Source organism: Felis catus, chromosome X (assembly GCF_018350175.1).
Source record: "Felis catus isolate Fca126 chromosome X, F.catus_Fca126_mat1.0, whole genome shotgun sequence".
NCBI classification, from domain to species: domain Eukaryota; kingdom Metazoa; phylum Chordata; class Mammalia; order Carnivora; family Felidae; genus Felis; species Felis catus.
Genome location: NC_058386.1, coordinates 805,562 through 866,509, shown reverse-complemented (window position 1 = coordinate 866,509; position 60,948 = coordinate 805,562). Strand labels below are relative to the sequence as shown.

Here is a 60,948-nt window from a genome sequence, read left to right as displayed (position 1 = left end):
TAGAATAAACTTATTCCTGCTTTATTTTGTTTAGTTTTGTTTTTGCCTATGTCGTTCTGGTCACGAATTCTGTGAGCGTCTGTGAAAATGCTTGGTAACTGGGGCTGTTTTTGCAAATACAGAAATCACTGTTATTAGTAGTAGAATTGAAGAAAAACATTTTTGAAGGTCATCTTGATCCCCAGCGGGGGGCTTGAACTCATAACCCTGAGACAAAAAAAAAAAAAAAGATTCGTCATTCGAATTCTGAAAGTCCTCAGAGTGTGACCGTAGGGATGCCAGGCTCTTGCCCACGCGGCTGGAGACAGACGGGGAGGGGGCACCAAATGTCTGTGCCTCTGGGTGACCTTGAAGCCTGCTGTCCAGCACCCCTGAGCACAAAGTGGCTGCAGGAGCCCAATCCGCTCAGGATGGTCCTGACCAGCCGGGAAGGCTTGGAGCCCAGCTCGTCAGCGTGGATGCAAGACTGATGTCTCTTTTTGGTCGTGATGTTGGTTTTTTTTTTTTTTTTTCTCAAGAGTCATCTTTTTAAGATCCACCCTGCTTCCCGTTGTCATTTCCTTGTTTCTGTTCCACTCTTTAAAAACAGCGTGACCTCTGTGCCTTAGGCGTCAGGGCACAGATCCTGCTCACTGCCTCCTCTCTGTCCCAGCATGAGGACAGTCTTCCTGCCCTGTGCAGCGGCCGCCCTGTTTCTGCTGGGACGTGTGACGGCTTCGGGGGACGCGGGACAGGGTGAGCCGCCGTGCAGATGCGGTGACATGTGCACACAGAGTGTCCTTGAGTTGAATGTACCCTTCCCTGCCTTTTCCCTTCCTTCCTTCTTTTCTTTCTTTCCTTCTTTCTTTCTCTCTTCCTCTTTCTTTCTTTCCTTCTTTCTTTCCTTCCTTACTTCACTCCTTCCTTATCTTGTTTCTTTCTTCTCTCTTTCTCTTTCTTTCTTTGCTTCTTTCTCTTTCTTTCTTTCTTTCTTTCTTTCTTTCTTTCTTTCTCTTTTCCCTCCTTCCTTCCTTCTCTCTCTTTCTTTCCTTCTTTCTTTCTCTCTCCATCTTTCTTTCTTTCTTTCTTTCTTTCTTTCTTTCTTTCTTTCTTTCTCTCCTTTCCTTACTTTTTTGTCTTTCTTTCTTTCTCTCTCTTTCTTTCTTTCTTTCCTTATTTCTTTCTTTCTTTCTGTTTTACCTCCTTCCTTCCTTCTCTCTCTTTCTTTCCTTTTTTCTTTCTCTCTCTTTCTTTCTTTCTTTCTTTCTTTCTTTCTTTCTTTCTTTCTTTCTTTCTCTCCTTCCCTTACTTTTTTGTCTTTCTTTCCTTCTCTCTTTCTCTCTCCATCTTTCTTTCTTTCTTTCTTTCTCTCCTTCCCTTACTTTTTTGTCTTTCTTTCTTTCTTTCTCTTACCTTCCTTCACTCCTTCCTTCCTTTTCTTCTTCTTTCTTTCTTTCTTTCTTTCTCTTCCTTCCTTTCTTCCTTCTGTCTCTTTCTCTCTCTTTCTTATCTTTTTTCTTCTCTTTTGCAACTACAGTGTCTTTTTGTTTGTTTTTTGTTTGTAAAAGTAACAAGGAGTTTGGACAGTTCTCTGAGTCTCTGAAAACCTGAGTTTCTCTGATGTGAAGGGACACTGTTGTTTTTTCATGTTTATTTATTTATTTTGAGAGAGAGAGAGAGAGCAAGAGTGCAGGGGAGGGGCAGAAAGAGGGAGAGAGAGAGAGAGAGAAAATGAGCAGGGGAGGGGCACAGTCAGAGAGAGAGAATCCCAAGCAGGCTCCGCACTGTCAGCACAGAGCCCGAGTCAGGGCTCAAACTCACAAACCCCGAGATCATGACCTGAGCCGAAATCCAGAGCTGATGCATAACCAGCTGAGCCCGCCGGGCACCCCACAGAGGGCTCACTATTGATGGCGCTTGAATGGATCAGGTGTGAATGCAAAAATAAATAAATAAAAGAGCCCCTGGGTGCCCCACCGAGATTCTGGGTGGTTTCACGGTTCTTGCCGCCTTCCTTGCAAGAGATCCAAGGGTTTGCTTTCAATTAACGTGTATCTGCTGGTGACGAGACCAAGTCACCAGAGATCCTCGGACGGACATGAGGGTGTCCCCACCGTGTCAGGCCGTCACAGGTGTGTGTTGTCTGAACCCGTGCCTGCTAGTTTCCAGAACCTTCTTTCCCTGTCCATGCTCATATGTTACAAGCTTTGATAGACGGGGCCAGGGAGAGAGGGCGGAGAGCCTGGGGGCAGGTGTCTTTCCTTCCCGAACAGGTTTGACTTGATTTTCTAGCCTGGCGGGTGGTGCAGATGGGAGCCCCGGAGGGCACATCAGGGACTTTTCGGTTCTGAACTGTCACACTGCCTGCTTACACGCCTGGTTTGCAAGGGTCCGTGGGCACCTGTTTGCTATGGTCTGCTGATGACACATGGGGTTTCCAGCCGGCCCAGGAAGGGGTCCGAGGGAGCCTGGATGGGGGGGGTCCCCGGGCTGGCGCTGGTGATTCCCAGACTGTGTGCAGTCAGAGACGGAGTGCAAGTGGGGGAGGGGCAGAGAGAGAGGGAGACGCAGAATCCGAAGCGGGTTCCAGGTTCTGAGCCATCAGCACAGACCCCGATGCGGGGCTTGAACCCACGAACCGTGAGATCAGGACCCGAGCCCAAATCAAGAGTCAGATGCTTAACCGACGGAGCCCCCCAGACACCCTGGGTTTAGACCAGTTGTGGATTCTGACCCGCTTGAAGCACATCCATCAGCAGGTGCCTCTAAGCGTCTTTACTGGACCCAGGTGGACAGACAGACCCAGTGATGGCTCAGGGTCAAGCTGAACGCACTGAAAGCCTTTCTAGTAACTTCTCAGAAAACACTGACACTGGTTTTCTTGCTGAAAGGCATCTGTGGTTAGCTCGCCCTTCTTACAAGGGACCGGCCTTCCCCCCCGAGTCACTGCAGCTGGGAAACCCTTTGGAACAAAGTACTGGGAACCCAGGGTGTCCCGTCCTGAATCTACGGGGACTCAGAAAGCCACGGGGCAGAGAGAGAGAGGGACAGAGAGGCGGATGCCCACTGACAACAGGGAGCCAGACGTGGGGCTCAAACCCATGAACCCTGAAGTCATGATCTGAGCCAAAGTCAGACACTTAGTCCACTGAACCCCCCCGGGCACCCCCCAGCTTAAAAAAAAAAAAACCTTGGTTCTTTTTGTCACTTAAACTCAAGGTAGTCAATGAATAGTGTTGTATTCGTTTCAGGAGTAGATTCAGACACTTTCCTACTCGACCGACGCCGTGGGTGTTGGGTTGGCAGTGGTCTCGTTACTGGAAACCCGAGGGCCCCCGGGAATGGGAAGTGAGCAAGCATTCTAAGTGACATTGCCTACCTTGTGACGCCGTGGTCCCCCCCCACCCCCCGCCCACTGGCCCCATGACCCACTGCTCTGATGGGACCTTGTGTACTCACCCCAGAAATACCCAGGGCTCTTTGGGGGCAGAGTCCCTCATTGCAGCAAATTCTCGTGATCCATTAATCACCTTTCTGTCTGTATAGAAAACATGATCAGAATCAGAAGAATTCATTGCAACCATTTCTGTCTTTTTTTTTCTTTTTGATAGAATAGGCTTTTAAAAATGTTTATTTATTTTGAGAGAGAGAGAGAGTATGGGAAGGAGGAGACTGAGAGGAAGAGAGAGAATCCCCAGCAGGCCCCAGGCCGTCAGCGCAGAGCCCGACCTGGGGGGGGGGGGCTCCGTGTCATGAACCATCAGGTCAACCAATGACCTGCCCTACAAATCAAGAGTTGGACGCCTCACCGACTGAGCCACCCAGGTGCCCCCTTTTCAACCCTTTCTTAGGTTGCTCCCAAGACCAGGTCATGAGGTATCATAAAATTATGTGGTCAGATACAATTTTTACAAAATTAAGTTGCTTATTCTGTTTTAAACAGTTATGGTAAACTGAGGCTCCTGGGGGGCTCATGGGTTGAGCGTCCGACTTCAGCTCAGGTCATGATCTCGTGGTCCGTGAGTTCGAGCCCCGTGTCGGGCTCTGTGCTGACAGCTTGGAGCCTGGAGCCTGCTTCCGATTCTGTGTCTCCCTCTGACCCTGCCCCTCCCCCACTCACAGTCTCTCTCTCTCTCTCTCTCTCTCTCTCTCTCTCTCTCTCTCTCGCTCTCACTCTCTGAGGAATAAACATTAAAAAAATTAAACAATTATAGTAGACTATATGTAAAAATTTCCATGTTAAGCACTGTATTAAGTACATTCACATTTTTGTGCAATCATCCCTAACATCCATTTCTAGAATGTTCTCAGCTTCCCAAACTAAAACTCAGTCCCCATGAAACATGGCCTTGCACCCCCCGCCCCATCTCCTGGCCCCACCATCTTGTGCATGAGGGGGTCTCCACGGAAGTGTGGATTCTCATGAACTATTGATGAAGTCTGGAAATCAGTGCCCCAAAGACCTTTGTCTCTCTCTCCCTCACCCCCCACCCTCTGGACAGACAGCTTGTGTCACTAGGGCTGTCTGTCCTACAGGTTCTACAGTTTTGTATCTTTGCCTCTTGACAGAACCCAATAAATTCATCACATCTAGTAAAATTCGCACGTTTTGTGACCAACAGTGGGGTAAAACACCTTCTCCAAAAAGTTCCGTGTTGCTGAGCCACTGATGTTCAAAGATGGCACCCTTCAGACCACAAGACTCAGATGCCATCGCTTCATGGAAAGCGACCATGGCCCAGGAGGGTGGGTAGTTCCTACAGACGTGTGGGTTCTCCTCACCTTGTCTGGAAAATTTAATCAGAGGCAAAATCGCTGCCCGTCCAGAAGTCTCCTCCACAAAGGAGAAGAACCATCATATGTTAAAATAAACATTCAGCCTCAACGCCGTCTGACTCCCATGCAATCCGTTAAAGAGATTTGCGAAGATGGAAACCCTTTTATAGAGCTGGTGGGCAGAACCCATTACGCACGTATTCCGGGGACAAGCGATCACTAGTTCTCCAGTAAGAGCCTCATCAGTACTGTTTGTCATACAAAGTTCTCCCTAAATTCATGAATGTGACCATCTGTGTTGAGCTAACTGGCTTCATCCAATGGAGAAAAGATAGTTTTTATTTTATTTTATTTTATTTTATTTTGTTTATTTTATTTTATGGACAAAAGATAGTTTATTTTATTTTATTTTAGATTTTAAATTATGTTTTAATAATTGGAAGACGCCTTTAAAGTACTCTCAAGAGCCAACGTGAATCACAACCCCAAGATCGAGAATCTCACGCTCCACTGCCTGAGCCAGCCAGACACCCCGTTTATTTTTAACAGGAACAATGAGGTCTTTTATTTTTAAATTTAGATTTGCCCTTACAAGGCACAGGGCAGGGGTGAGGACCACATGCACAAGCAAAGGTTTCCTTTGTACTTTGCAAACCGCACCCGAGCCCTTACAAATGGCTTGCTAATCTCAGGTCCCACTGCCTCAACAGCAGCACTGTGCTGCGCGAGAACATTTTGTACGGTCAGCGGGGAGTCTCCCATGGATTCCGTCTCCTTCTCAGAGATGTCTTGCCCACACCCCCGTGTTGAGGACCCCAGACATGTCCCTCACGTATGCTTGACAGGAATGACTCAGTCCATCCTTGGAAGGAAGCAACAGGGACACAGGGACTACCTTTTCTTTCTCCTTTATTATTATTTTTTTTTACTTTTTAAATTTTTTTAATGTTTATTTATTTTTGAGAGAGATGGGGAGGAGAGGCTCAGAGAGAGAGGGGGAAGCACGTTGCAGGCTCCGGGCTGCCAGCACAGAGTCCGACGTGGGGCTCAAACCTGTGAACTGTGAGATCATGACCTGAGCCAAAGTCAGATGCCCAACTGACGTCCCTGTTTCTCCTCCTCGAATCGAGGAAGCTGCCTCCTGTCCCTGCAGCCAACTCATCAGATGAAACCACAAGATCACTTCTGCTTTCCTGCTGGTGGATTGAGCTGTCTGGCCTTATCAATCAGACATTTCCCACAGACGGAGGTCAAAAAAATCTAACGTAATGTTTGCTGAGGACTGAGCGGTCAAGTTCCCTCCCTTTCAGAACCTGAAGGTGTTCACCATAAGAAATGGACACTCGTTCCCCTTTGGAAGATCAGGGGTTTCCAGAAGCCAGAACGTCCTTCTCGACCTCTCTCTCTCTCTCTTTCTGGAACCGATGCATGAAGGTCAAGATCACCTATAGTGTGATCAGTTACATCAGGAACAATGGCCAGCACAGAACAGAAGTATTCTGCACACTCTGAGCATTAGAAAGGTTTCCTTAAAAACTCAAGGAAAATTCATACCCGCCATTCTGCCTTTGATTTTCAGAGGCTGTGATAGACCCAGAGTCCCATGACAGGAGTTTTCACAGAGAGTCCAACTTGTTTACATGACTTTGCTTATCAGTTCAGCATGTCTTTCCTGAAGCTTTTTCCACGTGTTGAGCACAGGGCTGGGCACAGTGGGTGATGTGATGTCATCAACCAGATTGGAAAAAGAAAACTAGAATAAGTAGAATAGCTGTGTTGATTAATGGAAGCCAGATTGCCAACATGCAGGACATTGAAAGACAGACTACGCAGATGGCCAATGGCCAAATGATCTATGAAAACAGAGCTCTGATACACAACCTGGACAACCTGTCCAGGAAACCAGCCCCTCGAGTCAATATCTGACGACTTCCCTAAATTGCATCCACGCTTCCAACTCAGAACCAATCAGAGAAATCCACATACACTCCTCCAGCCAATCACATGGTACAGCAAGCTTTCAACAAACCTCTTCTGCTTGTTCTCATTCGGGTGGTCTTTGTTCGTTTCCACAGTGTAGACAGTCATTGGGCCATTGTGTGAGAATATTGGTAGGAGCTCCTGAGGGACACATTAGTGAAACACAAGATTGGATTTGGATTGCTGTGGGGCCACAGTGAGAGAGAATAGTTAATTCTGACCATGAGGTGGGATGTGACCCCATGAGTGTTCATCAGGCCAAACTATCCAGCCCAGAGATGTCAGAGCTGAGCACACAGCGATAGCACCAGGACATGTATTTGCCTCCTGCTTGAGGGGTGGGGATGGGGGCTGAACCCAGAACTGAATGTGGAGTGGGAGTCCCTGACCTGGGACTTCCAGACTCTCTTTCTCAGCATTTGTGGGCGTGTGTCTATTCACCTTCTTCTCACCCACAACCTGCTGGGTGCTATAAATGTGTCTTTTGATCCATCCATCCATCCATCTATCCATCCATCTTTATATCTATCTATCTATCTATCTATCCACCCATCAATCATCTTTCCATCCATCCATCCAACCATCAGTTATCTATCTACCTACACATCCATCCCCTATCCATTTATCTATCTATCTATCTATCTATCTAACCATCCATCCATCATGTCTGTCTATCTATCTATCTATCTATCTATCTATCTATCCATCCATCCATCGTGTCTGTCTATCTATCTATCTATCTATCTATCTATCTATCCATCCATCCATCGTGTCTGTCTATCTATCTATCTATCTATCTATCTATCTATCTATCCATCCATCCATCGTGTCTGTCTATCTATCTATCTATCTATCTATCTATCTATCTATTCTCTATCCACTTTAACCCAACCCAACACCACTGAGTTCATGCTAGTCTTCCTTATTCCCCAAATTGTTACTCCCTTCTCTGACATTTGGAAAGTTGCCCGTTGTAACACGTAGGATCAGTGCATATTTTCCCGATGCTAGAATACACCCACTAACCACTTTCACAATGACTAACCCAGACATCTGTGAGCATCAAAACTGCACAAGCTTAAGTAATTTTAAAAGCCAAGACCAAAGGACTCACTTGTCTGTAAACTTTTTCTCAACTTGTCATGTGTGCTGTTCCAAGAGAGACAGTGAGTTTGCTGGTGTCTAATGCCCTTCGTGTGACTACAAAAGATGATGTCATCAGACACATGGTTGACACTCCATAGGTGCTGTTTAATAATGGCCATTATCTCTTGTGAACATCACAAGAAAGATAGCTATAATCTTTTTTTTTAATGTTTATTTTTGAGAGAGAGAGAGAGAGGGGAGGGAGAGAGGGAGAGGGAGACTGAGAGGAAGAGAGAGAGGGGGAGACACAGAATCTGAAGCAGGCTCCAGGCTTTGAGCTGTCAGCACAGAGCCTGATGAAGGGCTCGAACCCATGAACTGTGAGATCATGACCTGAACCAAAGTTGGAGTCTCAACCGACTGAGCCACCCAGGCGTCCCTGGGTAGCTGTAGCCTTGCTGCTGACGTTTGCTTCTCTCCTGAGCAACCTTTATCTATCCTGCCGCTCTTACCGATATAATTAGTGCTTGGCTTGTTTCAGACAATCGTGATTCTATCTGTCCTTTTACAAACCTCCAACCGTTTTCAGCATTGCCTCAAAAGACACCCTATTTGTCTCTTTTCACCCAGAACCAGTCCTGCAGGTTCGGATTGTCAACTTTAACTTTGAGACTGTGCGGGTCACATGGAGCCCGAGCCGATACTCGGGGACAAATCTGACTTTCGTCTACAAGTAAGTGCTCTCGGGATGGGGAAACCGTGCTCTGAGCTCAAACATGTCTCCCTCTGAGACGCCAACAGTTGGGAGGCAGACATAGCGAATGTGGGAAGAGTCAGAATGTGCACGTGTGAACGTCTGTGGCCGGTCTAGCCTCGAGCCCTCACCGGGACTACAACCAAAGATCCCCGAGACGTGGAACCGAGTGATGACTGAGTCACGCTCAAAACCACCTAGATTCTGACCGACACAGACACAACTTTCCTTGAGTTGCAGCCATGGCAAAGGTGAACCTTGTGGGATTTTTCACATGAGCTTAGCGACAGCCACCTTCTGAAAATGTGTGTCCCTATCACGGGCTTATGTGTGTCACTCACTCCAACACAGGAGCATAGACGAGGGAGCAAAGGATTCTCCAGTTAGTTGAGTCTCAATTCTGTGAAGGGGAGGTGTCTGGTGTGTGATTGATTCTTCACAATTTGGAACAATAAGAGATCAATGGGAAAGTGTAGGCAGGAGCTGTGTTTTAAGGTGAATTGGGGTGATAAATGAGACTCAAGAAGAAAAAGGCGCTGGGATTCCTAGGCACTCACACAGCTAAGTCACTTGAGTATCAGTTTGTTATCAAGGGCGTCGTTGATCTGGCCACTGCCTGGGCCTAACATTGCAGGATACCTCAGACACATCTTCAGTCTTGCTACGTCCCTCCCCAAGTGCCTCCTCAAGTCAGGGGCATGGTTACCATGCAAGTTAAACTGTACTTTTATTAGTTTTCTGCGGGCAGTTGTGACAAAGTATTGGAAATTGTGCAGCTTAGAACAGCAGAAATTCATGCTTTCCCAGATCTGGAGACCAGAAGTCTGAGATCCAGTGTGGGCAGGGCTGCTGAGGTCCAGGAGTGACAGGGCCGCTGAGATTGGGGTGGGGGGGCAGGACCACTGAGATCCAGGAGGGCCATGGTCATAGTCCTTCCAGAGGCTCCAGGGGAGCATCCTTCCTGCCTCTTCCAGCTTCTGAGTCCTCAGGTGTCTCTTGGTTAATGTCCCTCCCATGTCTGCCTATGTCTTCATGTGGCTTCTGCTCCCTGTCTGTGTCCGTTCCCTTGTGTTTCTTACACGGATTCCTGCATTGACTCTAGGAGACACTCTCATGCCTGATGATCTTACGTCCAGACCTTTTAATCACGTCGACACTGACTGTATTTCCCAATCCGATGCCATTCACAGATTCCAGGGATTAGTCCACGGACATGTTTTTGCAAAGCCCGCATGCAGCCCAGTCCAGGAGACATTCAAGGGGCCTCACCTTTCGAGAGAAGGGACGCTTTTCTGTTCCAATCATTCTTGCTGTGCTTGTAGGAAAGAGTCCTCGTCCTTGTAAAGAATAAACACCACTTGGGGCGCCTGGGTGGCACAGTCGGTTAAGCGTCCGACTTCAGCCAGGTCACGATCTCGCGGTCCGTGAGTTCGAGCCCCGCATCAGGCTCTGGGCTGATGGCTCAGAGCCTGGAGCCTGTTTCCGATTCTGTGTCTCCCTCTCTCTCTGCCCCTCCCCCGTTCATGCTCTGTCTCTCTGTCCCAAAAATAAATAAAAAACGTTGAAAAAAAATTAAAAAAAAAAAGAATAAACACCACTTGCCGTCGACGCGCCAAGGTGCTATTTTCACAGGCTGTCTACGGCTGAAGCGTTGTGTTTTGTAATTGCAGGTTGAGTAGCGATGAGGCCAGTCGCCCATGCTGCAACTACATCGTTCACGAAGGCCACACTGCCGGCTGCCTCCTGGAGGCAAGAAAGGACGAAATTCTGTGCTTTTCCCTTGGGAACGGAACGGATATCCTTTTCCGAAAGTGCGAGTGGATAAGCGCGTACCGTAAGTACCCAAAAAGAAGTCAGTGCCATGTCCTGCTTTCCTCCTCCAACGGAGAAGAGACGAGCCGTCTACAAAGTCTGTCTTGTCACACACACCGGGCAGGGATGCGTCCACACTGCGCAGGGGACCCCGGGGGACCCCGTGGAGGCTGAGGGGTGAGACACCAAGCCCAAGATGTGGCATGGCCCCCTGGCCCCCAGCAGAGAGACAGAGAGAAACGCCCTCTCACCCTCGATAGCACCCCATGGGTGTTAATCAGCTGCCTCCAGGGTTGGCCGTCGATCTCGGGTTACAAAACAGTACAGATAGGATGAAACCCTCTTTCCAAAATGTTTATCCTTTACTCTAGATTTCTGTAAGGTAGCGGTGGGTTTTTTTTTCTTTTTTTTCTGTTTTTTGACGGATGGAGTGTCACAGTCTATCTCAGCCTGTGATGAGGGCTATGGACCCCTTACGCATAAAATCAGTCATGGGCTCTGTAGCAGCTTCCAAGGGCGGCCATAACAAATTACCAGAAACTGGGCAGCTTAATACAACGACACCGGCCGTTGGATTCAGGGCCACCCTCATCCACGATGACCTCATCCTACCTTGGTGAAATCATCAAAGACCTTATTTACTAATAAAGCCACATTCTCAGGTGCCAGAGATTAGGACTTGGACGTTCTTGTGGGGGGACGCCGTTTAACCCACCCCAGTGTCCCTTTGGTACAGGACAAGCTGACTGGGAAGGAGTCTCATGTGACGTTTCCCATGTTCAGTCTTCATTTCGGTTTGCTGGACTGACGGTAACCAAGGACCACAAAACGAGTGGCTCAAAACCAGAGCAATGTACCCTCCCACGCTTACAAAGACCCCAGTGTGTGAAATCAAGGCTAGCTCCTTCTGGAGGCTGTGGGGGAGAATCTGTTCCATGCTTGTCTCTTGGCTTCTGGTGGCTTTCTGGTAACCCTTGGTGTCCCTTTGTTTGTAGAGACATCAGCCCCATCTATCCTTCTACCTGCACAGGCCCAGAGGTATATCATCTATGTGTGTTCACACGCCCTTCTCCCTCTGTGTGTCTGTGTCCTCCTATGAGGACACCAATGATATAGGATCAGAACCCACCCTACTCCACTAACCCCCGTCTTATCTTTAATAATTACACCTCTAATGATTCCATTTTGAAACACAGTCGTATTGTGAGATATTGGGGGGGGGCTAGGACTTTAACACATCCTTTTTTTAGGGGCACACTCTGGATCCCATAACAGATACTTAAGAACTTTTCACACAATTTCGAAGAGTTCCTTCCGTGACCCACACACAGGTCCTTGACGCTCTGGTTAAAACCTCTGCGATAGATAACCCCTCAATCCCATACGGTATTTACGGAAGGATTCATGCAGGCAGAAAAACGTGAATCTAAGCAAACTTACCCCTATAATGTTAGCAATGTGGAATCTTTGTCTTCCTAGAGGTGGCGGTCATTCTGTTGTCTCTCCTTCTCAGTGAAACCCAGCTCCCCAGAAGATTTGAATTTCCGCTGGCATGAAGACGCTGTAACGGTCACCTGTTCTGACCTGCCCTACAAGCGTCTTCTCTACGAAATCCAATACAAGAGCGTATTCGACACGGAGTGGCAGGTGAGTGGGGGTGGCGTCTTCTCAGGGCGAGTATGAGCGAGAATCCCCAAGTGGTAACTGAGAGAGATGTGGAGAGACTCAGAGACATATGTTGACATTTATTTTAAGGAAGTGCTTCTGGGATTATAGGGTCAGGCGAGTCTCAGGCCAGCAGGCTGGAAACCCAGACAGGTTTCCATTATGGTCTTGAGACCGAATTTCCTCTTCTCTGGGAAACTCCAGTCTGTCCTCTCAAGGCTTTCAAGTGATTGAGTGAGGCTCACCCACCTTATGGAGTGATCTAAAGTCGGCTGACTAAAAACACAGTAACACCTAGGCTGACATATGACTAAAAACGTGGATGCCAAATGTGGCCAGATTCACAAATAAAATTCATCACCATCACACCCTCCCAGTCACACCGTGGGTGCCACCCACCCCTGTTTGTATGCCTTGTAAACATATGGGAACCCTTTCTGGTTCTGAGTATATGAGCACAGTCTATGGAATAAATTACAATTACGTGACTATGAATGACCCAGTGGCTCACGGCTATCTTCCAATAATCAGATGGCTACCGTGTAGACAAGGGATTAAGTTCTTCGCAAAAGGGGAACAGGAGCCAATGGGAGAAATCTGCAGACAGCAAATGGAGTCACCTGCAACCAGGTGCAGGGAGGTGCCCATCAGTGAAGGCCCCCAAGTCTGAAGTTGGATTGGAGGGGCTCTCCTACAGGACAGCAAAAGTGGCTCTCCTACAGGACAGCAAAAAATGGACAGAAAAGCAACGTGGACTCTGAGTTACCGGCCACTCTCAGGAGTCAATGATTCCATACTTCTGCAAGTACACCCGTGTTCACTGATCTCTGCAGACTTGGATAGTGAGGTCGACCAGAAGCACCATATCCCATGGCCCCATCCAGGGAGTAGGGGGAGAGAAGGCAGGGTGAGTATTACTGAACATCTCATCCCAGGACACTCAATGTCTGCCATCCCTAGGGGGGATGGGAAGGGCTGCCTTCAACATTCATTTAAGATATACTTACTGAGTGTCTACTAAATCCCATGCAGTGAGGGCACAGAAGGAGCACGTAGCTAGGGCAACTTGGGAAGAGAAATGCAACAGTAAGGATAAAAGTGAGAATACACTGTATTGAGAGGATCATCGTAAGGCAGTTGTATGGACTAGAAGCTGCAGGGAGCCTATCAAAAAAGAGAAAAACTGACCTACTGCTGGTCTGGTAGAACGGAACCACTGAAATGAAATTTGATGAAACTCATCAAAGAAACACATGTCTCAGTAATAGGTGGGTATTGGAGTTTATCTGAAGAACATGCTAGTAACACACAATGTGTCCTGATCAACGATATTGAGCGTTAACAGACTTGAAGGGTGTATAAGTTGCCCAATTCTCATCTATTGAGCCCCTTTTTAGAGACTGATTATAAGGAAAGAATTGAAAATGGGGATGAGGTTTTATTCACAAAGACGTCTATTGAAACGTCTGAAATAAATATAAAGCATTGGAGGCCACCTATATGACACACAATAGAAAGATAGTCAAATAAATTATGGCACATCTATGTGATCAAATATGTAAGAACCACCAAAGTCTTTTTAGTGACAAGAAGTGATATTTAGTGATAAAAAGTGACATTTAATGGTAGAAGCGATGTGTAATGACTGTTAAGTGATTATATCATGGAGATAGAATGAAAGGTTTTTACGGTTTTTTGGTTGAGTGTTTGTGTGTGTGTATGTTTTCTAAAGTCTCCAAAGTAGGGGCGCCTGGGTGGCGCAGTCGGTTAAGCGTCCGACTTCAGCCAGGTCACGATCTCGCGGTCCGGGAGTTCGAGCCCCGCGTCGGGCTCTGGGCTGATGGCTCAGAGCCTGGAGCCTGTTTCCGATTCTGTGTCTCCCTCTCTCTCTGCCCCTCCCCTGTTCATGCTCTGTCTCTCTCTGTCCCCAAAATAAATAAACGTTGAAAAAAAATTTAAAAAAAAAAAAAAAAAAAATAAAGTCTCCAAAGTAAGTATGAGTCACTTTTGGATTCTTACAAAAAATTAGTTTTGTTTTTACAAAGAATAAGTTTTCACTGAGTAATCTTTAAAAGCATCTGTGGGAGTATGTGTTCCAAAGGATTGTTTCTTCTTGGAGAGGAGTGGGGAGATGGTTGCTGCATTTGTCTCTGCCGTTGCTTGTAGCTAGGCAGGCAGAGGAATTGCAACAACAACATGAATGCTGAAAAGCAGGCGTCTTATGTGAGTCTCTCACACGAGGGTAAAGAGTTGGGCTAAGGCAGTGATCACTGTCTTTGCTTTCTTTCTCCAGTCGAAGGAGGGTGAAACCTGCAATGTTACGATACAAGCCTTGGATTCTGAGAAATGTTATTTCTTCCGGGCCAGAGTCAAAACACTGGAGTCCAGCTACGGCTCTGACACTTACCCAAGTGACTGGTCCAAGGTGACACACCAGCAGAGGGGCGAGCTGAGAGGTGAGGCTTGCTACACAGCAGTGGACAGGCCAGCAGCCTGTCTTTTGGGGAGAGTGGAATGGGGGCACCTGAAAACACGAATGACCTCACTGCCTACTTCAGAGTTCAGTTTGAAAGTGAGGGCCCTTCTCATTTCTCTCTCTAGGCTCCCTACCTCATTGGGTAATTTCATTTTTATTTGAATTAACAGCAACAATAATAACAAGTACTACTTATGAATGTTACATTGATCTAGGCATAGATTATAGCTATATACATAAATAGATGATAGATAAATTGACATTGATAGGTAAATAAAAGACAGTTGATAGATAAGTAGATACATACATACATACATACATACATACATAAATATGATGGTTGGAAGGATGGATGCGTGGATGGGTAGATAGATAGATACATAGATACATAGATATGATGGATGGATGGATGGATGGATGAATGGATAGATGGATAGATAGATAGATAGATAGATAGACATAATGGATGGATGGATGGATGGATGGATGGATAGACAGACAGATGATGGATAGATACATAGATACATAGATATGATGGATGGATGGATGGATGGATGGATGGACGAATGGATAGATGGATGGATGGATAGATAGATAGATAGAATGGATGGATAGATGGATAGATGATAGATAGATGATAGATAGATACATAGATACATAGATACATAGATATGATGGATGGATGGATGGATGGATGAATGGATAGATGGATAGATACATAGATAGATAGATGATAGATAGATAGATGATAGATAGATACATACATACATAGATATGTAGATATGATGGATGGATGGATGGATGGATAGATACATAGATACATACATATGAGGGATGGATGGATGGGTGAATAGATAGGTAGATGATAGATAGATACACAGATACATAGATACATAGATATGTTGGATGGATGGATGGATGGATGGATGGTTGGATGGATAGACAGACAAATGATAGCCAAAAGTAAGCCTCAGTATCCTCAATGCCCCCCGCCGCCCCTTGGCAATGCAGGTACTTGAGGGCAGTGTGTTGACTCCTACAGTGGCTGTCCAGAGACACCATCTCCCTTTCCAGAATATTTTCCACTGAAATCAAGATTTTCTGACCCTGCCATTTATAAGGGCAGAAAAGTAGAGGGTGGGGGTTGGAGCCTGACCAATCGTGTTGAACACTCACAGTGCTCGTTCTGTTTTGCTTCAGATTCATGCCAGGAGAAAAGGCTTTTCCCCAAATTTATTTTAATTTGTGGTATGATTGCCTTGCTGACCGTGTCCCTTCTCCTTCTGTCTTTATGGAAAGTACGGAGGTAAGGATGACCCTTTGTTTTTTTTTTTTAAGTTTGTTTATTTAATTTGAGGGAGAGCAAGCACGGGTGGGAGAGAGACAGAGAGAGGAGAGAGAGAGAGAAACAGAGAGAGAGAAAGAATGCAAAGCAGGCTCTGAACTCCTCGCTGAGCCCGATACAGGGCTCAATCCCAGGACCAAGAGATCATGACCGGAGCCGAAATCAAGAGCTGGATGTCTTTGCTTTACGTGAGCCCAGACGTTCCACTGTGACGTTTACAGGTGCAGGTGCCCCAGAGAGGGGGCGGGTGCCTTCCTTGCTTCTTAGGATGAAGTTTCCATAGCAACAGCTGGGGGTCACGCGTAGAGGAAGATATAGAATGGTCCCGGAGCACTTAGGCCAGGTCTGTGCCGGGGGGTGGGTGGCACAACTCCGGAGGGTCCCCTCGGAACGTGCTATGGGGCAGAGACGCTGTGTCTAATTCTTGTGGGTGGCACATGACCTTTCCACCCAATCGCTTCTGTTTTCCCAGCTTGAGTCGCTGATGTCCAAACACTTCTCTATCAATGATGTGCTTGGGGTTTTATTGATTTATTAATAAATTTTTTAACATTTATTTATTGCTGAGACACAAAGAGAGACAGAGCATGAGCAGGGGAGGGGCAGAGAGAGAGGGAGACACAGAATCCGAGGTAGGTTTCAGGCTCCGAGCTGTCAGTGCAGAGCCTGATGCAGGGGTTGAACTCATGAACCGTGAGATTGTGACGTGAGCCAAAGTTGGACGCTTCACTGATGGAGCCACCCAGGCGCCCCTGTTTGGTGTTTTAAATACAGACCTGGAATCACCCCCAAGGGAAAGTTAGGGTCTCACTTCCTGGAGCACATTAACAGTTGGCACTATTTTCAAGGGGAGCCCCTACTTGCAGTGAGGAGTAAACAGTCAACTGTACTGGTATCTTAGGGTTCCTGTAACAAAGGAGCAAACAAGGAGAGGCTCCCACCACAGACATCTATCCCGTCTCAGTTCTGGAGGCTGGGAGGCTGAGATCCAGGCAGGGCTGAGGCTGGGGGTGTGAGATCCAGGCAGGTCTGAGTCTGGGGATCTGAGGTCCAGGCTCGGCCGAGGCTGGGAGTCTGAAATCCAGGCAGGTCTGAGTCAGGGGATCTGAGTTCCAGGCAGGGTTGAGGCCAGGAGTATGAGATCCAGGCAGGGCTGAGGCTGGGAGTCTGAGACCCAGGCAGGGCTGAGGCTGGATGGGTCTGAGATCCAGGGGGTGCTGAGGCTGGGAGTGTGCAGTCCAGGCAGGGCTGGAGGCCTAGAATCTGAGATCCAGGCAGGGCTGAAGCTTGGAGGTTGAGGTCCAGGCAGGTCTGAGCCTGGGAGGCTCGATCCAAGCAGGGCTGGAGGCTGGGGGTCTGAGATCCAGGTGTGGGCACAGTTGGTTTCTCCCATGGTCTGTCTCCTTAGCATGTGACTCCCATCCTCTCCTTGTGTCCCTTCTGTCTGTGAGCACACCTATCCTTGTAATTGGTCTCTCTTTTTACAAAGCCACCAGTCATATTAGATTAGGATCATATCACATTACAAACTCTTAATTTCACTGTCTGAGGGCCTGTGAATTAAAGTGACCATAGCAGGTTAACAGGAGAAAAGGCATATGTTTCTGTACTGATGGTATGATTTTCCGTGCACGCGGGATTCCCTGGGAGGAAATGAACACGCGGAGCAGCAGTTTGTCTGGGGAGCGCAGACACGACTTTAACAACGGGCTTGTGCACTAGCGGGTAGGCAGAGGACAAGGCGTCCCGGAGCTCTAGGGCGGAAATTGTGGGAAGGAGACTAGAACATGAACAGAGCAAGTTCATGGCGAGAAAGGTCGTGTATGTATGGAAATTTGTTGCTGATAAAATTGGTCCTCTTCCTGGTGAAAAGTGGGGGTGGGGGGCGCCTTTACAAATGAAAATTTCCGTCGCAAGCTGGGAAAGCGCTGCGTCAGGCTTCAGGCAGGTGGGGAAGGGCAGGAGGCTCCCCCAGTGTCTCCTGGGTCTTAACTGCCACCAGGCCCCCCTCTTAGGACTGTTTCTACCAGTCAGTGCGTTTGTGGCCTTGAGCGAAACCGTGGTCCTGGGGTCACACGCCGCCTGCCCGCCTCACCAGATCTCCTTGTGCGTTTCAGACTTCACAAGTGCCTCATGCCCAGCGTGCCCGATCCCAAGCTCACCTTCCCTGGGCTCTTTGAACTGCACCGGGGTAACTTCCAGGTAACTGCCCTCCCCCTGTTTGTCTCCAAGCTCCTGCCCTGTCTCCAAGCCCTGCTGCCAGCGACCTCCCCAGACGCCCTCGAGCCTTTCCTGAACCCAGAGCCCACAGCGTGCTTGTTTTTCTCTTGCTCACGCACACGAGGTGCAGGCAGGCTCTCAGAGGGCGGCCTCTGCTCCAATCGGCCCCGGAGATCTGTGCCCTCTCGGGATTTTCCAGCCCAATCGACCCTCTGATCTCCCCAGGAAGTTGTGCTGTGAATATGTTACCTCTGAAAACAAACCATAGACTTCCGCTTTTAAAACGGTTTACGGCCGTTACTTCATTCACTTGAGAGAGGCTGGTGGGGCTATGAGTGGGAGCTGCTGGGAATTGGGGGGAAGGGAGCAGTCCCCACCCTGGGGAGCTCAACACCAGTGGCTTGGCTTGTGCAGCACAATGAGTCAGTACTTTCCCGGCACGGCCCCCAAGCAGAGGCTTCAAACAACACAAACAAATCACCTCCTGTCTCCCAGTTCTACAGACCAGAGGCTGAGACCCAGGCAGGGTGGGGCTGCTGAGATCCAGGCAGGGCAGGACCACTGAGTTTCAGGGGAGGCAGGACCCCTGAGATCCAGAGGGGACAGGGCCGCTGAGGTCCAGGAGGGGCAGGGCCATTGAGATCCAGGAGGGGCAGGACCCCTGAGATCCTTGCAGGGCTGCTGAGATCCAGGAGGGGCAGGGCCACTGAGATCCAGGCAGGGCAGGGCTACTGAGATCCAGTCAGGGAAAGACCACTGAGATCCAGGAGGGACAGGACCACTGAGATCCAGGCAGGGCAGGGCCACTGAGATCCAGGAGGGGCAGGACCCCTGAGACCCAGGCAAGGAAGGGTCACTGAGACCCAGGCAGGGGAGGGCCACTGAGATCCAGGCAGGGCAGGACCACTGAGATCCAGGCAGGGCAGGACCACTGAGATTCAGGCAGGGCCGCTGAGATCCAAGCAGGGCAGGGCCACTGAGATCCAGGCAGGGCAGGGCCACTGAGATCCAGGCAGGGCGGGGCCACTGAGATCCAGGCAGGGCAGGACCACTGATATCCAGGAGGTGCAGGACCACTGAGATCCAGGAGGGGCAGGGCCACTGAGACCCAGGCAGGGGAGGGCCACTGAGATCCAAAGTGGGCAGGGCTGCTGAGATCCAGGCAGGGCAGGGTCGCTGAGATCCAGGCAGGGCAAGGCCTCTGAGATCCAGGCAGGGCAGGGCTGCTGAGATCCAGGCAGGGCAGGACCACTGAGATCCAGGCAGGGCAGGACCACTGAGATTCAGGCAGGGCCGCTGAGATCCAGGCAGGGCAGGGTCACTGAGATCCAGGCAGGCCAGGGCCACTGAGATCCAGGCAGGGAAGGGCCACTGAGATCCAGGTGGGGCAGGGCCACTGAGATCCAGGCAGGGCAAGACCCTTGAGATCCAGGAGGGACAGGGCCTCTGAGATCCAGGTTGGGCAGGGCCACTGAGATCCAGGCAGGGCAGGACCACTGAGATCCAGGAGGGACTGGGCCGCTGAGATCCAGGCAGGGCCCCTGAGATCCAGGCAGGGCAGGGCCACTGAGATCCAGGCAGGGCAGGACCACTGAGATCCAGGTAGGGCAGGGCCACTGAGATCCAGGCACGGCAGGGCCACTGAGATCCAGGAGGGGCAGGGCCGCTGAGATCCAGGAGGGGCAGGGCCGCTGAGGTCCAGGCAGGGATGGGCCACTGAGATCCAGGAGGGGCAGGGCCACTGAAATCCAGGTAGGGGAGGGCCGCTGAGATCCAGACAGGGCAGGGCTGCTGAGACCCAGGCAGGGCAGGGCCACTGAGATCCAGACAGGGCAGGGCTGCTGAGATCCAGGCAGGGCACGACCGCAGTCCCTCCAGAGTCTCCAGGGGAGGGTCCCTCCTCCTCTTCCAGCTTCTGGGGCTCCAGGCGTCCTTCGGCTCGTGGTCGTGTCCCTCCTGTCTCTGCCTGCGGCTTCACAGGGCCTCTCCTCTGTGTCTGTGTGTCCCCTTGTGTCTCTTACAAGGACACCTGCCATTGGCTTAGGGCCCCCCTGATCCCGGATGGGCTCTTGTCAGATCCTTCCCTTCATCCCATCTGCAAAGACCCTGTTTCCCAAACAAGCTTCTGTATGGAGGCTGTGGGACTTCCACCTCCTCGAGGAGGAAGCTGAATTTCCAAACCCCTTAGATACAAGGGAGGAAGAACACAACAGGGGAAACCTCGTCCTCCACCCCTTAGTTTCTGTGTCCAGAACCTGCCAGTGAAACGCACAAAAGACAGATGAGCAGCAGACAAAGTTTGTTTCGTGTGCACATGACTCTGGGGCGTCCCAGAAAAGAAGCGTAAGCCCCAAAGAGTTGCTGAGACCCGTGGGCTCCCCCGGTGTTTTGGCCAAGCGTGATCTATTGTGCAGAGGTGACAGGGCAGAGGAGAAGGGCGGGCGGGCCTGTGGCTGGCAGGCGAGGGAAGGGGAGTAGAAGATGCATTGGCGAATAGGGCGTGTTGAGTAAGCTGTGCTATTTGGACTTGAGCTTTGGGGGTGAGCAGGGCTGTGCTGCAGTTGTAAGGTCACCGTTCATTGGTTTTTGAGAGAGACAGAGAGCGTGAGCGGGGCAGGGGCAGAGAGAGAGGGAGACACAGAATCTGAAGTGGGTTCCGGGCTCCGAGCCGTCAGCGCAGAGCCTGATGCAGGGGTTGAACCCACAGGGATCCGTGTGGCACATTCTGCCGACTGAGCCAGCCAGGCCCCCCCCGACGACAAGACCCCGCGAGACCCGCAAACAGAATCAAGTTCCAGAATCGCCACCACGAAAGTGCTGTTTCTTGTCCTAACACGTGAAAAGAGCCGACAGGGTTTAGAAACAGCCTCTGAGGCTGATTATGAGAGGAGGGTCTAAAAGCACCGTGGGCAGAGCTCAAAGATGCCAAACACAAACGACAGGGTTTTGTGTTCCCCGGGGCTCCGCGTGTGCGCCCCAGGGAGGCTGCCCGGGGCCCTGGATGCTCGGCCACAGGACCCTTGCACCAGCCCCGAGGCATTTCCTCGCGCTCAAGATGCACTGTTTTATTATTCCTGCAGGAGTGGATCAAGGATACACAGAACGTGTCCCACGTGGCCAAGACGGAGGCCACGGAGCAGGAGTGTGTCCCCGAAGAGACCCTCGTTGTCCAGCTCCAGAAGGCCGAGGCCGAGATGCCTATCGTGACGACCGGCCCGTTGTGCCCTGCAACAGAGGGGGAAGAGGCCTCCGGGGACGCCAGCCCGGTCGCGTGCCAGCCCCCACAAGGGGGCGAGGTGGTTTCTCTGGGGGGCTTCACGTTTGTGATGACTGACAACTCATATATGCTGTTATGAGGGGGTGCAAACTCAAAACCCAACATTGGGGCCTACATTGACCTTGTAGCATCTGAGGGACTCAGTACGACCACCAAGGGAACACCAAGTATGCCAGCGTGTGTGGCGGGGGTGGGGGGCTCACTGAGGACCCTAACCGCCCAGCCAGGGCACTCCGTGTGTCAGCTTTCCCCGCACGCATGGTGGACGGGACTCCGTCTGCCGAGTGCTTCTTGTTTCCAGCTCACATGTGCCTGCGGCTGATGGTTTCCCATCCATCGCGAAGGACGCTGGCCAGGGCTCCCTGACGTCGTCTCCCTCCGTGCACGTCGCCCGCGTGCTGTTCCGACAACATTTACCGTCCCGGGCACTTTGCGAGCCCTTTTGTTACGCAGCACACATGCCCCGCGAGCAAGCCACTCCGCTCCCGGGTAGGAAAGGAAGCCTGCTTTACGGATGCAAACGAGCCACGCGGCGCCTGCCCTCACATGCGAAAACAGCCACTCAGCAACGACAGGACCGCGTTCTCCAGCAGAGTCCGTTTCTGAGGGCGTCCACACGCATGGCGTTGAGTCTGGATGCAGGTGGACCTTCGACCGGATCCATCCTGCCCTTGAGGACATAACGTGTTTTTCTTCTGTAATGGAAATAAAGGAAGGTTTATCGCCTGGGCTTCAACTGCATAGATTATCGAGATCTTGGTTCTTTGGGCTGGTGGTGAGTCTATCTTGTCTGTCTGGGGTCTCTGCCCGTTGCAGTAAGTAAGTTTGGAGCTCGTGTGTGTGTGTGTGCGTGTGTGTGTTCGGGAAAACCTCTTTCCCACCCCGAAAACCCTCCACGGATGCAAAGAAAAGGGTTTTATCACAGAGCCTGCAGGAAACCACCTCACAGGCAACCCGCCCAGAGGTCACAGTGATAGAGTCTCACTGGCTCTTTTAGCTTCAAAGCACAAAACCATTCCTGTTCTCAAGGGGAGTTTTGTCTAATCTTCAGCATTGATGGGGGTTTGCAGTTCGGAGCCACCACCCAGCTGGGGTCTGACGTCCAGGAGGGGATGAGGCTGGGGGTCTGAGATCCAGGAGGGGCCAAGGCTGGGGGCTGAGATCCAGGCAGGGCTGAGGGTGAGGGTCTGAGATTCAAGCAGGGCTGAGTCTGGGAGTCTGAGGTCCAGGCCAGTCCAAGGCTGAGAGTCTGAAGTACAGGCAGGGCCAAGGCCAGAAGTCTGAGATACCAGCTGGCCAAGTTTGGGAGTTTGAGATCCTGGTTGGGCCGAGCCTGGGGGTTGAGATCCAGGCAGGGCTGAGGTTGGCGGTCTGAGATCCAGGCAGGGCTGAGGCTGGGGGTCTGAGGTCCAGGCAGGGCTGAGGTTGGGAGCCTGAGGTCCAGGCAGGGCTAAGGCTTGGGGTCTGAGATCCAGGCAGGGCCGAGGCTGGGAGTCTGAGATCCAGGCAGGGCTGAGTGTGGTGGTCTGAGATGCAGGCAGGGCTGAGGGTGAGGGTCTGAGATTCAAGCAGGGCTGAGTCTGGGAGTCTGAGGTCCAGGCCAGTCCAAGGCTGAGAGTCTGAAGTACAGGCAGGGCCAAGGCCAGAAGTCTGAGATACCAGCTGGCCGAGTTTGGGAGTTTGAGATCCTGGTTGGGCCGAGCCTGGGGGTTGAGATCCAGGCAGGGCTGAGGTTGGCGGTCTGAGATCCAGGCAGGGCTGAGGCTGGGGGTCTGAGGTCCAGGCAGGGCTGAGGTTGGGAGCCTGAGGTCCAGGCAGGGCTAAGGCTTGGGGTCTGAGATCCAGGCAGGGCCGAGGCTGGGAGTCTGAGATCCAGGCAGGGCTGAGTGTGGTGGTCTGAGATGCAGGCAGGGCTGAGGGTGAGGGTCTGAGATTCAAGCAGGGCTGAGTCTGGGAGTCTGAGGTCCAGGCCAGTCCAAGGCTGAGAGTCTGAAGTACAGGCAGGGCCAAGGCCAGAAGTCTGAGATACTGGCTGGCCGAGTTTGGGAGTTTGAGATCCTGGTTGGGCCGAGCCTGGGGGTTGAGATCCAGGCAGGGCCGAGGCTGGGAGTCTGAGTTCCAGGCGGGTTGGAGGCTGAGGGTCTGAGATCCAAGCAGGGCCGAGGCTGGGAATCTGAGATCCAGGCAGGACTGAGTCTGGGGGTCTGAGTTCCAGGCAGGGCTGAGGCTGGGGGTCTGAGATCCAGGCAGGGCTGAGGCTGGGGGTCTGAGATCCAGGCCAGAGCTGAGCCCAGGCAGTGGCTGAGGCCACACAGGGCCGAGGCTGGTTCCTCCTGAGGCCTCTCTCCTGGGCGTCTTCTGTCCCTGTGTCCTCACATCGTTATGTGGTCGTCCCTCCCTGTTTGTGTCCTGACCTCCTGTTCTTTTTTCTTTAATTTTTTTAATATTTAGTTTTGAGAGAGAGACAGAGCGTGAGAGGGGGAGGGGCAGAGAGAGAGGGAGAGAGAATCGGAAGCAGGCTCCAGGCTCCGAGCTGTCAGCACAGAGCCCGACTTGGGGCTCGAACTCACAAGCCGTGAAATCCTGACCTGAGCTGAAGTCGGACGCTGGACCCCTTGAGCCCCCCAGGTGCCCCTCCCCCGGCCTCCTAGTCTTATGAGGACACCCATCGTATGGGATCAGGACCCACCCTATGAGCGTCGTTGTGCCTTGACCCCCTCCTTGAAGACCCCACTGCGTGCACAACGGCATTCTGAGGTCCTGGGGTCACGGCATCTGCCTACAGATTCTGGGCTGATACAATGCTGCCCATATCAGGGACCAGTCGACCCAGAGAAATCTGACCCTAAGAAACGTGAACCGTGCCCCACGGGTGTCCCACGGGAGAGGCACTGGGGAGCAGGTGCCCGTGCACCCACACCCCCTCCCTCTGTCCCCCTGCCCGTGCACCCACACCCCCTCCCTCTGTGACCCCGCCCCGTACACATCCCCCCTTCCCCGCGGAGAGAGGCTCACCAGGGCTCTCCTGCGAAGGAGAAACCTGGGGGCTGCGTCTCTGTCCCCTGCGGGATCATCCCGGGGAGGAGGGAGGTTGTGCGTTCAACTATTGGGCCCCTCGACCCCGGGACAGCTTCTGGGGAAGCCACGTGCGCACCTGTTCCCGTGGGGAGGGGGGGTGGAAGCTACGAGGAAGCACAGAAAACCCGGAGGTTTCACGCCTGCTTGGAAAGCGCCCCCATGACCGCGGGGGCCAGGCCCCTAGCACAGGCGGCCCGGGGAGCGGGGGGCTCAGAGCCCCGCCTCTGTGTGCGTGTGTCAGCGCTGATCTCGCGACGGCTGGGGGCAAACACCACTGCAGAGCAGAACCGGACCCTGGGTCCAGTTCTCGGACCCAATGCTGTCCCGTTCACAGGTGTGCATGGGGCCGGGTGCTTCCATACGGTGAGTTCTGCGGGTTCAGCGACGTGTGTTAAAAACAGAGAGAGAGTGGGGCGCCTGGGTGGTGCAGTCGGTTAAGCGTCCGACTTCAGCCAGGTCACGATCTCGCGGTCCGTGAGTTCGAGCCCCGCGTCAGGCTCTGGGCTGATGGCTCGGAGCCTGGAGCCTGTTTCCGATGCTGTGTCTCCCTCTCTCTCTGCCCCTCCCCTGTTCATGCTCTGTCTCTCTCTGTCCCAAAAATAAATAAACGTTGAAAAAAAAATTAAAAAAAAAAAAAACAGAGAGAGAGAGACAGAGGGAAATGAGACAGTGGTGAATGTAGAAAGACACCTTTCATTCCGGAACGTGGCAGTCGCGGACGGGAAACCTTGGGTGAGACCCAGCTCGGCTCTGAGCGCAGGGTGGGCCCGCGGGGTGGGTGGCGAAGCAGCATTAGGGGTAAGTGGGATCCTGCCCAAATGGATGTCCCAGGACTCCTGCCGAAGGCAGAGCGGGGTGATCAGACGTGACCTGGGGAGGTGGGCAGTGAGAAACCCCTTCAGGTCTCCAGGTGAGCAGATATCTGGCTGACTAAATATCCAGGTGAGCAGATATCCAATTGACTAGCTCTCCAGGTGAGCAAATATCCAAGTGACTAGGTATCCAGGTGAGCAGATATCCAGGTGGCCACATATTGAGAGCAGTTGTCAGTTTTTTGGTAAAACTGGGTGATGCAGGGATGAATCCGGAAGCCCGAAGGTCAGGCCTGCTTGAGAGAAAGAGCGCAGGGGTGCCTGCTAGAGTCTGGTGGAGGAGACAAACTGTAGAGTCCTGGCCCCGTCCTTGTCAATGCCCTGCCTGGGTCTCGTGGGGCCACAGTAACAAATCACCCCACAGGTGCCTGACACGGTGACTTGCAATGAGGGTGAGGGTGCTGGGGGAGGGTCCTGCCCTGGAGCCTGGGGGGTGGGGCTGTGAGGGAACCAGTTTGTGTTTTCCAAGCCCCGGTCCGTGGGCCTCCGGATGGTCTCCCCAGACACGTCTGCACGCACCTGGATGGACAAAGCGGTAACGTTCAGCCCTCAGCGCCGATCCTGACCGTGGCCCGCGGTGCTGACGTCCCTCTAGCTCACCTGCCCAGCGTCAGTCGTGCACCCCAGGTACCCGCCTCCCCCGGGGGACCCTGTGTCCTGCCCTTCGCTGGGCTCTGATTCAGGGGGGACGTGGCCGTTTTCCAGCAGGAGGTGTGCCCGGAGGCCACAGAGCCCAGGGACACGGAAGGTGATGGGACCTCTGCCGTATGTGTTCTAATTTCACCCGCGGGCGACTCAAACCAAGCCCTGCAGCGGGGGGGGGGTCCCTGCAGGTGGAGGGCGATGCTGACCTCCCGGCCCCGTAGAACGCCTCCCCAAAGCCAGGATTTATCAGCCGTCGCTGTGTCCCGAACACGAGTTTGGAGAAGCACCCCCCGCCCCCCACGTGCACCCCACGGCGAGCCCTCGGGTTTGCGCTCATGGTGCATGTTTGTTCAGCCCAGCATCCCTCTGCCTCGTTTGAATCCTACATGCCGCGTGCAGCCTGGGAACCGTCAGAAGGAACGCGGATGTTGCACACAAGAGCCGTGACTCACAGATGCTATCTCTCCCCTTTGCATCTCGCTCACAAACGTCCCCCGCCCCACGCGGTCCCCGCCCCCACATGGTGCTTATCACGATCAGTGGCAGAGATAACAGGCGAGAGCTGACGATGCCCCCCTGGCCACCCGTGCACTGGAAAAGGAAGACGGGTGCTCCCCCCTCGACGTCCCAGACGCACGGAGAGACTCCGCTCTCTGAACAGGGCTGGCCCACCTCTCTTGAGAACGGCCGGACCTTCGAAGAAAGGGAGGAACCCTGCTGCTGACTGTCTGGCCGGGGCTGCGCTGTGTGACCTCAGGCGGTGTCTGAACCTCTCTGAGCCTTTGTGTCTGGTGTCTCCTGAGGACCCACAGCCCCTTCTGGAGCAGCTGTGGGGATGAAACGCGGGATGGGCACGTGTCCACGTGGGATGGATAGGAGCACAGGGCTGCAAACCCTTGAACCGGCTGCATTTACGCCCATAGTCAAGCGTCACACATGACCCTGTAGGCGCTGTCCCAGCCAACAAAACCATCCCGCGTCGTAACTGCTTTGCCCACATTTGCCGGGAACAGAGCTCCCTCCCGATGTTCGTACCCGCTTGAGAATTCCGGACGTAGACGTTCGAGCACAACGCGGGATGGCAAAGCACAGACCCTGAGGACGGGAGGTGACGAGTCCTGGACATTGGTGTCTTTTTTCGAGCTCCTTGGGGCTAATCATGTGGGTCTTCCTGGAGGAGGGGGCAGGGATCGCTCGCTGGGGTTTGGGGGCATCCGGGACTGGTGGGCAGGCGTCTCGCCCTGACAGAGGCCCTTGACTTGGTGGCCTTTGGGTCCCTGTCCCTTGGCTGGGTTCTGCGCCCTGGAAGCCGATGAGTAAACATTGTGCACCGTCCCCCGTGGCTTGGGGCTCCCTGGGGAGGCTTCTTCTGGCCACTCCTGTCCCCCATTTGTGCCCAGTGCACCCCACGGAGGGACAGAGAAACGCAGGACCGCAGCTGTCTCCAGCTCACAGGCGAGAAGCTGGCGAAGGTCCCCGCCGTCCTCTCCCCCGACCGTGGCCTCTGCTCACCCGTGGCCACTGCCAACCTCGAGGCTGTGAATCCGTACTCCCACCTTTCTATGCAGAAGGCACACACCCTCGCCAGGACGTCGGCCACTTGGTGACCCCCAAATACTTCTTAGACACCCCAGCGATGAGAGCTTCCAGGCACATCCATCACACTTTCAGAAGGAGCTGTTGTAATCAAGTCTCACAGGATTTCTCCCTTTATTCGCTGAGCCAGGACTGTTTCCAATAAAAAAATGGTTATTTATTTAAAAATGTTTTAATGTGTATTATTTTTGAGACAGAGAGAGAGAGAGTAAGCAGGGGAGAAACAGACAGAGAGGGAGACAGAATCGGACGCAGCTCCAGGGTCCAAGCGGTCAGCACAGAGCCCCACGCGGGGCTCGAACCCACGGACCGTGAGATCGTGACCTGAGCCCAAGTCAGACGCTTAACGGACTGAGCCCCCAGGGGCCCCATGCTAGGTGTGTATTTGTAGGGTTCTTATGCAATGTGAGGCCGTAGTGGGTTGAAAGGTGTCCCCCCAGTGGCCACCCACTTGTCCGTAAAAACAGAACCTTATTTGCAAACAGCGTGTTTGCAGATGTGAGTAAGTGAAGGATCTGACACGAGCCCCTCCTGGACCAGGGGGGCCCTGACTCCGATGGCAGGGGCCTTAAGAGACAGAAGGGGAGAGACAGAGACAGAGGAGAAGCCCCGTGAAGCCGGAGGCGGAGAGGGGAGGGACGCGGCCACAAGTCCAGGGACGTCTGGAGCCCCAGAAGCTGGAGGAGGCAGGAAGGGGCCTCCCCTGCAGCATCTGGAGGGAGCACAGCCCTGCCTGGATCTCAGGGGTCCTGCCTCCCCTGAAACTCAGTGGTCCTGACCCTCCTGGATCTTAGTGGTCCTCCCCTGCCTGGATCTCAGCAACCCTGCCCTGCCTGATCTCAGGGGTCCTGCCCTGCCTGGATCTCAGCATCCCTGCCCTGCCTGGATCTCGCACTCTGGCCTCCAGCGCGGAGGGTGTGTGGGGAGGTACATTTCTGTCCGTGTTTCCACGTGTGCAAACCTCCCTCCGACCGCAACAAATATGGCTCCCATTATCCCCATTAACCCCGTTCATTGACTTCAGCCCAGAATTCACGGAAAACAGTTTCAGAATCGGCGGTGCTGGGATTGTGCGTGTTCAGCATTTCTGTGTGTCCGGAACCTAGCCAGAAAAACACACGCTCGGAAATCCGTGCAGACGAACGAACCCACTCTTGTTTTCACGAAAAGCTCTGTCCACATTTGGAATCTCGGATCAGCGTACCCCCCTCACCCTCGAGACTCGGAGGGACAGGTGCTTTCGGTGGGCGCTTACATTACACAGAAGAAACGATTAGGATTCAAATGGGGGGAGGAACGCCCAGACATCGGCCAGGCATGACAAGGTGTCTCTGGTCATGCTGGAAAAATACGTCGTAAAAACGTCTACGGTTCGTTCACGTCGCGGCTCAATCCATTTTCATATTTTCTTCAATAAAAAAGATCCCCTAACACGGATATTTCAAGGCCACGCACCGCGTCTCTGTCTCCCGGCCAAGAGAACGTGAATTTAAGAGGTGCCGAGTTTCATGGCTTGGGACCCTCCGAGTCTGAAGTCAAAAATCGCTTTTTTACGAAGTTCTGAGGACCGACATCGGGCGAAACACGTGGAGACTCTCACAGATCCACGTTCGAAGCACCCCAGGACCTTGGGTGCTCAGTGTGGCAAATGCTTAAATTTTATAACAGGTATAAAATTGGATTTTTATACTTAAATGTTATAACAAGCGGGCCAGGGGTTTCGACTCTGGTCATGAGCCGAGCGGCTGAGATTTCCCCGATCCGGGTCTGCCGTATCCGGGCTGCTGAGACCAACAAGTCCGTAAAGAGGGGATTTTCCATGTTCCTCGGGTCTCCCCCCAGCCCGGCTGTCACCTCTGGGTGGTCACCCCCTGTCGTGCTGAAAACAGGGGCTTCAGGAAAACGGCCGTTGGGGACTTTAGAACGTTGCCAGCTTTTGAGTGAGGACACGCCTTTGCCTCTGAGACCCCTTGCAGGGAGAGGGTCTTGCACATGCCCCAGGGAAGCGTGTGTTTCGTGAGCAGACGGCCACGTGATCGCCGAGGAACTGTGGCCGGTCACAGACTCCTCTGGAATCCTTTACCCATAAAATCTGAGCTGTGTTGACGGATTCCCGACACTGGCTTCCCCCCACTGCTGCGTGTGCACAAGGATATTTTTTTTTTAATTTTTTTTTCAACATTTATTTATTTTTGGGACAGAGAGAGACAGAGCATGAACGGGGGAGGGGCAGAGACAGAGGGAGACACAGAATTGGAAACAGGCTCCAGGCTCCGAGCCATCAGCCCAGAGCCTGACGCGGGGCTCGAACTCACGGACCGCGAGATCGTGACCTCGCTGAAGTCGGACGCTTAACCGACTGCGCCACCCAGGCGCCCCACAAGGATATTTTTAATGAACTCACTCACCCTGTCTGCAGGGTTGCTCAGGACCCGCATTCCCCAAATCTGGTGGGAAAGAGACCACGACCCTGCCCGTATTCACAGATGCCTTTCCTTTACAGAATGCACTTAAAAAAATTTTGTTTTTGAATGTTTATTTATTTTTGGAGGAGAGAGAGACAGAGCATGAGCCGGAGGGGGGTGGGGCAGGGAGCAGACAGGGAGGGAGACACAGAATCCGAACCAGGCTCCGGGCTCCGAGCCGTCAGCACAGAGCCTGATGCAGGGGTTGAACTCACGGACCGTGAGATCACGACCTGAGCCAAAGTCGGAGGCTCAACCGACCGAGCCACCCAGGCGCCCCCACAGGCTTCTGTTTAGACCCTCCTGTGCCCGTACCCCACAGACTTCAAACCGCAGGCACGTTCCATATTCCACCATTTCACCCACCTGCTGCCTCTCCGGGTTCAAAACGCCCTCGGGAGCCTTTTTCCACATTCCTGGTTTGAATGCATTTTCGAAACGGGTCCCTCCTCCCCTACGACCACAGACAGAAACCAGAGCATGAGAAAATCTCTCCTCTCCGTTGTGAATGTTGTGTGATTTCCCACCTGTTCCAAAATTCTCTCTCTTTCTCTCTCTCTCTCTTTTTTTTCCCTTTTTCGCATCTCAGGGGCTCCATTAACTACTGCTCCGATAAAGACTTCAGGTCACATATTTGGGATTGGAACCAAGTGTCTGTTCCCTGAACTGGAGGTTTCAGCGGAAGAAAGTTACCTTCTGAGCTTAGCTTTGCTTCAGGAGATGAGAATGGGAGGTAATTCAGTGCTTGTAGTGGGTTCATGGTGTTCCCCCCCCCCCCAAATTCATATCCACACAGAACCTCAGAAGGTGACTTTGTTCAGAAATAGGGTCTTTGAGGATTAATTGAAGGATATGAGATGAGCTCTTCTGGGATCAGTGTGGCCCTGAATCCAATGACAGGTGTCCTTTTAAGGGACAAAAGAGGACACACATGGACACAAAAGAGAAGTCACGTGAAGAGGGAGGCAGAGACGGGAGGGATGCGGCCATGAGCCCAGGGACACCTGGAGCGCCAGAGGCTGGAAGAGGCAGGAAGGACCCTCCCTTGGAGGCTCTGGAGGGAGCACAGCCCGGCCCCTCCAGGATCTCAGTGGTCCTGCCCCTCCCAGATGTCGGACTTCTGGTCTCCAGACCTGGGAAAGAATAAAACTCTGCTCTTACAAGCCCCCAGTTTGGGGTCCTTTGTTACAGTTGCCCCAGAAATGAAGTCAGTGGCCACTCAGGATGTTCTAAATGACAACAGTGATGGTTGTATAGTGAGGTTTGAACCGTACCAGAGGAACAATGTTTCCCATACACTTTTAGGTTCTGTCCATGGGGACTGTGAATTAAACTGAGGAGACCAATTTCCAGGCGGAAAAATAAAAACAATTTATGCACGCAGTGTGCGTAGGCACAGGAGAATTCAGTGAGGAGTTGTAGGGAGGGGAAAAAACACGTTTTCATCTTAACTTCTCCGGGTGGGGTCCTATAATTGGGGGTGGATGTAGACAGATCCACAAGAGAAACACAAAGAGAAGTGTATTAACATAGCATCACACTTACACGAGGATGTACCCAGAGATGAGCAACTCCAAGGGGCGGTTCGAATGGGCTTTTGCTTTTCAAGCTAAACCAAGAGAAAGGGGTTTGGGGTATGGTAAAGGAGGGTTTTAGTAGAGTTTGTTACACAGATTTAAGTCAGCAGTACTCCATGTATAAGGGCTGTTCAGAAGGGCCCGTCTTCCGGGTGTGGGACAGGGACGCGTCCCTACAGTGGGCATTTCATTTATCAACGTGCATTTTCTTTTTTTTCCCACTCCCATCAGGTTGCTTTGTTACGGGCAGAATTACGTCTCTTTATTTGGCGGATGGCTCAGCCTAGTTTCCGGACATCTGTCCCGACTGCCTTTAAGAGAAATGAGCATCCGTGCAGCCTGACCCTTTGTCCCCGTCTGTCCCCTCCAGGCTTCAGGCTGGCGCTCACTTAAACCCCCAAGAGACCAGCGGCTGGAAGTCCGGTCTCCCCTCCCCCAGGCTCTGGAGCCAAAGGTCGCTGACCCTGCCTTCCTGCAGATACTCAAGACGTCCTGCCTTTTGGTTTCTGCCCGTAACAAAGCGATCTGATGGCAGTGAGACAAAAAAAAAAAAAAATATATATATATATATATATATATATATACACCTGAAAGTACGCAAATCATCCTCCCAATTAAAAAATCAACAATTCTGCCCTTAACAAAATGATCTGGTATCACTGTGTGTGTGCCAACTCATCTCCCAAATTTAAAAAAAAAATTGAAAAAAAAAAAAAACATCGTTCTGCCCGCAACAGAATGATCTGGTCCCGTTGATCTGTCACTTAAAGAAACGCATTTCTGCCGGTTACAAAATGCCGTATTCTCCCCCAACACTGTGTCTAGAGCAACTGCTGGGGGTTGGGGGGGGGGGGCAGAACTCCGTGGGTGGGACCTTCCCTAGGATTTAGGGTATTTTCCAGTCTTGTGGAAGATGTGTGGGGAGATGTGTGCCTTCTGGCAGAGGCAGCCTGTCTCCTGGTCACCCCTGCGCCCCCTCCTGTCAACATGTGCGCAACGCAGGCAACAGTCCAGGCCCTCCCGGTTCTGGGGCCTCACTCCTGAGCATGACTTAATCCTCACATCTATTTTCCTCTTCCTCTCCCCGCATTCCCTGCCATCGGTGATTCTCAGCGGCCCCCCACCCCCAATCCCCACCCCCACCCTGAGTTCGCAGTTTGTCCAATGCAGACGCCTCAGTGGGAATTCTCACTGGAATGTGACAGGTCTTTAACAACATCCAGGAGCTGGTTCCAGCCCCAGGTCGGGCTCTGTGCGGGCAGCTCGGAGCCCGGAGCCTGTTTCGGATTCTGTGTCTCCCTCCCTCTCTGCCCCTCCCCCACTTGTGCTCTGTCTCTGTCTCTCTCTGTCTCAAAAAATGAATAAATGTAAAAAAAAAAAATTAAAATATCGAGGACCTGAATTCACCTGTTCGACCGCCATGGAGATGTTTGACCCTATCTTGGGATTTTACAGTTTTCCCTACGGAAAATATTTCTCTCCCACCGCAATTTCTTTTTCTTCTCAGCTGCTTAATTTTATGATCTAAATGTTTCCTGTTCTTAATGTTTTCATCTCCTTTTTCTTTCTTCTTCATCTTTTCTTCTCCCGAAATTGGTAGAAACAAGTGATTTTTGGATATCGATTCTGGGTTTGGCGCTTGTAGGATGCACTCCCTCAGTCATCGGAGTATCTTGACGTGATTTCGGGATTTTTCCTGAGAAGCGTTGACTTACCGCCTCCTAATTCCTTTTCTCCTTGTTCTGTTCTCGTGTCCTCAGCTTTCTTTCCATTTCTTCTCCTGTGGATTTTTGTCATATTGACGATTCTCCCCCCTCCTTCTCTCTTTTGTCTCCAGCGGTCTCGCCAGGGAGCTTATCGATTCTGTGAGTTTTCCGGAAGCACCCAATTTTAGTTTGGGTCGTATATTTTTGTCTTTTATTTTTATTTACTTATTTAAAAATGTTTAAAAATATTTATTATTTATTTTTGAGACACAGAGAGAGAGAGCACGAGCAAGGGGAGGGGCAGAGAGAGAGAGAGAAAAAGGGAGACACAGAATTTCTAGCAGGTTCCAGGCTCCCAGCTGTCAGCACAGAGCCCCACGCGGGGCTCGAACTCATGAACCGTGAGATCGTGACCTGAGCCAAGGTCGGAGGCTTAACCGACTGAGCCACCCAGGCGTCCCATGGGACTCTGTACTTTCTGCTAGATTTTTCTCTAACCCTGAAATTACTCAAAACATCCAGTCTGTTTGTTTAAAAACAACTGGCTGTCTTAGGTTCTATATGGTAACCACCTTGGAAAAGTTTTTTTTCCGTTGTAATTTCTTTATCTCATGAACATAAATGTGTATTTTCAAATGTACTTTATTCGACTGTTGCCTTTTTAGGCCGATGGGCATTCATTGGATGAGTCCGTCTACGGTTTTAGGGGAAGGTAGACTTTCCTTTCTGCCCCATCGGTTTCCAAACGTGGATCCAGGAAATACACAGGCCGCGGGCAGGTTCCTTGGACAAACGGTGAACGCGTTTATTTGTGGTTCCGATTACAACGTAGGGGGAAGATACGACACCTGAAAAAGCAGTGAGATTTGGGAATTTATTATTTTTTTTTAATTTTTTTTTCAACGTTTATTTATTTTTTGGGGGACAGAGAGAGACAGAGCATGAACAGGGGAGGGGCAGAGAGAGAGGGAGACACAGAATCGGAAACAGGCTCCAGGCTCTGAGCCATCAGCCCAGAGCCCGACGCGGGGCTCGAACTCACGGACCGCGAGATCGTGACTTGGCTGAAGTCGGACGCTTAACCGACTGCGCCACCCAGGCGCCCCGAGATTTGGGAATTTAAATACCCTGTGAATACGGGATGGGGAAGGGCGTTTGGGGGGACACCAGGTGATTTTAAGGACGACACATTTCCCGTTGGAAGAAAAGACAGGAGGCATGGTGGTTTGTGACAGAGTCTGTGTGGCTGTGGGGTGGACATCCGTGGCCAGATGGCCACGTTCCTGGGTGATGACGCCCTGGAAGGGTATTGATGACAATCAGTTTCCTTTTGGGGGAACAGTAGGCAGGTAAGCTCGGAGACAAAGCAAGCCTGTCCTACACCTGCTGATTGGCAACTGGCTGCAGCTTGAAGTCATCGATATGCACTGAAGATGCACCACAGGTGCACGTGGATGGAGATACAGGTGGGCAGGTACAGTGAGGGTCAGCCGAGAGCCGTGTGCAAAGAACAGCAGGAAACATCTTCATAAGGGTAAACACGATGTCCTCAGGTTCTGTGCCGACCCAGGAAGATCTGGCATTTGACAGGTCAGGACGCGGCTCTGGGGTCTCTAATGGGTGTGCAGATGGGAAGGCTGTTTGCGATTGACCCCAGCCTCAGGCTGCCCAGGGTGGGGGGGTGTCCCTGTGCAGAGACCCTCGTGGTCAGAACAGAGGTCCACGACGCTGTGCGTGGCACGGTTCTCATTTTAAATCGTAATTGTGGGAACGCCTCCTGGTCCCACAGCACCAGCGGTGATTGGGATGTTGAAGAAGCACGTTGAGTGAATGCTCAGTCCACACACAGGTAGAGACAGAAAGCAGGGAGTGTGCTTTAAAAATGCCTTTTATTTTGAAATCATGTGTAACGTTCAGAAAAGTCGTAAGAATAGCATAAGAACTCATACCCATTACTCACTCAGATTTACCAATTTGTTTGCATTTTGTCATAGTGTGTGTGTGTGTGTGTGTGTGTGTGTGTGCACGTTCTGGTGTGTGTGCATGTGTTGCTATGTGTTTGTGTGGGTAATGCATTTCAGCCCCCAGAGGGGGAAATCACTGGGCAGCAAAAAACTTTACCCTTTTTAAGTATAATGCACATTTGTACATATATTATATAAACATATAGTATATACAAGGTAGGGGATGAGGAAAACTGTGAACAGGCCCTCTCTGAGGAAGGATAATGAAACAAAAAACAAGTTTTGTATGGAATGTGAGAAGATATTTGCAAACGACATATCGGATAAAAAGTTAGTATCCAAACCCTACAAGGAACTTAATAAATTCAACACCCAGGAAAGAAATACCCCAGTGAAGAAATGGGCAACACACATGAACAGACACTTTTCCAAAGAACACACACCAAGTTGCCAAGAGAATAGATCTTAAATGTGCTCATCACAAAAGTAAAAAAAAAAAGAAACAGGTCATTATGGGAGGTGATGGGTTTGTTCAGCAACCTCCCGGTCGTCACCATTTGGCAGGAGACCAATGCACCTGATCATCACGTCGCACACCTTACAGTCACACAAAGTCACCTGTCAATTACACGTCAATAAAACGGGAAGGATATAATATTCTAAGAACGTTCTCTATGACCTGGCGTCTCTCGTCCCCCTGCACTCCAGGATTGCAGGTTCCATTTCTCAATCTGTTTCTTTTCCTTCATTCTGTCGGAATCCTGTATTCCTCTTTGCTTTTACTGACCCTGGGGTTTTATTTATCTACTTTAAAAGTGATTTTGCTGTGGGAAGGGCACCTCACATGAGATCTACCCTCCAAAGAAACTGGGGAGGCTGCCTGCTGCACGGCAGCTGTCTGGAACCTGCTCATCTTGCGTAATTGAAACTCTACACTCATTGATCAGTATCTCCACGTTTCCCCCTCCGCCCAGCTCCCGGCGGCCGAAACTCCACTCTGATTCTATGAATTTGGCTGTTTCAGAAACCGCCTACGAGTGGAATCACACGGGGTTTTCAGAGAAGACAGGCAGGTGGCCAAGAGGTACCCCCCAAAAACACTCCCCACCACTCCCCACGAGAGCAAGGGGCATCGAGCCCCCAGGGCGGGACCACCATGTGTCCAGGAGGATGCCTACCCGTTCGTATACATGTTACAGGATTTATAATATAATATGTACTTTCCTAAATGTTTATATTTATATAAGAATAGACAACAGATGGCAAGAAGGTGGAGAAAGTGGAGGCCTTGTAGGGTGTTAGTGGTAATCAAGTGTGCTGCAGCCACGTGGAAAATAGTTTAGAAGTTCCTCCAAAAATAACGAGTAAATAAAATAAATAAATGAAATGGAATGGAATAGAGTAGAATAAAACAAAACAAAACAAATAAAATAAAACAAAACACAATAAATCAAAATAAAATAAAATAAAATAAAAACAAAATAAAACACAAAACAGAATAAAACAAAAAACAAAACAAAACAAAACGGAACAAAATAAGACAAAACAAAACAAAACAAAACGGAACAAAATAAGACAAAACAAAATAAAATAAAATAAAACAAAACAAATAAAATAAAACAAAACAAAATAAAACAAGACAAAATAAAATAAAACAAAACAACACAAAATGAGACAAAACAAAATCAAACTAAATCAAACAAAACAAAACAAAACAAAACAAGATAAAATAAAACAGAACAAAGTAAAACAAAAGAAAATAAAACAAAACTAAACTAAATAAAACAAAACAAACAAAACAATAAAAACAAAATAAAAGAAAACAAAATAAGACAAAATAAAACAAAACAACACAACACAAGACAAAACAAAACAAAAGAAAACAAAACAAAAAATAACATACTGCAATATTAAAATATGAGCAAGTAATCCCCCTCCTGGGTATTTACCTGAAAGAAAAATCGGGATCAGAGTTTCTGAGACATTTTCACACCCGTGGTCCCCGTGACATTATTCATAGTCGTGACAGTGTGGAACATGTGTGTGTGGCCGGGGTCCAAGATGACGTGGTACAGGCCTACAGCACAATATTCCTCAGGCTTTCTTTGATGTGTATTTACAAATCTATTTTTATTTCAAAATAAAGAACCACTTAAAAATTGGGAATAAATAAAAGGATTAGAATTTAAAAAAATTATTTTTATTTTTATTTTTGAGAGACAGAGACACAGTGTGAGCGGGGACGGGGGGGTGGGGCAGAGAGAGAGGGAGACACAGAATCCGAAGCAGGCTCCAGGCTCCGAGCTGTCAGCACAGAGCCCGATGCGGGGCTCGAACTCACGGACCGCGAGATCACGACCTGAGCCGAAGTCGGATGCTCGACTGACGGAGCCCCCCAGGTGCCCTTGTCTGTTTTCACAAAGATGGAGATCCTGGCTGGACCTAGAGGAGACAGTAAGTGACAGAGGCCAGGCTCAGAAGGACACAGTCACCACGCTGACATTTTTGTAAACAATTCACACCTCTTTTTGTATGTTGTGCCCTTTCTCTGCTGTGGTGTTTATAAGCAGGCGGTTTCCCGTTTCCAATCAAGCACGCGCACTCAGCCCTGAACATACAGGAGCTGTTTGTTTCTTTTCTGTCCCCGCAGTGGAAATGAAACACACGCATTTCTTCCCTTGTCACCTGAACAAAGTGCAAGTTGTGTATTGGGGAAATGGAAAGGTATAGAAAGGAAGAAAGAAAGAAAGAAAAGAAGGAAAGGAAGTAAGAAGAAACAAAGAAAGAAAGAAAGAAAGAAAGAAAGAAAGAAAGAAAAAAGAAAAGAGAAAGAAAGGAAGGAGGGAAGGAAGGAAGGGAGGGAGGGGGGAGGAGGGAAAGAAGGCTTCCTTCCTTTGGGGTCGACCAGCCGTCTCCAGCTTCACCAGCATGTTGTCTCTGTGCAGTTGGAAGGAACGTGCACCATGATTGTGCCACTAGTGGACGGCCGTCCGGGGCGGGGCCTGGAGGGTGGGCTTCCGTAGCTGGATTCACCCCAGTGGTGGACCTGCCCCTGTCACCTTACAGACTCAGAAACCTGACGTCACCCCAATTCCCACCGCCAAGCTATTCCTTAAGGCTCGACGGACATTAGCCCAACTCACACACGCCTGAAGTGGACAGCCTCATGGGAATCGACTGGCTTACGGACACAGATGGGTCACCGTGGCACGGAAGGGTTTTCTCTGTCCCGAAGCCAAGCGGCAGAGGAACCCCAGCCACGGTCAGAGTGATCCGGCTGCTTTGGCGTCGAGGTTATCTTTCCCACGATTAATCTTGTCAAGTAGGAAAAACCTTTCCTCTATCCTTTTATGTTCTGTTCTGAGAGCAAGCAAATGAAACCGACAAAAGCCAGGTTGTCTTTCCCTCTATTAATATTGTCGGGTAGGAGAAAACGTTTTGTCTACCCTCTTAGGTTCTGTCCATGAGGCACGCAAATTAAAATGACAAAAGACAGATTATCTTTCCCACTATTAATAATGTCAAGTAGGGAAAACTTTTCCTCTATCCTTTTATGTTCTATTCTGAGCACAAGCAAATTAAACTGACAAAAGCCAGATTGCTAAGAGGATAACATAGATTTAGTTACACACATAGGCACAACAGTTCACAGAGAAACCTGATTTGAGGAGGCAGTTAGAATTTTGGGTTTATGTACCATTTGAATGTAGAATGAGGAAGGGCAGAGGGCATCTAGGAGAAAAAATGATTGCTCACAAGGGGGACAGGGAGGGCAGTTATGGAAAAGCAAGTGGCTACTTGCAAAGATGAGTGGGCTCTTCGGGGGCGGTCTCATCCTCAACGATGCGCTGGCCTCCCCAGGGACGGGCGTGCCCCAACCACCCAGCAGTCAGAGCCCAGCACCTACGGACCCCATTTCCGCCCCCACAGCCCATGATCCGGGAACCACAGCCGGGCTCGAGAGGCCCCCGTGGGTGCAGCCATGTGGGTCGTTCCTGAGCTGGGCCCTGCCTCCTCCCCTCTTCTTGTTCTCCCGGTCTGGCCTGAGTCCCTGTTTCCTGACCCCACTCGAGGCCCCAGTGGGGGAGGCGAGGGGCCGTCTGGTCCCAGATGTGGGGCTCCGAGCCCACCCTCCTCCTTCAGCCCTGACCCCGAGGGCGCCTGTGAGCAAGCACATTGTTTTCTTAGCCCTCTGGCCCCCGGGGCGGGGGGGGGGGGTGGGGGGGCGGCCACCACAGCTGCAAGACCTTTCCGGTCTGCTGCCCCGAGTTAGCAACGCTCACTTTCCGGAAATTTTAATGCACTTGTAACGCATTTAAACTTAAATTAAAAATAATTAAAAAAAATATTTATTCATTTTTGTCAGGCAGACAGAGAGAGAGACAGCGGGCTGAGCAGGGGAGGGGTAGAGAGAGAGGGAGACACGGAATCTGAAACAGGCTCCAGGCTCCGAGCTGTCGGCCCAGAGCCCGATGCGGGGCTCGAACCCATGAACCGTGAGATCATGACCGGAGCTGAAGTCGAGGGTCGGACGCCAATCCGACCGAGCCGTCCAGGTGCCCGTGTTGTGCACTTGGAGTTGGCCGTGTGCACCTTGCACCGACGAGGCCCATTCGTGGCCCCGAAGGAAGAAGGCGTCTTCAGCCCCCAAATGTGGAACCTGACTTGCTCGCCCCGTGCTTCCAGACGGACGGGTTGCCTGGCCCAAGATCACCCTGGGGCCGGTTACAAACGCAGGTCTCTGAAAACACCCACTGGGGCACGACAAAACCCCGCAGACCTTACTCTGAGCATTTAAAAATGGGTCCGGGGCGCCCGGGGTGGGGGGCTCCGTCAGTGAAGCGTCTGTCCAACTTCGGCTCAGGTCCTGATCTCACAGTCCGTGGGTTCAACCCCTGCATCAGGCTCTGTGCTGACGGCTCAGAGCCTGGAGCCCGCTTGGGATCCTGTGTCTCCCGTTTCGGCCCTTCCCCTGCTCTCTCTCTCTCTCTCTCAAAAATAAACAGTAACAAAATAAAAAGTAAATAAACATGGGTCCCGTCAGTGGTCCACAAATAAGACTTGACAGACCCACCGCTGGAGGGGGCGGGACGCTAACAGGTGCTGTGGTTTGGGCAGGGTCCCGCCTCCACTTTTCCCGCCGGACACAGTCGCGCCTGTCTCCTGATGTCACATGTGACGGCCGCCGCGTGATGTCACATGTGACGGCCGCCGCGTGACGGGATGGGAGACGCACATCCTCTCCGGGCAGGGACGCCCTGGGCACCTCTCTGGGCAGGGACGCCCTGGGCACCTTGGAGGCTTTTGTCCCCACAGACCAGCGGGTCGTGTTCAGCGCCTGCCCATCGGGCAGATTCCATTTTCTATCTCCAAGCCTGTGTATCCCGGAAGGCTGCCCGGAGGGAGAGGCGTGAGCCCTTTCCTGTTTACTTGGGACTGAAACATGCCTGTTTAATGGCCACGAGACGCCCACGGCAGTCTGTCAGCGACGCCTGTGGCTTCACTGTGACTCGTCCCGAGGGACACGGGTCACAACTGGTTCGGCCACCCAGGCCACGCTCCCCACGTGCCACTGGGTGGCAGTACGTGTCCAAGAATCGCCTTATTCCCGTGACAGACCCAGCAGGCCCTGAGAGCCACAGGCTGCCCCGTCCGTGGCTGCGGAGCTCACACCCTGGACTCAGCGGCGTGGACAAGGACCACGGAGGCGGGGATGCCTGATGGCCCATCGATCCCACACGAACTTGCAGCTCCTTTCGAGGCAGAGCCCACCTCAGGGCGTCACGTCCTGGACACGAACACCGCGGGGACAGCAGGCTGCAGCCCCCACGTCCCCGGCGCCTGGCGGGCATCCCGGTCACTTCCGTGCCATCGTAGGGGATGCAGGTTGCAGTCAGGCAGTTGGCTGTGAGGACATTTGCTGCCACTGCCCGTGTCCCCAGTGACCTGTCCCCACCCCCTCCCCCGCAAGCCTTTCCTTTTGCAAAAACCGTGCACTCGTGTTTGCAAAACCATGCACTCGTGTTTGCAAAACTGTGCACACGTGTTTGCAAAAACTGTGCACTTGTATTTGCAAAAACTGTGCACTCTTGTTTGCAAAAACTGTGCACTCGTGTTTGCAAAACTGTGCACTCGTGTTTGCAAAAACTGTGCACTCGTGTTTGCAAAAACTGTGCACTCTTGTTTGCAAAAACTGTCCACTCGTGTTTGCAAAGCTGTGCACGTGTGTTTGCAAAACTGTGCACCCGTGTTTGCAAAAACCGTGCACTCTTGTTTGCAAAAAGTGTCCACTCATGTTTGGAAAACTGTGCACTCGTGTTTGCAAAAACCGTGCACGCATCTTTGCAAAAACTGTGCACTCGTGTTTGCAACACTGTGCACGTGTGTTTGCAAAACTGTGCACGCGTGTTTGCAAAAACCGTGCACGCGTGTTTGCAAAAACTGCACGCGTGAGCGATTGAGCCGCAGAGCCACAGGGGAACGTCTGAGGTCTGGCCGCCCCGGTTCGGAAACCGGGAGCCTGACATCATTCGCCCCAACGCAGCAACTTGTCCTACACGCGCCAAGGCTACAGGCAGGGTTGATGGTCATACGGCTTCGCGACACGTTTGGTCCTGCTAAGAGTCGTCACGTCCCTGTGCCTTTGCTGCAGGGACGCGGGCAAGTTTCCCGTCTGAGCAGGTGCGGGGAGGACACACTGGGTGCTCCGCGAGGCCATGTGGGCTGCAGGTGTGGGGGCCGCGGCAGGATGGGGGGGGGCGGGAGCTCAGGTCACGGCCGTCCGGCTGCCGACGGTGACGCGGGGACCATTTTTCTCCAGATAATAGGGCTTTGTGCAAACTCGAAACAGAGCGAGCCGGACCCCGTGAGAGGGGCGACGTGAGGCCAGGTTTTCCAGGGAAACAATGCCCGACTTCAAGACTCCCGCGTAAACGCTTCGAAAGGCCTACTTCTCACAGGAAAAGGGATGGTTTGGATTATTCGTAAGTAAGATTTTATAGCATCCCGAGGGCAGCAGGATTGTTGGGGCCGTTCATTCGATCGTGAGCGATGTTCCCGGGAAACTCAATGACAAATAAAAGAACCAAGCGGGTGCATTAAAAAAAAAAAAAACAAAAACCCACTTCCTTTCTTTCTTTTGTTTTTAAATTGTGGCAAAATATATACGGCGTAAAACTTGGCATCTTTTAAACGCGGGGTCCTGTGCCATCAGGTCCGTTCGCATGGTCGTGTATCCAGTCCTATTGTGCGTGAATATTTCCATCCCCCCAAACTGAACCTCCGTACTCAATCTTTGCAACTTGTAATTTTTCAACGTCTGCATTTTTAAAAGCTTCAAAAATTAAAACAAATTTTTTAAAGTGTTTTTTCCACTGAACAATTTTTTTTATTTAAGAAAAGATTGCTTAATGTTCATTTATTTTTGAGAGAGACACAGAGAGTGAGCAGAGAAGGGGCAGAAAGAGAGGGAGACACAGAATCTGAAACGGGCCCCAGGCTCTGAGCTGTCAGCACAGAGCCCGACGCGGGGCTCGAACTCATGGACTGCGAGATCATGCCCTGAGCTGAAGTCGGATGCTTAACCACTTGCCCCCCCATTAAACAATTAAAAAAAAAATTTTTTTTTTGAAATCATGACGGCATAGATTCAGGAAGGAAAATCTCCAGCGGGGTCTGAACGGTTGGTTTCTGTTTAAAAAATGTTGATGTTAAAACTCTAGTTGAAAACGCGTCTGCAACATTTCGTGAAAGATTCGGGGAGGCCTGAAGAGGCCGCGCGGAGCTGGGAGTCTGCAGTCGTTGATCACCCTGCTGTTGGGAATCAGGTTATGTCGGTGGCTTGAGGTTTCTGATCGCCCCAAACACAGGCTCCCCCTTCCTGCGTCTGACTTGGCGGTCTGTGTGGCTGAGGTGTGTGCTGTGTTGTCTCTGGTCCTTCCTGCTCTGGGGGGGGGGGACAGGGCAAAGGGACAGAGACAAGGGTACAGAAGGCAGATGGCACCCTCAGCTCTCAGGCCAGGCTGCAGGTGGGGGTCACCTGGGGACACTGCAAACGTGCCCGCGGGCGGCCGAGAGGGACACGCACGTGGGGCTGGGGCAGAACTGCCCATGCGTTGATTTTCGGAGTGCACGACTTAGGCAGCTGTGACGGGGATGATGTGCAGGCTCCGAGCATGTCAAGAGGGCAGGACCCGGGGCCCCTGGAGTCCCAGCTCCTGCACCCAGGAAAAGGCAAGGCGGGCGTCACGGGGGGAGGGAATGTGGCTCGATTCATCGTCCGTGAGCACAACATCCACCCTGACCGTTGGCCCCACCGACTTCCTCCTCCAGGGGCTTGGAAAGGGAACACTCATCCACAGCCGGCCGGCGCGGCGGTCTGTCCTCCCTCCCTGCTCCTCGAGCCACACTAGCCCTTTTAGGGGCCCCCGCCCTGCCCCCCGGAGCCAGCACAAATCCCCACTGTTGCCGCATTCTGCGCCCAGAACTTGACCAGCCAGGACCCGCCTTCGCGGCCGCACCAAGCTTCATAATTCATAACTTGACCACCGAGGTGAGAAGCCACGGAAGGTGTGCACTAAATAGATTATTGTTGGGGGGGGGGAGGTAAGTAAAGGAAGTATTCTATGGTGAACTTAAAAAAAAAAAAAGCCAAGGTTGGAGGATATGGGTAACAAGGAAGCTTTCTTTCCCGAGGCTTTGCTCAGACTTGAGTCGGACACAAATCCCGCTAGATGGGCCCGCGGTCTGTTAAGTGGGCAATCTGTCCACCCCCCGCCCCGCCCCGCCCTGCCCCGGGCATGGGGATCGCACTGGAGGGACGGGAATGATTTCCCAGGTGGGGACCAGGAGGCGGACGTGGGATCCCGACACGCTCTGGTGCAGACCCCACCCTCACGGGGGCGTTTTCTCTGTGCAGAGGCCATGTCTGGGGCCCAGGACAGAGAGACACGGCTGTCTCCTGGGGCTGTACGTGCCCCAGGACCATCCGGGGCACAGAGGGATCGCCTGCGGGCCCCAAAATTTTGCGGGAGCCGGGAGAGAGTGGGGCGGGTCTGGCCTTCTGCTCACACGCCAGAGAATGGTCTGGAAGGGCAGGACTCAGCTGGCGGACGATCGGGCTCCCAGAACACACTTGGCAAAACCTGGAGACAGTTTCGGTTTGTCATGGCTGGTGACGGGAGGACCCTCCCTGTGTGTGGCGGGTGGAGACCAGAGACGCTGCTCAGGGCCCTGCAGTGCACAGGACGCCCCATGTCAGACTCATCCAGACCCCATGTCAGCTGGGCTGAGGCTGAGAAGCCCTGACGCATCATGAGAGACCGTCTGCCATCTGTTTATCCATCTGTCCACCCAACCGTCAGTCCACCCATCCATCCATCCATCATATTTATCAATCAGTCAGTCAATCAATCAATCAGTCAATCTACTCATCCACTCATCTATCCATCCACTCATCTATCCGTCCATCCATCCATCCATCATACCTATCCATCATCTATCCACTCATCTATCCATCCATCCATCCATCCATCCATCCATTCATCATGTATCTATATCTACTAATCTATCTTAGATTGATATATGTATCTATGTATCCATCCATCCATCCATCCATCCATCATATCTATCAATCAATCAATCAATGAATCAATCTTCCCATCCACTCATCTATCCATCCATCATATGTATGTATGTATGTATGTATGTATGTATGTATCTATCCATCCATCCACCCATCCATCCAACCATCCATCCATCCATCCATCCATCCATCATATCAATGAATGAATCAATCAATCCATTCATCCATCCATCCATCCATCCATCCATCTATCCATCCATCCATCATATCTATCAATCAGTCAATCAATCAGTCAATCTACCCACCCACTTATCTATCCATCCATCCATCCATCCATCCATCCATCATATCTATCAGTCAATCAATTAATCTACCCACCCACTCATCTATCCATCCATTCATCCATCCATCCATCATATGTATCTGTCTATCTATCTATCTATCCATCCATCCATCCATCCACCCATCCATCCATCCATGCAACCATGCATCCATAATATCAATGAATGAATGAATGAATCAATCTATGTATCCACCCATCCATCCATCCATCCATCATATCTATCACCTCTCATCTCCATCCATCCATCCATCCATCCATCCAACCATGCATCCATCATATCAATGAATGAATGAATGAATCAATCTATGTATCCATCCATCCATCCATCCATCCATCCACCCATCCATCCATCATATCTATCAATCAGTCAATCAGTCAATCTACCCACCCACTCATCTATCCATCCATCCATCCATCCATCCATCCATCCATCCATCCATTTATCTGTCTATCTATCTATCCATCCATCCACCCATCCATCCATCCATCCATCATATCTATCACCTCTCATCTCCATCCATCCATCCATCCATGCAACCATGCATCTATCATATCAATGAATGAATCAATCAATCAATCTATGTATCCATCCATGCATCCATCCATCAATCCATTTATCCATCCATCTATCCATCCATCTCTTCTATGTATCTATCTATCCATTATATCTATGAATCTATCATATTCATCCATCCAACCTTCCATCCATCCATCCATCATCTGTCTCTCTCTCTCTCATCCATCCATCCATCCACTCTATCTATCATCTATGTGTGATGCATTTATAATTCTATCCATGAGTCTGTGTATCTATCTATGTATGCACATATGTGTTTGCATCTATCATCTACCTACCCGTCTACCTGCCTAGCTGGACAGTGGTTCAAAATTGGGGAGGACTCTACCCGCAGGGAAGGTTGGACAATGTCTGGAGACCAGATTCCACTCAACATCCTACCCTAACCAACACACCCCCACGTGTTCAACCCCAAATGCCAACATTGGGAATGGGGAGCGATCCTGCTGCAGGCTACTTGGGTTTGATCGCGTCTGAGCAGTAACCACTCACATGCAAGGGGAGTTTGTCTCTGCGTGGCCGTGGCTGTGACAGTCAATCTTCAAGGGGTTTCTGTCTAAGACACAACCCTCCCCATTACCAGTAGGATCCAGGTTTGTTTCCCTTAACTAACCGTGATTGTCACGTCCACGTGGATTCTGCGTGCTGTACGTGTCCCAGTGGCCACGTGGATCCCTGTAAAGCATCACGTCACTGGCCCTGTCCTGTCACATAGCTCTCAGTGCAGACGGAAAGGAGGACAGGTACGCGTAGGTTCAAAATGAAACAAAACGCTCCCCTCCCCCACAGAACTTGGAAGAAAACTGGCCGTTTGCATGGCAGCAAGAGAGACATAAACCCCAATGTGTAAGAAAGGAGACTTTGCGGCGGCTGGAATCAAACAGGTGAGCCTGAGCAAGGAGATGGCGGGGCCGATACTCACATGCCTGCGGCCCCAAGGTCCAGGGGGGTGCCCCAGGTCAGCACGAGGCAGGGTTGCCCCCCTTCCTCCAGCCTGGGGAAGGAACATTTGGATGTGGAAACCCCACAAGACCTGCTGAATGGTGTTGTTCAAGGTGAGCCCTCCAGTGAATTCTCTCCTGAAACGGCTCAGGCGGTAACCACGTGGGCACAGGGACTTTCTGGGACCAGGAAGCAAAGGCAAAAAGGAATACCAGTGGGGAATCCGTGGATGTTGCAGTGAGGCCGGGAAGGGTGTGGGAGCCTCGGGGAGAGGAAACTATATGTGCTGAGTGCAAAGTGCCGCCCTGAGGACGTCCACGTCCTGACCCCTGCGTGGTGGACAGACAACAGTGTCCCCAAAGGGTCCACATCTCGATCCCCCCATGGCGGACAGAGAATAAAATTAGTGGAAGACTAATTTCCTGTGTCTCCAATATATTTATGATATTTAAAAATGGGGGAAGTTCCTGTGCTTTTAGTAAAAATCCCCCCTGTACCTGTTCATCTCTGTCACTCACTGGGTTCAGGGCGATGGGTCCCCAGCGTCCAGATGGTCCTGCAACAATGGGGTGTCCTGTGGGCTGGCAACCTGGTGCTCTGTGGGTCAGCGGCTCTCTGGCCCATCCAGACCGGGCACGGGATCACTTTTTCTGAAGTTTTTGGGATCAGGGGACTTGCACTGTCTGTGTGACGTGGGCCTTGGGCCCCAGATCCCACCACAGGGTGGCCAATTAGCACCAACACTGGCTTCACTGACACGTCCCTTTGGGTTTTCTGTGCATCAGAACCACAGGTGGGTGCTGATTCCCCAGGTGACTTGGCAAGGCTTGCTCGAGTGGCTTTTAAGGCATGTTCGTAACTCTCAAATACATAAGTGTGGATTAACTAGCCCACGGAAGAAAACGGCTCCCTGGATACGACTGCACATCCCTGAGCTCAGCCAACTTGTCGTGTTGTTCGTCGGAGGCCCAGAGCATGTATACGACTGTCCCCGATTCGGGGCACGCTCGAAACTTTGGAAAATCTGATTTACTGGTGGATGTGTTCCTCTCAGGGACTTCACAGATGTGTGATGATGGTCCATGAAGGAGGGCCTTGGAAACTGGTGCGAAATTCCAAAATTAAACTAAAAACTAAAAAAAATCGCAACAACAACAAAACCCAAAAACAAAAACAAACAACAGCAAAAAACCATAAAGAAGCAAAGAAAGTGTGCATATTAAATGTACAAACAGAACATATAAACATACTCAGATCCCATTTCTGAATGTTGAGATTTGAACTCTGAGGTTATTCCTCCCACCTCCCAGTGAGACTCTGGAAACTGGAAGAATGACCCGTAGCACGGACCTCAGCCACAGAGTGCGGGGTCCCCTGCTTTGCAGAACCTTCCAGAAGCACTTAGACATGTTCGCTTTCCTGAAAACACCTGATGTCCTCCAGGAACACGTGATTGAACTTTGTCATTTGTCGAAAGGCAGGTGCTGGGCAGTCCAGCCCCCCTTGAGCGGAGTCTGTTTCATTTCTTCCTGCACACTCACACGTGCACGCATGGAAAGTTCTGGAGCCACGGCTCCAGCAGAGGCGGACAACATCAGTTCAGCCCCACGGGGGGAGGTACCTACTGGCACTTGGGAGTTCACAGGCACATTTGTACCGCTCTCACGGCAGCCGAGACGCGACTGAACTTCACGGGGAAACAGAGGCAAAATGTCCTGCTGTGCTGCTCCCAGAAGCCGCCACAACCCAACCCTACAGGGCTTGGGTTTAGGAAATGCAACCCGCCCTCAGCATGACGTCCGGCCAGCATCGCGGGGCCTCCGACCGGGTCTTCTGGGTTAGCGGGAGGCACCTGTCAGCCCTGAAGCCATGGTTTACAGCAGACACGGATGCTAATTCAATTAGAGGCATTTCCCGCAGGCCCTGGGTCACTTGTCAATGATGGATCAATAGTCTTCTCTCTTACAAACCCGGATTTTCCACCAAAGGGAGTCAGGGAGTTCTGGCACCTGAGGAACGTTTGAACAACTGGAAGGCACATGTTGGTGGCGAGGGACCATCTCTCCAAAATGCATGCCCACTGGGACCTGGGGATGGGGTCTTACTGGGAAACAGGGTGTTTGCACATGTGGGTAAGTGAAGGATCTGAGATGAGCTCATCCTGGATCAGGGTGGCCCTGAATCCAATGGTGGGTGTCCTTGTGACAGACAGAAGGGGAAACATAGACACAGAAGAAGCCACGTGAAGGCGGAGGCAGAACGGGAGGGACGCGGCCACAGTCCAGGGACGCCTGGAGCCCCAGAAGCTGGAAGAGGCAGGAAGGAGCCTCCCTTGGGCCTCAGGAGGGAGCACAGCTCTGTCCCATCTGGATCTCAGCGGCCTTGCCGTGCCTGGTTCTCAGGGGTCCTGCCCCCCCCCCGGATCTCAGCGGCCCTGCCCTGCCTGGATCTCAGTGGTCCTTCCCTGCCTGGATCTCAGTGGCCCTGCCCTGCCTGGATCTCAGCGGTCCTGCTCCCCCTGGATCTCAGCAACCCTGCCCTGCCTGATCTCAGGGGTCCTGTCGTGCCTGGATCTCAGCGGCAGTGCCCTGCTTGGATCAGGGGTCCTGCCCCCACTGGATCTCGGAGTTCCTGTCTCCAGAGCTGGGAGAGCGTGAATTGCTGTGCGTTTAAGCCCTGAGTTGGGGTCATTTCTTACAGCCGCCCCATAGCAAAGACACACACAAAAAATACCAGAAGGTAGTTGTTTGGGTTTGACAACCACACAGCCATTTCCCCATCGACAAGGCTGATATTTAATGATATTCGAGGGGCTTTGGTGATTCAGGGCAATTTTCCCAGTGGAAATGTTGCAGACCGCTGCGGGACTCTGTCTTCTCTGCCCAGACGTGCCCCTCCTTCCTGGACACGAAGAGGAAATCCCAAACAAGCTCACGGACGCACAGGACGTGGGTCTGCCCTACGGAAAGAACACGGAGGCGGGAATCCCGACGTTTAAGGAAAGCTGTGTTCTGCGCTGAGGTCTGGGGTCACGCGGACAAAGCAGGTGGGGCAACCATCGTGCAGAGAACGGCTTCCCCACCGCCCTCCCGGGACGGGGCCTCCGTGCGTGGACGCGTGCGGACAGTGCGCGTGCTGGGCAGGAAGCTTCCGTCGCTTCCGTTCAGAGCCAGAGCCCCGGAGGGAGAGGACGCAGCGTCGGGGACGGGACGCAGCGTCGGGGAGGGGACGCATCGCTGGGGACGGGACGCAGCGTTGGGGGAGGGGAACCCGGGGACCGGCTGAGGCCAAAGAGCCGGGCGGCCGTCCTGTCCCGGGCGGGCAGCGTGTGCCCTCCCGCTATGCGGCGTGTTCAGGAAATCAGCCCCAGACGTTCCAAGGCTGCGGCCCCGGGCTGGGGGCAGAGGCCGGGGGCGCAGGGCCCCCGCGCCTTCCCCCAGAACGCCACATGAAAGTGCCGCCGATTGGACCCGTATATCACGCGGCCGTGACACAAACATGTCCAGGGTCCGTCCGTGCGCCCTGTGTTCGATTAGCACCTCATCAGGGCCCCCGGCTGCGCCAACAGATGCCCGCGGGTGCCGGGGCGGGGCTGGCCGCGCGCGGAGCACTCTGGGTCCCATTACCGGCAGATGCGGTTTAGTAGGTTGAGAGCGGCCGGGGCCGGAACGGGGTCATCTGTCAGCCGGGCCCAGAAACAAAGCCCGTCGGGGAAACACAGCTGGGGAGGAAGGTTCCAGAAAGGCCGGCGGGTGTGGCCAGAGAGGCGCGAGGGACCCGGGAAGGCGGGTGAGCCGGGCCGAGGCAGTGGCCGCCGTGTGCGCGTGGCCGATGGCTCCTGCACAGGATTGTCACCGAGTGTCTGCTCGCTCACGCCTGCTCAGGGCGTGTCTGCAGGAGTTTGGCCAAGGCAGAGGGGCCTCCCCGCTGCGGGTGGGCCTTGCCTTACCCGTCGAGGGCCTGCACAGAAGCAGATTCGCTGCAAGGGACAATTACTCAGTGTCCCTGCCCGCTGGCCCTGCAGCTGGGACGTGAGCGTCCTCCCGCTCCCGGACGGGGACTCAGCCATCGGCGGACCTGGACGTGCGGCGGCCCCACGGCGGGGCGAGGGCTTCGCGGTGTGTGACGTCAGGGGCACTCCTGACTTCGGTAAACACGAGGTGAGCACACTTGCGTCTACACCTGCCCCTGCATCTACACCTGCCCCTGCCTCTACACAGGCCCCTGCGTCTACACCTGAATCTACACCTGCCCCTGCGTCTACACCTGCATCTACACCTGCGTCTACACCTGCCCCTGCGTCTACACCTGCACCTGCGTCTACACCTGCCCCTGCGTCTGCCCCTGCATCTACACCTGCCCCTGCGTCTACACCTGCGTCTACACCTGCCCCTGCGTCTACACCTGCGTCTACACCTGCCCCTGCGTCTACACCTGCGTCTACACCTGCACCTGCCTCTACACCTTCCCCTGCGTCTACACCTGCGTCTACACCTGCACCTGGCTCTACACCTGCCCCTGCGTCTACACCTGCGTCTACACCTTCCCCTGCGTCTACACCTGCGTCTACACCTGCACCTACGTCTATACCTTCCCCTGTGTCTACACCTGCATCTACACCTGCACCTGCCTCTACACCTGCCCCTGCGTCTACACCTGTGTCTACACCTACACCTGCGTCTACACCTGCCCCTGCGTCTACACCTGTGTCTACACCTGCACCTGCGTCTACACCTGTGTCTACACCTACACCTGTGTCTACACCTGCACCTGTGTCTATACCTGCCACTGCGTCTACACCTGCATCTACACCTTCCCCTGCGTCTACACCTGCGTCTACACCTGCCCCTGCGTCTACACCTGCGTCTATACCTGCACCTGCGTCTACACCTGCCCCTGCGTCTACACCTGCGTCTACACCTGCCCCTGCGTCTACACCTGCGTTTACACCTACACCTGCGTCTACACCTGCCCCTGCGTCTACACCTGTGTCTACACCTACACCTGCGTCTACACCTTCCCCTGCGTCTACACCTGTGTCTACACCTGCACCTGCGTCTACACCTGTGTCTACACCTACACCTGTGTCTACACCTGCACCTGTGTCTACACCTGCCACTGTGTCTACACCTGCGTCTACACCTTCCCCTGCGTCTACACCTGCGTCTACACCTGCCCCTGCGTCTACACCTGCGTCTACACCTGCCCCTGCGTCTACACCTGCGTCTATACCTGCACCTGCATCTACACCTGCCCCTGCGTCTACACCTGCCCCTGCGTCTACACCTGCGTTTACACCTTCTCCTGCATCTACACCTGCGTCTACACCTGCCCCTGCGTCTACACCTGCGTCTACACCTACACCTGCTTGTACACCTGCACCTGTGTCTACACCTACATTTATACCCACACCTGTTTCTATACTTACCTGCACCTGCGTCTACACCCGTGTCTACACCTGCGTCTACACCTACACCTGCCTGTACACCTGCACCTGTGTCTACACCTACATTTATACCCACACCTGTTTCTATACTTACCTGCACCTGCGTCTACACCCGTGTCTACACCTGCATCTGCACCTACACCTATACCTGCATCTACACCTACACCTGCATTTACACCTACACCTTTATCTACACCTATGCCTGTGTCCACAGCTGTGTCTACACCTGCACCTGCATCTACACCTGCGTCCACACCTGCGTCTACACCTGCGTCTACACCTGCGTCTACACCTATAACTACACCTGCATCTGCACCTACATCTACAGCCACACCTGCATCTATACTTACCTACACCTGCGTCTACACCTGCGTCTACACTTATTTCTGTATGTGCGTACGGGTCGGTCACCTACTGGCTCCACGTGTCTGTAGATCCCAGGCTCACACGGGGTGTTGCTTCAGGGCAAGTCGGGAGGGTGTGGACAGGCGTGTCCGTGGGTCGGCCACGGTGCTGGGAGGGCAGCAGCACGGGTCAGGGCAGATGCCCCTGGTGGGCACATGGGGGGTCTGCCTGGGACCCCCCAGATTTCCTGGACAAGAGGAAACCCGGGGCCGGAGCCCGGGGTGGGGTGGGCAACGTCGGGGGGGAGTCTGACGGAGGGTTTGGAAGCAGAGGTGCCCCTGGCGCCTGGGTGGCTCAGTTGGTTAAGTGGCCGACTTCGGCTCAGGTCACGATGTCACGGTTTGTGAGGTCGAGCCCCACGTTGGGCTCTGTGCTGACCACTCGGAGCCTGGAGCCTGTTTCAGATTCTGTGTCTCCCTCTCCCTGACCCTCCCCCGTTCATGCTCTGTCTCTCTCTGTCTCAAAAATAAACGTTAAAAAATTTTTTTAAAAAAAAGATATTAAAAAAAAAAAGCAGAGGTGCCCCGCGAGAAGGCCTGTGGCCTTCCAGCCACAAGGGCCACAGAGACCCGTCTTGCGGGCCGCGGAAGCCTCTTCGGATGCCGCGGGCCGTACGGATGCAGGACTGCTTTGCACACAAGCGGGTTTCTGGTTTCGCCCGAGACAGAGTGGTGCCCCGAGCGAGGGGCGTGGGGGGTTTTCTCAGGAGCTCGGCATCTCCCTGGGATCTGGGTGGGGTGGGGGGTGTGAGCCCACGGCCGCCGCCGTGGCTGGAAGTTTCTAGATCAGCGTCAGTGAGACAGAGTGACAAGGGGCATCCATTCGAAGCGTGTGGAAACCAACCCCGTGTTAACCTCTGCTCCCCGGAGGTTCCCTGCGAGACCCTGAAGGTTCAGACGCCACTGTGCAGGGGTGAGGCTTTGCAGGTGGGCGGTCCCGAGACGGCATCTTTTCTGTGCTGGGTCTGCCTGGGGCGTTTGCTTGTCCGTCCACCACGAGGAAACCAGGGCACGCGTGTCTTTGGGGACACTATTCTGTCTCCCACGGAAGCCGTGTCCTTCCACGTCTGCGAATAGAACCCAGGCAGCCCGTGTCCCACCCCTGCAGCCGCGTGGCCCCCTGCACGTGTCTCGTGGGGTCCCAGGATTCTCCCGTCCCGTGCACTTCGAAGGAAGGAGATCCTACCCGCCTCCCCAGTGGACGTGGGCAGCTTCCCTGGGCTCCGTCCCCGCCTCCTCCGGGAGGCTTTCCCCTCGCAGACGCGGCCCACGGAGGGAGCACCGGAGCGAGGGCGGGGGCCACGGCCACCCCAGGCGGTCCCAGCCCCTTTGGAAGAACAAACACAAGGGGAGCCTCACCACATGTGGTTCTGCGCAGGACGCACATCAAAGCGCCGTTCCCACGTCCTACAGGCGAATTCCAATGACTAACACATTTAGAGGCCGTATCCCGTTAATCCCCAGGAGCGTGAGCGGGTAATTCCGTATTTATGACGCACAGGTAATTTCTGGTCTTACCTTCAAAAGGAATCCCAGACTCCGAGACAGGACGGAGTCGCTGACTCCTTCCAGGTAAAACGTTCTTCCGGCGCCTCATGGCGTGGACTGTGAAGGCTCAGGAGGGCGGTGTGCGTGTGGCCAGCGTCCCTCACACACACAGGGATGGCGGGTGGGGCTCCCCGAGGAGACACGGGATCTCGGCCACGTCCCCACCCTCCGTGCCTGACCTCCCCTCCGGCCTCGGTGCACCCGTCCTGAGCATGGTCTGTTCCGGAGACCCGCGCCCTAAACCAGCCGGGACTCAGGACTCTGAACCGCCTGTGTGACTTTTCTGTATATCTAAGACTGACAACAGCGATTTTGTTTTTAAAGTTTGAACCTGGGGCGCCTCTGGGGGCTGGTTGCCTAAGCATCTGGCTCTTTCTGTAAAATTATGTTTTAATGTTCATTTATTTCGAGACAGACACACACACACACAGAGCGAGCAGGGGAGGCACAGACAGACCTCTTTATCCATCCATCCATCCATCCGATTCAGACGATCTGAATCAGACTCCCCACGGTCAGCACAGAGCCCGATGTGGGGCTTGAACTCACAAACTCTGAGCGGAAATAAATCAGCAGTCGCATGCTGAGGTGCCCCAAGTGTCCAAGTGTTGATTTCGGCTCAGGTCATGATCTCGCGGTTTAAGAGATTGAGCCCGCGCTGAGTTCCACACTAACAGTGCAGACCCTGCTTGGGATTCTCTCTCTCTCTCTCTCTCTCTGTCCCTCCCCCTGCTCATGTTCTGTCTCTGTCTCTCTCTCTAAATAAATAAATAAATAAACATTAAAAAAATGTTTGACATCCAATGGCATACCCACTCACATATTATGGACATGCATTTTGATTTTTTTTTTAATTTTTTTTTCAACGTTTATTTATTTTTGGGACAGAGAGAGACAGCATGAACGGGCGAGGGGCACAGAGAGAGGGAGACACAGAATCGGAAACAAGCTCCAGGCTCTGAGCCATCAGCCCAGAGCCCGACGCGGGGCTCGAACTCACGGACCGCGAGATCGTGACCTGGCTGAAGTCGGACGCTTAACCGACTGCGCCACCCAGGCGCCCCATGGACATGCATTTTGTATGGTATGTGTGACACATTAATCCAATGGACACACGTGTGCATATGTGGGTTGCTTAACCGATCGGGTAGCCTGAGTAAAGCAGGTGTCTAGTCTGAGGTGGGTGGGCCGCGTCTAATCAGTCGAAGGGTCCGCATAACTCCAACAGGTGGCAGAAAGGAGAGCTTGTTCTCTCTTGCCTGACTGCTTCACTGGGAACGTCGGCTCTCTCTGATCACAGGACACGGGATTCGCAGCCTCCTTGATCCCGTGACCCAGTTCCTTGGGAAAAACCATGCCCCGTGTATGATGTTCTGTTTGTCTGGAGAGCCGGGAATCATACCACATATATGGATGCTGTAAACTAAACTTTGTGACACGTGTACGCAGGTGTCTGTGCACATACATGTGAAGCTTAGACAGAAGGCCTCGTATATCCACATATATGCATGTGCATATGTGTATGTCCTCGTGTGTCTACGTGTACACGTCATGCTTTAGACTGTGCATGAGCTATGAAGGATATGCTGCGTGTGTCCATCATCTGTCATCTGCCCGTCACCCGTTATCTGTCATCTACTAGCTAGGCATCCATGATATCCATTATGTATCTATGTATAATCCACTAGCTATCCATCCATAAGTCATATCCATTATCTATCTATGAGTCTTTCTATCCATCCATCCATCCATCATATGTATCTATCAATCTATCCATCTATCTACCTACCTGCCTTCCTACCTACCTACTTATCCAGCCAGCCAGCCAGCCAGCTAGCCACCTGTCCATCCATTCTATCTATCTATCTATCTATCTATCTATCTATCTATCTATCATCATATCTATCCATCCATCATATCTATCATCCATCCATCCATCCATCCATCCACCCACCTACCCATATATCTTGTCTATCTATCTATCTATCTATCTATCTATCTATCCATCCACCCATCCATATCTATTTATCCATCATATGTATCTATCTATCTATCTGTCCATTCATCATATCTATTTACCCACATACTTATCTATCTATCTATCTATCTATCTATCTATCTATCTATCCATCCACCCACCCATGCATCTACCCATATATCTTGTCTATCTATCTATCTATCTATCTATCTATCTATCTATCTATCCATCCATCCACCCATGCATCTATCCATATATCTTGTCTGTCTATTTATCTATCTATCTATCTATCTATCTATCTATCTATCTATCCATCCATCCATCCACCCATGCACCTACCCATATATCTTGTCTATCTATCTATCTATCTATCTATCTATCTATCTATCTATCTATCATCTGTTCATTCATCATATCTATTTACCCACATACTTATCTATCTATCTATCTATCTATCTATCTATCTATCTATCCATCCACCCATCCATCCATCCACCCATGCATCTACCCATATATCTTGTCTATCTATCTATCTATCTATCTATCTATCTATCTATCTATCCATCCATCCACCCATCCATCATATCTATCTATCTATCTATCTATCTATCTATCTATCTATCTATCATCTGTTCATTCATCATATCTATTTACCCACATACTTATCTATCTATCTATCTATCTATCTATCCATCCACCCATCCATCCATCCATCCATCGACCCATGCATCTACCCATATATCTTGTGTATCTATCTATCTATCTATCTATCCATCCACCCACCCATCCATCCATCCATCCATCCATCCACCCATGCATCTATCCATATATCTTGTCTATCTATCTATCTATCTATCTATCTATCTATCTTCTATGTCTCTATCATCTATCATTTGTCCTATCTATCCATCCATCCAACCATCCATCATATCTATCTATCTATCTATCCATCTATCTACCTACCTGCGTTCCTACCTAGGTACGTATCCATTTATCCATCAATCCATGCATCCATTCACCCATTCATCATATCTATCTATCTCTGTATCTATCTATCTACCTATCTATCATCTATCTATTCATCCATCCACTCACTTCCCAAAGGTTTAAATAAATCCCCAAGTGACAGAACCACGGTCCACACCTGCCACCTGGACCCGTGTTAGCCATGTGTCCAGTCTGACCCTTGAGCAAATCTGCAACCCCCCTTTGACACCCCCATCCACAAAGGACCCTGTTGTCCTCGGCCATCTGGACCACCGGCCTTTCCCACATCCATGTGGCTTTCTGCCGAGAGTCGTTTGTCCAGCCCACACACACCTTGTAGATTTCAGCGGGGCGGTGGGGGGGGGGGAGGGGGCCCGTGAACAGCTGGCCTGGGCAACAGTCCTGATATTTTCATTACCTTTTAAAACGCGAAGACCCGCATGTGATATATAATGTGAGACGGGAACGGTGTTTGTCCCCCCCTTTCTTCCCGGGGTCACACACTCCTCATCGACGGACGTCACTGCACAGAGGAAACACGGGGCCCCGCGTGTGGCTGGTCCGTTTCAGCCCTCCTCCGCCGTGTGCTCGCTACGTGTGTGGGGCGCTGGGCAGCCCTCGCGTCTGTCTGCGGGGGGAGATGGTTCCCCCGGGGCCAGCGGTCAAGTGCTCATGGCTTGAAGCCTTTCTCCTGGCCTGTTCCAAGCAGAGGACGTATTAGCTTCCTTTCTTCTGTCCGTCTGAACTTGGGAGTTTTGATGGCAAAGGCACCAAAGAAGACGAAATTAAAGCAAAGCCCTGCCACCTCTGTCTTCCCGAACCCAGAACACTCAGTCGCCTGCAGCTCGTAAAATGATGCCGGTCAGAGACACGGTCTCTTCTGTCCATGGCCACCCCCCCCCCCCCGTCTGGGAAGGCTGACCCCAGGGGGGACCAGCTGATCCAGGGGGGACCCCAAGGATCGTGTCCTGTGCTCAGAGTGCAGTTACCTCCTCCCCCCGTCACTCGGGATGGCATTCTGGTGTGGCTTCCCGGGGCTCAGACGGTCCTGTGTCCTCACCCCGTGCACGGAGTCCCCAGCGGCCGCTGGCCTGTGCGTCCTTGAGACGCCAGCTGGTGACGTATGCAGCTCTCCTCTTGCAGGACGGGAGGGAACCCGCGGGGAAGCGTGGAACCTTCTGGAGACTCTCTCTGGCTGTGGTTGGCCCTGGGGGGCAGACAGGGGGTTCTCAGGTCACAGTGGATGCGGTGGGTGCTGCACTGGTCCCCCCAAGTGGCCACGACCTGATCCCCATGTGGCGGACGGAATGATGTCCCCAGACATGTCCCCTTGTAACGGACACAAGAATGTCCCCAGAGATGCACGTCTTGATCCCTATAACTTCTGTGTGGCCTCATCCAGCACAAGGGACTGGTCGCCTGTGGAACGCACGTTGTCACTGTGTGTTCATTGTGTCTCCAGCCTGTTTTGTAGCCGAGCTCAAAACCGCCGGGATCCCCTGTGACCTGTTATTGGGGGTTGGGACAAGCGGGGACCCAGTCGCGGGGCCCGGAGGCCGGGAGGGGTGGGTCGGCTGAGTGCTGGGCTTCGCTGTGAGCAGGGCCTCTGCCCCTGCACGGAGCCTCCTGGTTTTCTGCCTTTCCTGCCAATGCACGGGACTGATGGGGACAAGCCCAATCCTGTGTTTGCATTTCCAGGAGGTCCTGCCCCAGCTGGCGGTCCACCGTGCTCCTGACTGTCCTGGGGAGTGAGCCTGGGTCCTTGGTGACCGTCCCCCAAGGGCTCCAGGACGCAGGACTCGAAGGCCACACAGAGAAGCCCGAACCCCCCAGCAGAGGGCATCGCACGAACATACATGTGGCATCTGACGGACCCACAGAGCCGGGAACACGCAGCCGCACCCCGCGTCCCCCTCTGGCCGCAGGGACGGGGCCGGGCTCTCACTACTGACATAGGAAAGTGGGAACATTTCCCCATCCCCGGCCTTCAAAGCCTGGCAGGTCACCACTTTCCTGAGGTTCCTGACATTCTGTATCCCAGACCCATCACAGCCTGTTCAATTTGTCGTCACGGGGCCATTCTGAACCATGGCCGGTGGCACCGATTTGCATGGGGAGGGGGTCAGAGCTCCTGGGGGCGGGATGTCCCGTTTTGGGGACAACAGGGTTCCCCGGATGCGGGTCTGAGAAGGCTCGGCTTTGAAACCTGGAAAGCCGCACAGACACGGAATTTGCTCAGACCTTGTGCACCTGGGCATCATATTGTTTTCACAACGATGGAGAGGATGATGCAGGGAAACTTTCTGTCTCCAAAACCAGTCCTATTGATGTAGAACATTCCGTGCACTCCTTCCGGTCCCCCGGGCTAAGGATATAATTCCTATCAGGCACCTGATGGTTTCTCCCATCTCACGGTTCACCCATCCTACCAATTCAGAAGAAAAGGCTCCGTAGAAAACGTGCCACAGATAATACGCCCATGTGGAGAAGGAAAAAAATAAACCCCAAAACACACCGTACTTCACCAACTCGGGGAAGTGTCTTCTTTTTCTAACCGTGTGCTGGAAATAAGGGGTAAAGAGAGACAGAAGGTGAAGAAAGAAAGAAAAAAAGAAAGAAAGAAGAAAGAAAGAAAGAAAGAAAAAAGGGAAGAAAGAAAGAAACGGAGGAAGGAAGGAGAAAGAAAGAAAGAAAGAAAGAGAAAGGAAGAAAGAAGGAAAGAAGGGAAGGAAGGAAGGAAGGAAGGAAAGAAATAGAAAGAAAGAAAGAAAGAAAGAGGGAGGAAGGAAGGAGAGAGAAAGAGAAAGAAAGAAGGAAAAGAAAGAGAAAGAAAGGAGAGACAGAAAGAGAAAGAAATAAATAAAGAGAAAGAAATAAAGAAACGGGGAGGAAGGAAGGAGAGAAAAAGAAAGAGAAAGAAAAGAGAAAGAAACAAAGAAAAGAAACAAAGAAAGAAAGAAAGGAAGGAGAGAGAAAGAGAAAGAAAGAGAAAAGAGAAAGAAACACAGAAAAAAGAAAGAGGGGGGAGGAAGGAAGGAGAGAAAAAGAAAGAAAGAAAGAAAAGAAAGAGAGAAAGAAAAGAAAGAGAAAGAAAGAAAGAGGAAGAAAGAGGAAGAAAGAAAGAAAGAAAGAGAAAGAAAGAGGAAGAAAGAAAAGAAAGAGAAAGAAAGAAAGAAAGAAAGAAAGAAAAAGAAAGAAAAGAAAGAGAAAGAAAGAGGGAGGGAGGGAGGAAGGAAGGAGACAGAGAAAGAAAGAAAGAGAAAAGAGAAAGAAAGAAAGAAAGAAAGAAAGAAAGAAAGAAAGAAAGAAAGAAAGAAGGGAGGGACAGAGGGAGGAAGGAAGCATACAGAGACAGAAAGAAAGGGAAAGAAAAAAGAAAAAAGGAAAGGAAAGGAAAAAGAAAATAAAGAAAAGGGAGGAAAGAAAAATAAAGAAACGAAGGGAAAGGGAAGGAAAGAAAAGCCGGGACGAGACTCAGCGCTCAGCGGGAACAACGGTGAAGGGAAGTCATAAAAGCCAAGTTGTAAAACAGGAGGCCTTTTATCAAGGCGTCCAACGGAATCTGAGAAAATGTTATTAAGGAAATACGAAAATGAAAAATCATACCAGATGCTCCCGGGCTCCTAAGCCGGAGAAGTAAATGCGAGATTGGATCCAGGAAGGGAATTGCAAAAAAAAAAAAAAGAAAAAAAAAAGAAGAAAGAAAGAAAGAAAGAAAGGAAGGAAGAAAGAAGAAAAAAAGAAAGAAAGAAAAAGAAACAGAAAGAGAAAGAGAAAAGAAGGAAAAAAGAAAGAAAGAAACACAGAAAGAAAAAAAGAAAGAAAAAGAAACAGAAGGAAAAAGAGAAAGAGAAAGAAAGAAAAGAA

General features: G+C 51.9%; 1 protein-coding gene across 1 annotated transcript; it reads left to right on the top strand.

Moving 5' to 3' along the window:
• Positions 1-597: 597 nt before the first annotated feature.
• Positions 598-22,111, top strand: CRLF2 (cytokine receptor like factor 2). Its single transcript, XM_023249294.2, has 8 exons — positions 598-735; positions 8,452-8,554; positions 10,246-10,409; positions 11,901-12,034; positions 14,346-14,508; positions 15,729-15,834; positions 17,991-18,075; positions 21,174-22,111. Exons 1-8 carry the CDS (start codon positions 654-656, stop codon positions 21,447-21,449), a joined length of 1,113 nt encoding a protein of 370 aa, XP_023105062.2. The 5' UTR covers positions 598-653; the 3' UTR covers positions 21,450-22,111.
• Positions 22,112-60,948: the final 38,837 nt, after the last annotated feature.

Coding starts and splice junctions, on each gene's coding strand:
- CRLF2 (XM_023249294.2), top strand. CDS start 654: ATGAGGACAGTCTTCCTGCCCTGTGCAGCGGCCGCCCTGTTTCTGCTG. Junction 736..8,451: donor TTCGGGGGACGCGGGACAGG/GTGAGCCGCCGT, acceptor CTTTTCACCCAG/AACCAGTCCTGCAGGTTCGG. Junction 10,410..11,900: donor CGAGTGGATAAGCGCGTACC/GTAAGTACCCAA, acceptor TCTCCTTCTCAG/TGAAACCCAGCTCCCCAGAA.